At 43.1% G+C, this 60948-nt stretch overlaps 1 protein-coding gene across 1 annotated transcript; it reads left to right on the forward strand.

Moving 5' to 3' along the window:
* Positions 1–25428: 25428 nt before the first annotated feature.
* On the forward strand, positions 25429–60650 carry LOC134548349 (amine oxidase [flavin-containing] A-like). Its single transcript, XM_063393047.1, has 15 exons — positions 25429–25691; positions 35788–35882; positions 37179–37316; positions 44441–44545; positions 45776–45867; positions 48197–48338; positions 49423–49572; positions 50541–50700; positions 51975–52071; positions 53389–53442; positions 54358–54415; positions 54840–54937; positions 56686–56797; positions 58118–58180; positions 59378–60650. Exons 1-15 carry the CDS (start codon positions 25646–25648, stop codon positions 59531–59533), a joined length of 1566 nt encoding a protein of 521 aa, XP_063249117.1. The 5' UTR covers positions 25429–25645; the 3' UTR covers positions 59534–60650.
* The last annotated feature ends 298 nt before the right edge of the window (positions 60651–60948 follow it).

Consider the following 60948-nt stretch of genomic DNA (forward strand, 5'->3'; position numbering starts at 1 on the left):
TTACACTGAGTTGCTTTTCCTGAAATGTAAGGGGTAAGAAGGCACCACAGAAACAGCTCCGGTACAAACACTCAGTTGTCTGTGTAGGAAACCCTCCTCAAGTGCAGAGGCTCTTCCCAAGGACTTTATTGCATATCAGAGGCAATAACAATTTATTTCAGTGTCTTCACTGTTAGACATAATAGCCAAACAGAGGTATGAAAGACCCAAGCTGACACTCTGGTTAAAATCTATTGCTCTGCCTAATCATTGTACAGCTGAACAACAAATCACCAGTGTGGCTATAAATCGTATATTTGCATAAATAAATAAATGTAGTCCTGTGCAGCCAGGTTTCCCATTGCATAATGTGGTTTCTCTAAGACCCTTTGGGGGGCTTCTGAGCATTACTTCTTAAGCTCCCAGTTCCTCAGTTCATCAGGAATGCCAGTTTTCCTTCTGGTTGTAAAGCACCAACATTTTGTTTTACCTGGTCCAGAGAACATCTGTGTGCATTTGGGCTGATCCATTTCAGAAAAAGGAATTCAAAGTGGAAGGGTTTTAGGGTTATGGAAAAAAAAAAAAAAAAATGTCCTGGACATTTGTGCCATGAAATAATCAATTACTCTCCTTACAAATTTAGGACTCACCACATTTTCTGGGCCCTGCCCCATCCTGCCTCCAAACTAAAGTCTCCCCTGCAGATTTTCTGTGCAAGGTGCAAGGTTAAAAAGTTCCTGCTTTCCAGCTCACTATGGAACCAATTATGGCTATAAATTCTCATTTAAGCACAGTTTGGTATGTTTGGGAAACAAAAGTCAGCAAATGCATGTGGTGATTATCCACAGAGTTCATATTTTCTGGATAAGCAGAGAGAGCAGTGAGCTACTGATCACCTCTGTGTGAACTTTTACATTCTGTTTGCTCTGTCTCAGTCTCTTTGGTGTTCATTATTGCTTTCCCTCTCTCCTGCTGGATACAGTGAAGTAGACCTGGATATTTTGTGGTTCCTTTAATAGGCTCAGTGCAGCAAAGTGCTTTCAGTTCACACACACTTCTTTTGATTTCAGGGGAGGAAAAGCAAAGTTAAGGGCATTTCCATTAGTGGCTGTATGCTGACTCAGTCCTTCCTAATTTTGCTCCAAAACCTTGTAAGAGTTTATTTAATAGTTTTTAATGTAGCTTTGTAATCATGTCCTCACCTTTAAAATTGTCCTTTGTCACAGTGTGTATCTACAAAGGGTGAAGCTGCTTTTCCCCACACTCTGCCAGGATCTGCACTTGAGGTGAAAATATGGAACAACAGAGAAAAGCAAGCTTGGGAGGTCACCATGACAAAGATAATAGGACAAAGGGATGAAAGATTTGGCAAACCTAAATCCCTTTTTTATTATTATTTAATATTTTTAATCTGATCATCTTGACTTTATTTAGGTTTATGTGTGCATACTACACAGCTGGTATGTTTTTTCATATTGTTCACAACATTAAACATCAATTGCCAAGTATCCATCCAAAGAAATGAAATCTGACATTTAAAAGACATCTCATTTATCATGATACTTCTGTGGACACCATATGGCCCAAAAAATAGACTCAATTTGTCTTCCTAGTTTAGAAATGGGTTTTTCAGACAGTCCAGCCCTCTGATCTGGCCCTGTTGTTCCAGCTTCTCCAATGCCAGGAGTCACAAGTCACAAAAGCCCCAAAGACCTTCAAAGACAATATTGAGGAAAGTAAGTAAGGATTTTGCTTGTCCCACGTTAAAGACATGTTCGTGTACCAAGCCTTGGACGTAGAGATGGAAATTTCAGAAGTAAAAGTAATTTTCAATTGGTTTTTTTTTAAGATTTCCTAAATAATTTACCTTAGCAAGTTTTTTTCTGTAGAGCTCTGGGTAGGGCCTGCCTTGCATGTGTGTGACACCCACAGCAAAATCCAACCTCACCCTGCACAGGGGGCATAGAAAGCATCCATCAGGCCTCTGCAGAGGTAGTGGCAATTAAAATGCCAAAGCAATCATCTATCCAATCATTGGTAAAAGCCAAAAGAAGGTCTCTGGTCAGCTCCTCAGCTTCATCTCATTGTGCCCTCCTGATGATCCTCTCCAAGGCTGTTTGCTGGACAGATTGTTTCAGGTCTCTTTGCCAGCACTGGAGAGGGGACTCTGATCTCATTTTAGCTGCCCAGCATATCTTCTCCTAACACAGACAGAAAAGTCTCATCCTGTTCTTATTTCAGAAAAGGACTCCACTAGCAACTGTTTCAGACCGTGCTTTCTCTCAGCCTGTCTCATTTTACCTTTATTTCCACCCCTGTGTCCAGTAGATGTGGTCCGATGCTGGTGCAAGGAAGCTTTTCTGTCACAGTCCAGCTTATGAATTCCAGCAGAAAAAGTCAGGAAGTAATGCCAAACAAATTCTGCATGAACTAGCCATGTCTCTAGAGTTGCCACTGCCCTTTAACTCTGACCTGTCCTCATTTCTCTCCTCACAATTCCTTCCAACAGAGGCCAATCACCAACCAAGACCCACCAACCTTCAGTCCATGTCCTCACAGGAGGAGATCACCTGCAATAAACAAACTGGCCAGCAAAAAACACCTCTATACAACAACTTATTGATGTTGATGCAGTTTTTCTTGGGGTTTTGAGCCATTTCATTGCTCAAGTGAAAAAGGAATCCCTATCATTAGTACTTTTGCTTGTATCTTAAGCCCCAGCTTGGCTACAGCTGTGCAATATTTTATTTACCTCTACATTCTTTTGTCACACAGACATTTTTGCTTTGTGAAAAATCAGAGGCTTTGCTTGTTTCTACATTACTCCCCTTTCTTATAATAGTCCAAATCATGCATGGGAAAGAGGAGTTTCAGCATAATTGCATGCCTGATGAAGCTTGAAATTACTGGTGGTGTCCACTGATGAATGACTAGTGGACATTGACCCAAATCATGGAGTTTAGGCCTTTTTAGTTCAGTAATTCATTAGCAGCAATTAGCACAGAGCATGTGGAGCCCCAGGTGCTCTTCTCTATAGCAATCAGATCACTCCCTGTGATGCCAAATTCCCTGAGCACTGCCAAACCTGGGCCAGGGAGCAGCTCTGCCAGCATGGATGAGGGCTGGGCCTGGGTGAGCCCAGAGTGAGGAGCTGAGGAGGAGAGGTGTCCTGGTTTAGGGCAAATTTGGGAGGAAACCTCCCAATAGGATCCCTCTGGAAAGCAAACCCAAAAGGCCGCTCCCCCCAGCTGGTCTGGGGAAAGAACTTCCTCAGAGAAAAGTGGCAAAAAACTATTTATTTAACAACAAAATGACCACAAGCATAAAGAATGAATAATATGAAACAATAAAACCTCTTGCTGCTCTGAAGAGAGATGGTAAATCTGAGAAAATCCTTGCCATGGGTGGCTCAGCTCACTCAGTTTTTATCAGTCCCAGCCCCTCTGGAGGCCCAGGCCCGGTGGGCCGCAGGTGCCAGCCCTCGGTGCTCCTCTGGGGTTTTCAGTCCTGAGCAGGTTTAAACAGTCCCAAGAAAAAGGAAAAACAAAAAAACCCCAACCCAAACCAACCCAACCCAAACCAAACCAAACAACAACAAAATAAAACCACACAAAAACCCAAAAAAACCCCAAACCAACTAAACAAACAAAAAACCCCCAAAAATCCCAAAAAACCCAAAACAATAATAATAATAATAAAAACAAAAACAAAAAACCCACAAAAAAAGCAAAAACAAACAGACAAACAAACAAAAAAACCAAAAAACACCAACACACAGTCCAGAGAATTTCTCTGTCCTAGCTAGCTAAACTAACTAAAAAGCAAAAAAGATCCCTGTCACAGGTGCTGGTCTGTGCTTCAGACGAACAGAGTCCGGAGAGGAATGTGCAGGAGTGAGAGCTGTTCTCAAAACAAACTTGGTGCTTCTTTGTTCTCTGCTTTGCTCTCAGAGCCAGTCTAAAGGCACAGAACTCAACAGACAGCACAGACAGAACAACAACTGGGGATACAAGAATCATAAAGTCACCCTAAGACAAGAGGGCACCTGCCAGGACCTGAGCCTGCAGTAGGGACAGCCCTGCTGCACAGCTGCCACTGCACTCGGAGGAGACTGCACCCGAGCCAGGGCAGCCTGGACATCTTCCCTTGCCCTGTTCTTCACCTTGGGCTCGCCTGGGTAAGGAATTCACCCCACAGACATCCCAAGGCTTCCTGTGTGGGTGCCTGGCTGTGCTGTGATCTTCAGCTGGTGTGTCCCCCCACACTCACAGGTCAGCACAGCATCATTTCCATGCCCAGTGCCAAAACTAGGAAAATGGGAGGGCTCATCTTTTCTTCAGTTCAACAGGTATGAGGGCAACTATTTCCCAAAATGTTTCAACAGTGCTGAAGCATCTGAAATGTGCACCTTAAGTAATTTGCCAGTGCTATTTCTAAGCTCCTTCCCAGCAGGCTCCTGCCCTTTAACCAACCTCTTCAATGAACAGCTTGTCCTGTATGAAATGTACACCTGAATTTTGTTTCACAGAACACTTCTCTCAGTCAGCTAATGGCTTGGTTCAGCATAGCCTGACAAATGCCAATTTGTAATGTTTACACCAGGTTACCCCAAATAGAGCTCTTCCCACAAATCAAATGTTACCAAGAACCTCAAAACACAAGATTAGACCATTTTAATTGAGCAGTCATGAAATACAGAAATTAGGGTGTGAAGTTTGTTTCCTCCCCAAGGGAACCACTCATTTCTCCCAGCACTGAAAGATAACCATGCAGAAATGGCCAGCCAGTTTCCTGTGTCTGCCCACAGCTCCTGCTCCAAACCCTTCTCCTTCCTCTTGTCTCTCTCCATTCACCTCTCACACCCTGCAGCAGCTGGAATTTGGCCATGCCAGGTGCCAGATCCACATTTTCCCTGGCCAGGGGCAGAGCTCAGGTACAGGGACAGAGCCCAGCTCCAGCCAAACCCAGTTAATTGCTTCTTGTCTGCAGCATTCATTGTCCTGAGTATCCATTAGTGAGAGTGTGCAAATCTCACAGCACTGGCCTAAAATACTCCCAGACATTCTCTGTCAATATTAAACATTCTGCAGGAGGTTTATCTTAGAGCACATTGAAGTTGTAAAATAATGTCCAACACAGAAACAACTTTTTTTTTTTTAATCTACAGCAATTAACTACTCAATTAATTTAGAGGGAGGTTGAGTCCATGATATTGGAGGCTGGTGAGACCCAGCCTGTGAGTGAATATTTTGCTTCAGAGTGGATGTGTGGGACTCAAGAGTAAGAGATGCCCTCAGAGCATTTCTGTCTCTACAGATTGTTGTCCAATAAAAGCTTTGAAAGCACAAGTTCCTAGAGACTGCCTGAGAGTTAAAAAATCATCAGATCTTTCAAAAGACACAAATATTTCTGAGGTTCTTGTGGCATTAGAAGCTGGGATGTCTTTTAAAAGAGATGATGCAGTTTTGGGTTTCAATTATTTTTATGTGGTTTGGCTTTGAGCAAGGGCTGAGTTGGGGAGTTTGAGTATTTTAGTCTTACTGGAGGGCAGGAAAAAAAAAAGGAAGCAAAGAAATAAACATCATGTCTGTTAATGTCTAAAATATTAATTTGAGTTTGAAGTCCAGGAGAGTTGTTAAAGATTCAGTAAAGCTCTGGAGTTTTGCTTTTCTGGCACCAGCTAAGCAGCAAGGAAGATGCTGGTGCCTTTATTGTATTTTAAAAGCCTCATTATAAAGCCCCATTCCTTATCCTTATCCAACTAAGGGTATTTGGATATCTGGTCCTGGGCTGGAGGACATCTTTCACAGTTGAGAAGTGACCCATCAGGAAAGCAAATGCCTTGGCTTTTCCAGGCAGGCTGTCAGAGGTGGCACGGAGCAGGGTTCAGCAGGAGGTGCCCACCCCAGACCCAGCTCAGCTGTTTTCCCTGGAGAGGCTTTCCCACCTGGCTTAGGGGCAGAGTGCCCAAGGCACCCCCTCCTGCTAGGGGCAGTGCCCTCCTTGCTCACAGCTTGCTCAGCCCTCAACAAATTGCATCCCTGAGGAACCTGCTCAGGAGGGAGGGGTGGGGATGAGCAAATCCAGCCCTGATCCAGTCTGGGAAGACACACACTGCCCAAAAATTAATCAGGAAATAGCCCCCACCAAATCAGCCTGACAAAAGTTGTGAGAGGAGGAGAGAGGAAGAGGAAAGGGGAGATTTCGAAGGTGCTGGTGCCAGAGGAGTCGCTGAGTCTTGGGGGAGAGCAGTTGTCAGGGTGGGAAGGGGAGGCTGCTGAGGAGCAGGGACAGCACTTCCCCCTGCTGAAGGGATGTAAGTCCATTGCAAATGGCAGACAGGCTGCATAAACTAGAAAGCAGCTCTGGTAAACAAAGAGGGAGAGTCAGACAAGCTCTGAGGCTGGGGAATCATCTAAAATATTGTCTTTCCATTTTGTACCTCAGAGAGTGAAAAGCTCAACAAAAAAAAAATTAATCTGTTACTTTCTCAGAGTGCATTTTATGTCTTTTAGTTTTACTGCTTTTGAAAAGAAAGCACCTGACTTGAAAAAATAGATGGCATGTTTTACTTCTCCAGAGGTATTCAGTGATAACAGAGCTGGCATCTACTTTGCATGTCCATCCCTGGGCAAGCAGGGCAATCCCAGGATGGGACTGAGCACACACCAAAGTGGAGAATCACACAGCCTAGCCTGATCACAGAATTGTTTGGGTTGGAAGGGATCTTTCCAGGCCTTCTACTCCAACCCCCTGCAAGGAGAAGAGACATCTTTGATTAGATCAGCTTGCTCAGTTCCCTGTCCAACCCGACCGTGATTGTTTCCAGGGATGGGGGATCCACCACTTCTGTGGGCAACTGGTTCCAGTGTTTCACCACCCTCATCATAAAAAATTTATTTCTTATAGCTAACCTGAATCTATGCTCTTTTAGTTTAACACCATTTCATCTTGTCCTATCAGAACAGGCCCTGCTAAAATATCTGTCTCCACGTGTGGGAGTCAAGTACCAGAAGCTGGAGAGAAAGGCAGTGAAGTGACAGCCTGTTACTGTGTGACTCTTTATTGTCAGTTTAGGCCTAGATATCTTCTTTACTTTTAATTGGCATCTGGAGATTACCACCAAGTCTTTTATTGGTGTTTTGGAAGCAGGAGAATGAATTCAAGCCAGCTGTGTGGGACCACAGGAATATTATTTTTCTTGGCCTGGGAAATATCTGTAATCCACTCTTTGAGGTTTTTTACAAGAAGCACCTACAGCCCCTGATGTTAATTCTTTAGGTTAAGTTAGCCAGTTTACAGTTTTATCTCTGCATATCTACATGTAAGCCACTGCTGCCTCAGCTTCACCAGTGGCTGTCACAGGGGTAGACATCCTGTTCCCTTTCTCTGTCCAGATAAAACTGAGATTGTAACTCCCTTGGGAAAAGTCATGAGCCAGGCTAAATCTTCGTAGATACATCCGTTTCTGGCATGGTTAAAAATATGAAATCTGTCACACTCCTGCTCATTGCCATGTTTTCAAAATGTCTCTGTTAAATGTCACTGAAGTGAAGGCACTGAACTTCATTATTTCAATTAACAAGTTATGCAAAGTACTGTAAGAATGCACCCCCACACCCCAGCAAGTGTTCCCAAATAAGGAAAAGGGGTTTCAGCTACATTCCTGACTTTTATGGGAAGGCACCAGAACTTTCTGTGTCCTGCTTGCAGTGGTTGGCTCTATGCCAAGGTAAGAGACCCTATTGGCCTTTGGAAATGTTTCTCAAAACCTGTAGCTGTTTCTACCAGCAACAAGCCAAAGTATTCCTCCTTAATTGGTTGTACACTTAAGAAAGAGCACAGAGAGTGCTCAGGTGCTTCTTGGGATGTCTTAGCAAGGTGTCAGATGCTTCCCTGGCACCTGTGAACAGCTTTTGTACTTTCATTTCTGTATTGTTTGTTATTTTCCATTTTATTAAAATTCATTTGCTTTCCAAAATGCACCCAAGGAGCCCTCTCGCAGTATTATTAAACCACTCTAGGAGGTGTCTTGGTTTGGAAAGACAGGTGTCTGTCAGGGAAAACTGGAGTTTCACTTGGAACGGAGAATGTAAAACCCTCTCCCTCTAAATTATTATAATTTTGCAATTAGGAGCTTTCAGGCAAAAATATGGGAATAGGAATAACAGTTCTTTACTAGGAATATTAAAAATGCAAATGCAGTAATACGAAAGCAAACAGACAAAAGTCCTAGAAAACCCTGACAGAGTGAGGAATACAATCTGACACCCTCTTGGCCAGGGTGTTGGAAGCAGTCCAAATAAATCCTCCTGCAGTGACAGATGTGGTTCTGTTGGAGTAGGGATGATCCTGTAGACAGGTTCAGCGGTGGTGAGATGGGTCCAGTCTTCCTCTGGGAATCCAGTGGAAAAAGAGAATGTCTAAGGTCTCTGTGTCCCCATTTTATCTGGGTAGGGAATGGTTGGCTCCTCCCCACTGGGTGGAGCATCTCCCCATGGATGATGGAATGTGTCAGTCACTGGTGAGCCTTAATGGCCCATTAACAGCAGATATCCCCGAGGGTGGACAGTGGTGACAGAGATAAGAAACACTGCCCCACCTGGTTTTAACAGCTGGGCTATTATCAGAAGGCATCCACCCTCCTCCCCCTGGAGTTACAAGAGATAAAGAAAAAAGAAACCATACCCCAAATTCTTTCTACAGATGAAATAGAATACACTTTTTTTTTTTGGTTACATAACCCAAGACAGGAGGTTGCAGGTCAACCCTCACACTTGATACATCTTCAGGGGGCTCATTACACTCTGGCCACATGTAAGACTGTATCAAAGGACCAGCAATGCCCTGTGCTGCCCATGAGAGCAGCAGCCCCAGAAAGCTGCTTCCACTCCTGTGGCTCACAGTGTTCCATGAATTCAAACAGGTGTGGAACTCCACCTCTCTCCAGCATCTCTTCTCCTGTCCCTGGGCCACCACCTCTGTCCTGGAGCACCCGCAGGAGGTGCTGGTGGCTGCAGGATTTTCCTCTTCTGGTTTGTGCAGAGCTCTTGAGGATTGGGAAAAGGAGCCCCACACCAAAGTGGGGTCAAACCCATGGCAATAGCACTTCATGGGGTAATGTGGGTGTAGGTGGACCTGTCCTCTGTCCCAGTCCTGTTTGTACAGGACCTGAAAGGTGGCTGTGGTCAGGTGGGGTTGGTCTCTTTCTCCAGGCAGCAGCTGACAGAATGAGAGGACACAGCCTCAAGCTGTGCCAAAGGAAATATAGGTTGGATGTTAAGATATATATATATATATATATATATATATATATATATTTTTTTTTTTTTTTACATAAAGAGTGATAAAGTACTGGAATTGTCTGCCTGGGGAGGTGGTGGAGTCACCATCCCTGGGTGTGTTTAAAAAAAGATCGGATGTGGCATTCAGTGCCATGATTTATATGAGGTGTTAAGGCATGGGTTGAACTCAATGATCTTGGAGGTCTCTTCCAACCCAGTGATTCTGTGACTCTGTGACTGTGTCATGTCCTGGTCTCATCGTGGTGCCCTGGGCAGAGGAGTGAGGAACCCAGCAGGGTGGCACTGGCAGGCTCCTGCCCCCAGCACTGAGCAAGGAGCAGGTAAGGGACAGGGAGATCAATGAGCACAGTGACAAATTCAGCATCCAGGGGCCTGGCAGCCTGATCTTACTGAGAGACAACCTGCTGTCTGTCAGGCAGGCAACACCTGATTTATACCACATCTTACAGTGCCAACTGGATTTTGCAGAACTTATTTGCAAACATTGTACAAATACTTCATATGTCACCCAGCCTGTGTTTTAGTGTGGAAAAAAAAAGAGGGAAAGCATTTATTACAGTAGAGTATTAGTAGTGCAAGCAGTATGTAGGTGTGGAAGGAGATCTGTATTTCTACTTGGCATAAAACATTTTGTCTCCAGAAGCTTGTTCCTGAGGGTGCCACACATTTTTTTACATAAATCATTATGCTTGGACAGAAATCATAAATGCACTACTGGAAGTGCTGTGGGTTTGTACCAGCTGCCTCAGGCCTGACTGTAGAGAAACAAGAATAAAGAAAACAACCACTGAAAGCCCAGGATTTCTTTTCCTAGAGTCATGCCCAGAATTTCTGTGGTTTTCTCAAAGATACAACAACTGTTGGATTTTCCATACAACTGAGATACAAAACTGCCAGTTCTTCTGCCTCCACCAAAAATCCCACAGTTATGACACTTTGTCTTTAAAGCTTTGGATTGCAGGTCCTTAAGATTTATGGAAATCTTGTTTTGTTCTGGTTTAAAAGCAGTGAGCTTCTACTATCCAGAGCTGCAGAGAAGGAGCTGCATCTGTAAATTTCTCCAACACAGCAAAAGAAATAGCACAAATACTTATTTTCTTTCTATGGTTTTCCTTTGTTCCAAACAGTTTAAAGCCAATTTTTCCTTTAAACAGGGCCAGTCTGATGGTGCTTGGCCATATGCCACTCCAATCCTGGAAGCTGTGAGAATAAAGACCATGTGTACCCCGTGTTTTGGGGGTAACCACTGCCCACATTGTTCCCTTCTGCACCTCTGATCATCAGGCATAAACATCAGCAGATGGCTTCAGCCTTGCCCTCATGGGCAGCTGGAGAGGGACTGCTGAGCCATGCAGAGGGCACTTCTCAGGGGTGACAAAATGTCAGATGGACTGGAGTATTTGGGTAAGCAGAATGCCACATACACAGTCTGCTGGGCTTCAAAAATGCTCCTGACAACACTCCCAGAGCATGGTGAGAAGCAGGTAAAGAGGATACAGAGTCTCTCTGAGGCATCAGGTGTCTCTGATGGTCATCCCTCCTCCTCCTCCTCCTCCTCACCAAACCCACTGCTTGGAACTGCTGCATCTCTTGGGGGGGAAAGCGGATGCTGGTTCTTGTGAGAAGAGCCATCCCTGTAGTGTCTCAGCTTTATATCCCATCCTAATCAGATGGACTGTGGCCAGAGATGCATGAAAATGCAAAGTAATGAGGGACAACTCTGGCCTTTATGGATGTCAAAGGTTGGAACTGTAACAGAGCCTGGCTTTGTGTCATTTTGAGTGGATGCACTTCCAGCAGAGCTGCACCTCTGCTTCTGCAGCAGCTGCTGCCAGGGCACAGCAGTGGCCACAGGCTGTCCCCAGATCAGTCCTGTCCTTCTCACAGGACCAAACCTGTGCCATGATCTGTCTTTGCCAAGCTGCACATGCTGGCCTGTGGCCCTGCATCATTTGGATTGCAATTTTGAATAACCAAGTCCATAATTAGATTTTAGCCCTGCCCATCTATCACAATTCCTGCTTGGATCGTGACATTAAATTGGTGCAGGAATCGTGACACCATCTTATGCAATCTTCAGAAACCAGAAACATTTGAGAAGACCATTTTTTTTCTTGCTTGCCTGCTTTTGCAGTAGGTGTTGCAAGCACCTACCTGCTATTCATGGAAAGAAAAAAAAAAGGTTCAGCTAACTGCTACATTAACTGTACTGAAAAAAGTACATCAACTGCTAAAAGAATCATAAAATTCAGAAATTACTTTTAGGAAATTAAGTTATCAGTTAATGCTTAACAGGTATTTCAGGATTTTGAGGTTTTCTATATTTATGCCACCATAGCTACAGTCCTGTACAACTGAAAACATCCTCACTCCTTTTTTTTTTTTCTCATTCTTTCACAGGTGCTTAAAAATACCTGCTGCCTTCTGGAATGGATTCCTGCTATATAGTCAGAAAACACATTTGTTAACTTTACTTAAATATTCTGTTTGTTAATGCATTGGTTTATTTTTAACAAGCTTTTACTTTTCTGAATTACCATTTTCATTTTAAAGGCTTTCCCAGCTTCTGGTGTAATGGATTGTGGAAGTAACCTTAACACGTGAACTGTGTTTAAATTCCTGATGAGCAGGGGCTGAGGTGTGTTTGAGCCTTAAGGATTCTGTGTGCCCATGTGTGTACACTTGTGTGTGAATAAAAAAAGTGAATTACATGCACAAAATTCCTTTGTTAAAGGATCTGGGAATGAGAAGGAGATTTTGACTGCAGTCATCACTGTCAAGAGCTCACTGCAATACTCCTGTCTGAGAGATTCTGTGGAGCTAAACTAGAAGCATGAGAGCTGGATCATCACCTGAGCTGTCCACATGTCTCACACTAAAATCCAGATGATCTTTTTTCATTTAGACAAATTTAGTGATGGGCTCAGGAGGAAATTTCCCAGAAGGAACTGAATACAGTCAGCACATCTGTCTTGGGGGTGATAGAAAGGGAAATTTTTCTCTTGGGATCTCAACAATTCCCTTTGCAAGTCTCAGCTCTGCCAAAGAAGCACTGAAGTGCATAAAAACATAAGTAGAGCCCTGATCCTGTCTCTTGTGCTTGTGTATCTCATCATTCTACATTCTGCAGTGAACCTGGGGACAGCAGCCCTGCGTGCTGTGCAGGAACTCATCTGGTCCATGTCGTTGCCTTTCCAGTCACAGTTTTTTCCAAAGCAAATTTTTTTCTGGGTTTTATTTTTGGTGTTTTTATACTGCCCACCACTGTCACATATTTACCTCTAAATGTAATTTAAGCAGAATAAATTATGCCTGTGAAATACACCCCACCTTCTCTGAACTGCACTGACAACCTAAATGTCTTCTCATTAGACGAATCAGGAGATTTGCTTTGTACTCAGAGCCACTCCCTGCTTACCTGCCCTGGCAATAAGGGATGCTTTTGGTTATGGGGGTCTTAGAAATAAATTAGTAATGTATTTTCATGTACAGGAGGCTAAAGCCATGCAAGAAGAAGATCCAGCTTTTTCTCCTGGCTTGGAGAGGAGGACCCTGGAAGCCAGCACATCCTGTGGGTCAGCACCTGCTCTGCTAGAAAGGAACAACTCTGTCACACTTGCCTGCAACCTCTTTTGCTTTCCCTTGGCTACTTCACTGTGGTTTTTTTTTTTTTTTTCTCAGCAGAAGGAAAACTCCATGAAAACAAATAAATAAACATGCAGATAATCAATATGTTTTACTCCATAAGTATCTAAATTACGTGGCACAACACATGAACAGATATTTTTCTTCTGTGGAAAATAAGATAAAAAGATCTAGCACAGTCTTGATAAAAGAATATTTAATAAATGGGATTGTTTCCCATCAGATGAGTCACTAAGAAATCTGGATGTGATCAGCACACCTCAGACATACAAGGACTCTGGGGAGATGGCAAACATACACTAGAGAAGAGGAGTTATTAAAATTACAACAAGCATTTGTCACAAGCTGGTGGTTTAAATAGGCATAGAAAAAACACAAAACATATAACAAAGTGTTCTGGGAATGATTCACACTAATACACATGTCCTGGCCTGCAAATACACAGAAATTGTATACCTAATACTTTATTGTACTTTTGTTTATTCATTTTCTTTCCAGTAATCTCCTGTTGGTAGTCATTCCCTCCCCATATAAATGTTTTCTCAGGGAAAAAAAATTATATCTAGGTATTGTTTCTTTAGAAATATATTTGAAAGCCACTCAAATTGCAGAAGAGGTAAAATTCTCCTTTCAAAGGACTCCATGATTCACCACTGCGTAACTTCAACACCTGCAAACACAAAACTTCCTGCAGGTAAAATGTTCGTGCAGATTTGAAACCTCACATACAGGAGGTTCCCACAGTTCAGAAAACGTACTTTCACACTGGAGAGCAAACACAATGAATTGTTTATTGCTGTAGGCTCCTTCTGATGGCTTTATGATGTTCAAGATAGTAAAATTCAAACCTGCCAGAAGTCAAAATCCAAAGAGCACCAAATAAGATACTTGCTTACTTAAGCACTGTACACTTGATCTACAGAAATAATCTTTACACTGAGGCATTGCATCAGGCAAGGCAAGCACCCTCAATTGCTAGAGGCTGGGGGAGCTGCAAGAACTTGTCTCGGGTGGCTCTGTCATATAGAAAAAGAGGAAAAGTCCAGAAAGGGAAATTAGAGTACAGAAAAATATGGTCTGAGATCCACAGTCAGAGTTCTTGCCAATGGTGCTTCCACCTCGTGTCTTGGCTGAGCACCTCAGCCTGTGCTGCATCCCCCAGACACTGAGATTCCTCAGGAGGGGCAGAAAGCATCTTTTGGAGACCCTGTTTTCTTCCAGTCTCTTTTGAATGCACTGCAGACACACAAGAGAAGGTGCTGTGATTCTCTCCCCTCAGGCAGATGCCTCCACTCCCAAATCCCAGGTAGAAATCTCCTCACCCTGGACTGGCTGCTGTCCCTGCTGTCTCCATGGCCCTGGCACCCAGCCCGGTGGGCAGAGGCCTTTCCTGGGACAACAGCCCTAAATGTAAATGTACATTCCCACGTGTACATTTACATTTACATTGTTTGCTCCCCTCAGTCCTCTTCTCACGGGTGTGGGGTGAGGTTTGAACTCACAGTGACACCTGTGGCTCATAACACTGCTCAACAAGATTGAAAACCACTTTTACAGTTCCTTCAGAAATACCTCCAAAAAACGGGAAAATTGCACTGATGGCCCTTAAATATCTCATTCAGAGAGGCAGCAGGCAGTGTATTTTTCTAATGACTCAGGAGCACAAGGCAGCTGCAAACCTGCCTGCTGCTGCTTCCCACACTCACAGCTCTGTGGAGGAGCAAGAGCTTCAGGGGCTGGGGACAGCAAGGACTTTGTCACCCTGTCTGGGCACTGTGCTGGCACCAGAAGTGCAGCCCTGTCCTGCAGTGTGCCAAAGGCAGAGCACAAATGCAGCTGCCTCCCTCTGCTGCAAATCTCCCTCATATCTGTGCTGGGGATTTTGGTTTGAGATAAATCACCGAGGCAAGAAGCAGGCAGCTCATTCTGAGAGCAGCTCTCCTGTCCTCCCTCCCTGCTGCCCTGGCACCTCAAATTGAGCTTTGATTGCTTTGCTCTGCTCATATTGTGGAGAACTCTGCAAGGCCCTGCAGGCTCACCCTGTGCTCTCTGCAGGTGAATGTTGCATCCACATTTATTAATCAAGAAAGGATGTGTAGGCAGGGATTTCCATTTCCCTTCTGGGACTGAGTGGATTTTTTTTTTTAATTTTTTTTTTTTTTTTTTTTTTTTTTTTTTTTTTTTTGTGGATGCTGGTGGTAACTACTTCTAAACAGAGCTCTGAGAAACTGCATGAGGTGGTGTTGATGGATTTCATCACAGGGTGTACTCAGTTGTTTTTCTTTTACAGGAAGCATGTTGACAGACTTGATAACAGATTTTTTGGTCTGAGGGTTGTGTTTTTTAAATTGAGATCCAGATTAAAACATTTTTTTCTCTGAAGCAGTCAAAAAGTTTAATATGTTACTAAGTTGCATGAAACAGAAGTAATCAATATGATTTTAGAGAATGTTTGATATCACCAGATAAGAACTAGTCACTATCATAAATACTGCTGAGAGTGTGTAGGTATACCAGAGGTCAATGAAGTCACTAACAATTCTCATAAATTTAACTGTAACCAATTTATTTACAGTTCCTAATTACAAAATCTGTTAAATCATTTCTCTGGCCAACTTCTAACAATTGATCATCCAAATTTGAGTGTTTGTGTGAGGAAAAAGGATGCACTTCCCTCTAAGTCAGTTTTAGGAATGAGCACAATGTTGGGAACTGAGATCCTCTGTTTGGGTTTGTAAAACTTTTGTTTTACAAAACATCCTCTGTTTGGTTTTGTGAAAAGGAAAACAGGCAATTAACATTATTTATTTATCACAAGAATGTGATTCCTTGGGTTACGCAAGAAAATGTCCTACATCTACAGGGTAATATCCAGTGAAGGACTTTAAAGAAAAGAAATGGCACCTTGGAAATGACTCCTCTGCCTGACAGAGGTAGGGAATTGTGTAGATGTGACTGATTTCTACCTGGTGGAACTTAGGGCTGGGGTTGCTGCAGGGAGAGGAGGGCTGGCAGAAAGGGTTGCTCAGCTCCCCCACCCCTGTACTAAATTTGCTTCTCAGGAGGAGTGCTGAGGGTTTTAGGTGTTCAGTGAAGCAGTCAATTATCTAGGAGAGAGATGAAACTGTGCTCATGGCTGCAGTTCACTGTGTCCTGTACAGGATTTGCAGTGGAGAGCAATCTTTATTTCTTTTTGGATGCTTCTGTAGATTCCCAATACTGTTTTACCTGATAGACAGTGAGAGGGAATGACAAATTTCTCTGATCTAGTTGTAGCAAAGCTTTTTGATCTTTTTGTTGTTGTTATTGGCTGGAGTCTGATGGCTGTAAGTGGATTATTTATTCCTGCTGGTGCTTCTACCAGGCTCTTTTGCTCTCCCAGACCAAATCTTCTTTGTTATTTTGATGTCTACACTAATGATCTCCACTCATCTGCCCATATGCCTACAATGGCAGCCCTACTCCTAAAATCCTGTTCAAGCTGCAGCCAAGCTTTGTGATCTGTAACAAATCCTTGTTCTCCAAAGGTAGCATTATGTTCAGATTGTTATTATCTCTGATACAAGCTTTGATCTAACCTCAAATGATACCAGCAATCCTTGAGCTATATACAAGCCACTCTTTTATGGAGCTGGTAATTAAAGGGACATGTAGTTAATACCACTGAAAGTTCATTTTAAAACCTGATGCATAAAAATTATCTGATATTGGGATGGTGGTGAAGGGCACAGAGAAAACTTGATAGCAGCAATGACACTGCACAGCATAAATCTGCTTCAAGTGCTTTAAACAACAAGAGCAAAGTTCAGGTCTTCACATAAAGTCCCATTCACTGGCTGGGTCACACATTGTGCAACACCACCCTTCCCCTCCAAAGGTCAGAGGTGCTTGCATTCATTTGGGGTCTAAAACCTGAAAAGGGAGACTGGGAAAATCAGCTGGAACTGCTAAAGTAAGAATGGAATTAAGTCAATTTAAGATGCCCTCAGATGGGTAAGTCTGGTGCACAGTGACAGTCAGAGACCTGAAATGTGCAGGCTGAGTGTTAAACCCATGCCCTGCTAAGAGGCTGAGTCCAGGAGAGGTGACACAGAAATTTGTCCCAATTTCCAGAGCTCAGGCAGCTCTGCCATGGCTGTCCCCTGTACCTCTTCTTGGGTTTTTACATGACTTTAGAACAAATATCTTGCAGACATCAGCTATTTGGACAGCGTTGAAAGCACCACGTGTGCTGCCCAGCAAGGTCTTCCCCCCATCAAGAGGGGATGAAAGAATTCCAGAGGTCTGAGGAGTGCCTGGAGTCCTTCTTTAGACCTCCCTTGCAGGGTCTCCCCTACTGACTTCATGCTGGAGGTTATATTGGAACTGAAAGTGTCATCAAACAAAAGTTCCTGAAGGATTTATTTAATTTAAGCTTGTTGAAAACATTTCAGGGCTTCTTTAACTTGAAAGCAAATACAGACATATACATATTTTTTTAAATCCTTATTACTGCAGTCAGTGACTTTATTTTACCCCATAGTTATTACAATAAACTGCTTTTGAAGGCAAATGAGTCATGAAGATAAATTTAAGAGAAAGGGAAAGACTTCATGTCTGTCTTGACACTGGCATTTGAACTAATGCACATAATTAAAGACAAAAAATAGAGAGCTAAAGAGATTAGAAATGAGTTAGCAGCATAATTTTTTAGTCACACATGCTAACTTAAACTTAAGTTACCTCTATTTATTTTGTTAGCAGGAGATGTATCTGCAGCTATGTTTCTTTCACATCTTCTGAAAAAAACCCCACTCCCACACAGAGGAATTGTACATTTTTAAAGGCAAAAATTGTATTTTGTGATCATTTTGCCTTCAGAAGATGTTTGTCAAGAGGTGGACTGAAGTCTGTTGTTGTCACTGTAATGGAGCCTGACTAGCTATGAAATTGTACAGGCATCTAAAAATCATTGTTTTCTTTCAGAGAAGCTGTGTGTGGGGGAAGGCTGAGTCTGGAGGGAAAATGGGCTTATTGCACTTCACCTGCTATTTCCTGGAGCACTGTGTTCGTGTCTTCTAACACCAGGAAGAAAACTCCCCTCACTCTGGACCAAACAGCCCCTTCCCTGTGTGAGACCTGCCTGGGCACATCTGGCTTCTGGTACCTGGAGACTCCTGCTGTATTTCAGCCACTGATGAAGCCTGCCTAGTGCTCATCAGTAGGTCAGATTTTGAAGAAAATTGAAACATCTTCTTCATTTAAAATTATTTGACAGTTCTGAGATATATAAACAGGACTGTCTGATGCTGTTAAAAGATCAGTGTTTTAGTCAGACTGAACAACCATGCAAAGAAGTTACTTAAAAAATTTGAATGAGATAATTCAGTCTCCTTCTCAAACTATCTTCTGAAGCTTTGTACCCCACATGCCTAATTCTGTTGTATTACACAGTGAAATAAAGGGTTGGAAATACTTTGCAAAATGAAATTATTGATGCTATCCTAGCAAAGAAAGAAAACATTTACCTAATTCTTTGGTGGCTAAATGTACTTAAAATTTTATTCCACATTTCTGTAGAGCCAAAATATCTTTTGGCATCTTGAGGCAGTGAAAGTTCATGCAGTGAGTTCATAACAGGTTTCTCTGGGGGAACAGAAAGTTTCTCTGCATGTAGCTGAGGGCACTGCTCTTGAGGGAGCAAGTCCTAAGCTTGTGTTTTGCTTTTTCTGTTCCCAGCTGTAGAGGACCACTTTGAAATTTGATTTAATGTTTTAGATATATTCCAGTAGATTTACCTAGGGGCATTGAAGGCATAGTAGTTGACCTTTTCTTCATGGCTTTAAGAAAACTCCTGACGTGCTGTTGCCTGCTTTCTCCACTGCAGAATCACAGGATGGGTCAGGCTGGAAGGGACCTCAGTGCATCGTCTGGTCCCACCTTCCTGCTCAGGAAGGGACATCCCAGAGCACAGGGCACAGGATTGTATCCAGAGGGTTCTGGAATATCTGCAGTGAGGCAGACTCCACACCTTCTCTGGACAATCAGTTCCAGTGCTCAGTCTCTGAACAGGAAAGAAATTCTTCCTCGTGTTCAGGTGGAACTGCTTTCATTTTCTTCGTTGCCTCCTGTCCCTGGCACCACCAAGAAGAGCCTGGATCTGACTTCATGGCACCTCCCTTTCAATATTTATATCCCTGCCTAAAGTTTCCAGGCCCTCAAATGCAGTGCAGTCACCTAAAGATGCCTTCTGCATCCAGAGCTGTGGAGGAACTGAGAACTTTGGAGCTGTGTAAGGGATGGAGAGTGGATAAGGAGGTCCTGCATCAATCAGGAGCTGAAAAACAGGAGCTCTGCCAGTGCTGGGGGCTGACTCAGAGCACCCCACTCCCCTCATCCCCTTCCATGTCCCACTGCCACTGTCTTGCACCAGGAACTTTGTGGGATTCTCTAGAAATGAGCAAGAAGCAAACACAGGTCAAGGAGAGGCTGGACAGTGAATTTTTGTTGTATGTGTTTGTGCATCAGAAGACTCCTGATCATGGAATCTCATTCATTATAAGGCAAAATGAACCAACCAAGTGCTAATAGCCATGAGTGATGATAATTTGCTTCAAGGTGCTTATTCCTTGATTAGAGTTCAGCACAGTGCCCTGAAAAAGAGCTGGTCAGGAAGCATGAGATCACTAGGACTGTTGAAAACACGCCAGTAAAAATGAACACTGATGAATAAATATGCCACAGCCATCTAGCCATCTTTGTGTACAAACCCATTTTTCATACCAGCGAAGGCTGTTCTACAACATCAGACTGGTGATGATTTTCAGATAGTTTTGAATGCACATCTAAGGAAGAAAATTATCTTGGAAAACTAAGAATTTACATGCTAGTCTGTAAAAATGAAGATTAATACTCAACAATGCCATCCACAGTTTACCAGTTTGATTCTAACCAATTCTTGCCAACATGTTGAGCAATGTGTTTGTGAATCCCTAGCTGGGACCATTCCAGTGGATCTAGATAACTCTGTATTTGGGGGACCAGAGAGAGGTGGAGGGATTGTAGAACTATTCCCTGAGGGACTCACTGAGGGCATGGTATCATGATGTTTTACTTTCAAGACTTTGCAGTGTCATAGTTTTAATACTTCTTGAAATGCCTACAACAGGAGAAGTTCCAAAACACAAAAGTACCCCGAGCACCCTGTGATGGAACAGGGGCAACAAGCACAACCTGGAGCCACAGGCAATGCCAGCTCAATATAAGGAAAAAAGGATTCATTTTGAGCGTGGTCAGACGCTGGAGCCCACAGAGCTTATGGCTTTTCCATCCTTCAGTGCATTCAAACTACACAAGCCCTGGATCTGCTTTGGGCAGGGGGCTGGGTTACCCCTTCCTTGCTGTTAGTGAATACACATTTTCTCTCCTTCCTCTTGCCCAAAACCCTTGGAGAGAATGATCTACCATTTGTTTCAGGGGAAGATAGTCTAAAGCCTGGAACATTTTATAGAACTTGTGCTCTTATGTTGTAAGTTGACATTTTGTCTTGGGTTGAATAATGTAACCAAAATGTGTATTCTATTTTCATCTGTTGAAACCAGTTGGGAGATTTTGGTTTTTATCTCTTGTAACTCTAGGGGGAAAGAGGGCAGATGCCTTCTGTTAATGGGACACCTGATAACACCAGATAAGGCAGGACCTCCTTATCTCTTTCATCTACTTTGTCTCCTCCTCTGTGGGATATCTTCTGTTAATGGGCCATCAAGGCTCACCAGTGACATGACACATTACATCATCCCATGGTGAGATGCTCCACCCAGTAGGGAGGAGCCAACCATTCCAAGATAAAAGTGCGGACACAGGAACCCCAGGGCAGCCTGTTTCCACTGGCTTCTCAGGGGAAGACTGGACCCTTTTCCTGAGGATCATCTCTACTCCAACGGAGACACATCTGTCACTCCAGGAGGACTTATCTGGGACTGTTTCCAACACCCTGACCAACAGGGTGTCAGGTTTGCATTCTGACTCTGTCAGTGGTCCTTTGTACTATTGCATTTATTATATTTTATATTTTATTTTATTTTATTTTATTTTATTTTATTTTATTTTATTTTATTTTATTTTATTTTATTTTATTTTATTTTATTTTATTTTATTTTATTTTATTTTATTTTATTTTATTTTTTCTTGTTGTTTGTTCTTCTCTCTCTATTAAATTGTATTTCTAACTTGGAGTCTCACTGGTTTTGCTTTCAAACCAGTACACATTGTAACACTGACCAAATACAATGTGCTATGTGGTATTTTATGATCTCCATTCCTGATAAAGTCCTTGGGCAGGGAGAGGAGAAGGGGAAGGGGAATAAAACCACCATCTATAAATGTCATTAGCTGTATAAATTACCTGTTCACCCTAAATTTAGCCTAAGATAGTCCAAGATACTGTTCCAAAATAGAAAATTGTTCTTAGAAGATACAGTATCACCTACAGCTGAGTTCTGAAGTTGCTCCACACTACATGCCCTATTGCCCCACAGAAGGGCTCCCAACAGAACTACCGAGTCTGATGTCTGGGAGAGTTTATTTTTCACATTTTTTCACATTTCAGCTTGATGCAACACAGCCTGCTAACCCCATAATTACCAGAATTAAAATGTGTGCGAATGCAAATTTCTGTGATTTAGGCTTTGCAAAAAGCCCTGGTGCTCCCTGGAAAGCTCCTCTTTGTGCATGCAGAGTAGAGTGCTAATCAACACAGATGATGAGGTAATGGCAAAAATTTCAGCTGACAGCTACACTGAAGATGACAGGTTCTAGAGTGTTTTAGAGGAGCTCTGTTGGTATCATTAAGATACAAGAATTACATCACTTTAGGGGTGGTTAAGTAGTGGTAATTATGACCTTGATAGTAACAATCAGTCTTCTAGGGATAATGCATTCTTTGCTTACAGCACTGAGGTTCTATATACCTTTAAAAATACACTCATAAAACAAATAAATAACTAAAAATCCTGTTCTATATACATATATGTGCAACAGATATATTTTATTTATTTTTGTATTTCATTTTTAAAAGACAATTTATTTTAATGCTAGAGATTTTTCCTATGTTTGTGTTCTAATTTTTGGATGCATTGGCAAGATAAGTAACATTGAAATCAGAAAGGAATGCAAAATATCTGTGTCTTTCAAAACAATTATGACTAATTTTACTCATCACTTGGGGTATTGAGCAGACACAAAATAACACTTAACTGTGACTCTTGATGGCATTACCTGAGAATTTTGACTTCCTCACATCAGTAGTTGGCAAAGCTGAAAACAAAACACTGGTAGAACAATAAAGGACTTAGTGATGCCACGTACTTTTGGATACTTTTCTTCACATTCTTTGATCAACAAATTGATCCATTTTTGCCCATTCTTGAGACTACCCAATAATTTTTGTTGTTGCTGACACAGATATGATCTCAAGTGAAAGTTTTGTTCTTGATATTCCACTGCATTTCTCAGCAGCTTTCAGTGTTTTTTTTCCTGGCAAATTTGAAAGTCTATGTCTGTGACTTTCTATACCTTCACATTTAAGATCATGCACATTCTGCAGGCTCAGCAAATTATTGCTGCAAATCAATCACTGAGGGAGACATAAATCCACTAGAGAGATTGCTAGGAAATGGTTTCGGCAACAGAAGCTTCCTATATTCATCCTTCAGTGCTGTTCCCTTGTTTTTTATACTGCGTAACAAAGAGGGCCCATGGTGAGCATTTCCTTCTTAATCAACTCTCATTTCTGAGCAACAATTGATTTATTTCCAAATAAAATTTTATCTGCTTCGAATTTCCTTTAGTGTAAGGTTTGGCATCCTTTTATTTTCTGCTGGTTTCTGACACATTTCAAATTTTTTTTTTTTAAAACGATCATCACATTTAGAAGAGGAGGATCACTCTCAATATGACACATCACATTCTTCCTTCCCTCCTTCTTGCATTTTCAGCAAGTCTATTGAGTTTATCCTATTGTTCTCAATCAAGGCTTCAGGATTTTTTCTTTCCCAAATTCTAGATGTCTGAAGGTCTGAGTTGAGAGAGAATTATTCTGAGTGCTCTTATTGATGCCAAGGGCTAAGCAGTCACACAGCTCTGACAGGCTCTGGAATCTGTCAAAGCCTGAGGTAACCCTTGGTAACCCCTCAGGAATTTTTTCAGTCTTTACTACAGTGGTTGAGCCAACAATTTGTGTAATTCACACTTGGATATCATCTCTCATCATTAGAGCTGCTCTGGGTAGAACCACTTCAGTCTCCACTGCCCTTTCACAAGGCTCTTACGGCTCCTTTTAGCACTGGAGGTTTGTTGGCAAGCTTATCTATCAGCAAGTTATCTAGAGACACACAAGCTTCCTGCTGTTATCACAAAGGATGTTTTTGTTGCTTTTCTCCAAACTTGCCTTATGAATTATGAGGGAGCTGCCCTGGGTGAAGCTTTTTATTTGTCAAATTCCCTGTGTCTGGCCCGCTGAGGCCAGCAGAGGTGTGGGAGTGAGTATCCTTTTCTCCCTCAAGAAACAGAGACTTTTTCCCCCGTTGAGCACAAAGGGGGTGTTGGTACATTAGGTTTTCTGTTTCAGAACCCATACCACTCTCACAGCCTTGGTCTGTTCCCGCTGTGCTCCCTTTACCCTGGCATGGAGCAGCACCAATGGCAGTGATAACGAGTTTTGTGTCTGATGATCTCCCAGAGCAGCAGGGATCTGTTGTTCTGCCTTGCTACAGTGTCTGGCACTTCTGTGTCTGCAGATATTGCAACACACTTACTGAGCTCACACTTTGTAAAGTATCTGTTCTTATTGCTGAAGATCCATTATTGTGTCTCCTGCGCCTTGCTCAGTGATTCATGGATGTTTCTGCATTCAGTCACTGCTGTCATAGACCACAGAATGGTTTGGGTTGGCAGGGACCTTTAAAGCTCAGCCAGTCCACTCGCCCTGCAACAAGAAGGGACATTTTCACCTGGACCACATGGCTGGGAGCAACCTGACCTTAAGTGTTTCCAGGGATGTGTCATCCATTACCTCTCTGAGCAACCTGTTAAAGCGTTTCACCACCCTCATTGTAAAAAAAAATCTTCTTTACAGCAAATATAAATCAGCTCTCTTTTAGTCTAAACCTGTTATTCCTTGTCCTGTCATAACAGGCCCTGCTAAAATCTGTCCTCATCTTTCTCATAGTCCCCTTTTAAGTACTGAGAGGCCTCCATATGGTGTCTCCAGAGGCTTCTCTTCTCCAGGAGGAGCAATCTCAGCTCTTTCAAATGTTCCTCATAGGAGAGGAGCTCCAGAAGTTTTTGTAGCCCTCCCCTGGTTCACACAACAGATCTACGTCTCACTCATTTGGCACAATTAACAAAAACTAAAGGCCCTATATTTTCCCTATAGAAGAGAAAACGGACTCATTTCCAAGAACACCAGCCAAAAAGTACTGCAGTTTCACTGGATTTCTTGGTCATACCCAGGCATGGAATATGACTGCAGAATTGGGCAGCTCTCAGAACTTACACCAATGTTTATCATGAAACAGTGTTAGAATTTCCTGTAATTGTGTGGACTGTAAAGCTCTCCTGTGCTTACTTGGAAGGGGATGGACAGGGTCTCTATTTTTTCCACTCCATAGAGATGACATTTACACTTTGGCAATAAAACCTGTACGAGCTGTAAAATGCATGGTAAGGAATATCACAACCATCATGTATTCCAGAGCAGTAAAAGTAGCTAAGTACAAACAGGATTTTGACAGCCAATTATCATTTCAGGCATTGTCTGTGGGAAGGTGCATCTATGGAAAGGCTGACCCCTTGTTCCCTGGCTCATGGATCAAGCAGGACTCGATTCTAGTAGGAGGTGAAGCTGGCAGGCTGCCTTAACCTCTGGCTCCATGGATGTCCTCCTCCCCCGCAGCCGCTGTGGGTCACAGACACGGGGTTAAGCGAGCGCTGGCTGCTTCGTACGCTGCATCCCGCACCGGCCACGCTGCCGCCCGCCTGCCTCCATCCCCCTGGCGTGGTGCGGCACTGAGCCGGTAGAGATGCATGCTCTGGGATGCGGCATTCCCGGTGTTCCCGGTGCCCCCAGTGTTACCGGTACTCCCGGTGTTCCCGGTGTTCCCGGTGCTCCCGGTACTCCCGGTATTCCCGGTGCCCCCAGTGTTCCTGATGTTCCCGGTGCCCCCGGTACTTCCGAAGCTCCCGGTACTCCCGGTGCTCCCGGGACTCCCGGTGTGCCTGGTGTGCCCCGTACTCCCGGTGCCCCCAGTGTTCCCAGTGTTCCCGGTGTTCCCGGTGCCCCCAGTGTTCCCAGTGTTCCCGGTGTTCCCAGTGTTCCCGGTGTTCCCAGTGTTCCCAGTGTTCCCGGTGCTCCCGGTGTTCCCGAGCATCCCCGTCCCGTCGGACCGCACAGCGAACACCGGGGAGGGCGTGGCCAGCTGAGTCCCCGCCCCCGGGCAGCGCCCATTGGTGGAAGGGCGGCGTGGCCACGCCCAGGGGCGGGGCCGGGGCGGGCGGGACGGCGCCGTCCGAGCGCGGGGCCGGGACGGAGCCGCGGCCGTGGCGGGAGCGGGGACAGCGGGGACAGCGGGGACAGCGGGGACAGCGGGGACAGCGGGGACAACGGGGACAACGGGGACAGCGGGAACAGCGGGGACAGCGGGAACAGCGGGGACAGCGGGGACAGCGGGGACAGCGCCATGGCCGAGCAATGCGACGTGGTGGTGATCGGGGGCGGCATCTCAGGTGGGTCAGGGCGGAACGGCGCGGTCCTCGGGGCATCCCGCCCTGCGGGCGCGGGGCCGGGCGGGGGCGATGGACGAGCGCGGAGCTGGGGCTCCGGGGTGCGCTGGGGAAGGAGAAGGGCGATGATCCGTGCCGCTGTGTCAGGGACAGGTCGCTGCTCTTGCCCTGGTTTGTTCCCGGCTGGGAGGGAGGGAGGCTGCGGGAGCAGCGCCGGGCAGCGCGCACGGTGCGGGACGAGGCAGGGACACGGCGATGGGTCCGGGCTGTCGCTCCTTGTCCCCGCTAAGAGGGGCTTTCGGCTGGGTTTTTTTAGTTTGCCCATGCGGGAGTTGTTTTGTTTGGAAAAAATGGTGCAGAATAAACGTCTGGGAGTATCTCTCGGTTAGTGTTTGTTGCTGTGAGAAGAGCTGTGCTGGAGGCAGCCCGATTCCCCAAGTGCCACGGGCTCCTCACGCTTCACCAGGCAACACTACCCAAAATACTCTTCAGATCTACTTTGACACCAGCAATTGCATCGTGGCCTCTTATCCTTATGCTTAAAACCTCCTTTAATTAGTAATTTTTATGTTACCAACAATGAGAATGTTGCTGTGTTGGAGAAAATGAGTGTTTAGGTTGTCCCTCAGGTCAATTTTGCATTGGCAGCTTTGGCCAGGTCTCACTTTTCAGGCAGTCCTTACTTCACTAATGATTCAATAAAGGTGAGCTTTGTGACTACGTGAATTCAGTGATATTACAGCCATTATTGATGTGGGTAAAGTTAGGTTTTATTAGTATTGAGAAGGAATCAGAAGCTTTTCTTTGGTGTAACCTGCAGTGAATTAATATGTAAAACAGCAAATGGTTTACATAATTACATTATTTCATATACTAAAAGAATAGTAATTGTTTAAATAGTTATTTGTGAATATGTAAATATGCAAAACATCTGTAGCATCACTAGACAGAAAGGAAGAGATTTCCTTTCCCAGATTTCCTTGCTTTTTCAGTTTTACCAGATGCCTGATAATTTTCCTTCAAGCATGAGACATTTGGTCTTCATCCGTAGGGTTCCTGTGATGCACACAGTGTCCTTAGGGAATTACCACCCATTCTGTGTGCAGCTGGTGGTGACATCCTCTTAATATGGTCTTTAGAGCTCTGAGAAGCTCTTGTTGCCTTCAGGGTGCCTCGTTCCTCCAGGTCCCCAACCTGTTGCAGTATTTCAGAAAATGCTTTGAGCATTTCTATGCAGTATCCCATCTCACTGGTACAAAAACACTGATTTACTTTGTAACAACGATGCCTTGGACCAAAACCCAGTGTGAGGATTGAAATGGAGCCAAGGAGAAAATCTCAAGGTGTTCACAGTCCCTGAAAATTTGTCGGTGGCTTGAGGAAGACAAATAAACATGTCACAGCACTCCTGGGGTACAGGAACGTTTTTCATGCCGATGGAACCCCATGCCAGTGGCATAGAAATTGGTGTTTTCCTGTTATGAATTAGAACAGCCATCATTTTAAGAAAACAGCCATTGACAAATAGACAATAAATGCTTTCTTTAATAATTAATACATCTTTACACTGCTGTTCATATCTGGGGATTAAACTCTGATCTGTTTTGCTTTTCTCACAGCTTCTCTGTCACTACCATTCCTATACCAATGTGCCTACACCTCAGTCTTGCAAAAGGTTAGACAGTGCTGCTTTCTGGTCTTAAAAAAAAAAAAAAAAAAAAAAGAAGAAGAAAAAAGTAATCTGTCTCTAGAGCTCTGCTTCTGGTGGAATACCTAGTAAACCATGCTCCAGGATGGACAAGATTTCCCCTCAACATCTCTCTGACTCCAGTCTTGACTTGCTGTTTGTATCTCTGAGACTGAGTTTGCAGTTGACTCATCTGGTGAGATTTCTGTCTCCTCTCCTTCAACTGTATTTTAAATACTCCCTACCTGATGCTTGCAGGAAGGGATAGGAAACTCTGGGATGAACTAGTTCTTTACTAGAAAAACATGAAATCTGTAGGAGGTATAAGCAAGGTGCTTGTTCTATTAAGTGTGAACTTCCCAGCAGTGATGCTGTGGCTTTTAAAAATATTTGTCCAGCATTTGTGAAATGAAGCTCAAATCCTGACAGGCAGCTCTGGAGTTGTCTATTCCTCAAAGCAAAGCAAAGTGTGGTCCTGAGAGGCAATTTCTGAACAATGCCTGACGTTCTACTCATCCATGCTCCTGGCCTGTGCATGCACACCACAGTGTGGTATTCCAGGGACACAGAATCCACTCTGCCTGTGGGGAACTGCAGTCTAGGGGTGCAGGGAGCTTCTGCAAAGAGTGCTTTTGGAAGAAACTCTGCTTGGGTGGCTTCTGTCTCTGAGATTTTGCTGCTGTACCTCATGGAATCCCACTCAAACTGTCCAGGCTGCATCAGCAAGTGCCTTTGGGCCCCTACAGAGAGGGAGCTGCAGAGGTTGGGATAGACTCGTCTTTCCACGTGGGCTTGCATGTTAAAAATGTGGATTGTGGCCAGTAAAAGCCCCAGGCACATGTTTGTATCACTGTTAATAGATAATGTCCCCTGTAATACAGTTAATACTAATTACAGCATTTTATGCCCAAGCATATTAAATAAACTGGTGCCTGAAGTTAAAGACTTTCCCCATACCCACAGGGAGTTTTTATTTATATGGCTTGAATATTGCTCCCATTTTCTATTTATAACATTTTCTGCTGAACTGAAGAGTGTTGTTTTGGATTGATTTTGACTTGATTGATTTTACTTGATTGTGTGTTTGTTGAAACCCAGCAAGGTGATGACACAAAATGTTGTAAGGAGGTCCTGGATGCTCGGTCACTCTTCAGACACTGATCATTAACAACTGGACAGCATTAGGTGCTCAGAGAGTTTTGACAGAAACCTCAGATACTTCAGCTTGTCAGATCTGAAAAATGACTGCTGTGACCTGTAATTTCTCAAAACTTTCTAACTGATCTAATTGGGATGTATTTTCTCATGGATAACAAAATATGTTATGTTGACTCCAGGGCTACCTCCCTGCCAAATTTCAAGTTGCTGCTGCAACTTCCAAAGTAGGAACTAAAAAAAGGCATGATTTTTCAAAATCAAAGAATATGTTTTCGCTAGACATTTAGAAACAGACAATCAGTCTTGACCAAGATTTTCCACAGAAAAGAATCACAAAAAACCACACCCTGAAAAACACACTCTGAAAATTCAAGCTTAAGTAGTTCCAGATTTGGAAAAAAAAAAAAAAAAAAAGAAAGTAAGCAAAACACCTTAACATTTTTCATGGGAAAAATTCATGTGCCATGAATATATTCATGTGCCAGCCTCAACTTGTGTGGAAGCCAAGTTTATCAGAAGATTGCATGTAGAATTAATAATGTTTGTCTACATAATGCAAACCAAAGAGTCAGCAGATAGGGAGAAGTATGTCCAGAAGAAGAGAAGTCCAAAAAATCTTGTATGCAAATATCTTTTGGAAGAAATTTTAGCACATTGTGTTACAAGTACAAAACACAAGGGAAAAACAGATGTAATTGAATCTTAATCTTAAGACTGTAATTCGCAGACATGGATAGTTCTTATTTATTCTTACTTATAACAGAAAAAGATGTTTGTTCTTATCTAGAAACAAGGAGATTATGTGGCTCTACAAAATCAAAGCTGAGATTTCCCAGCACTGTTTTCTGCTGCACTTAGAGGAGTCCAAGGGCTACAAATTGTAGGAAAAGCTGGGATGTAAAAATAGGAGGGATTATTCTTTATGTAGAAATAAAACATGTATTATTGAGCCTTTTTTGGGTTTTCTCTCTGTGGAAAAGCACTCTGTGTTGGCATCTCCAGCTCCACAGTGATGATCGACAGCCTCACCCCTCGAGCTACCTACGCCTTGGCTTTGGGCTCTGAGTGAAAGACTGAATAATGAGGAAATGCAGATTTTCCTTGCTTGCCATCCTGGCAGCCCAGCTTCTGTTGTACACTGCCCTGTTTGTTTTGACAGCATTCCAAGCTGCTGGTGGGTGGTGGTGTCACATAAACTGTCACACACACGTTGTTGGTGTGAGATAGAATCAGTCCGACCTGTGGAAATCTGGAGTAGTTTTCAATAGATTTTTTTTTCCCCCATAGTGTTACTTCTGTATCTACCTGGGATTTGACCTATAGGAATGTAATATTTGATTCATAAAATGCATTCTCTGTTTAATGCTTTGCATTTGCCCTGTGCTGGGTTCCATCCACCCTGTTCCTTCCTTCCTTCTTTCTGGATCCAACCAGAAAGCTGATAATCAGTGATAATGCTGTCATTTAGTAGCAGAGATTTCTAAAGACCATTTTTGGGGATGCAGAAACAAATGACAACGTTTCACAGAGCTCTGAATTCCCAATGTACTCCTAGCAAGCTGACTGTCATCATGACAAGAATTTACAGCAGGAGCAAAACTCCCAGAACGCTGTACAAAGTGTAATGGGTGCTTTATACAGTAATTGCAAATAAGCAGAAGTACCAATTTCCATTTGCCTCCTTCTTCATTATGTGTTCTGCTCTTTTGCTGCTGAAATCTTATGAATGTTATTTTTCCCAATAAGCAAAAGAAATAGCCAAGTAGTTAGGACAGATCCCTAAAAATACCCTAAAATAACAAAACCAGGCATGGAACAGGCATTATGTCTTTTCTGGGAATGCCAGCACTGATTTTATTGGTATTTGTGGTGATGACATTGATCATAATTTAGCAGCAGCATTTTTTCACATACTTTTTTAGTTGAAAGTCACCATTTAGGTAACAGGAATTTATTCTGCACAACACTAACTAAAAAAAATGTCAATAGTCATAAAATGTGTGTAATTACCTTGGTTATTTCCATTAGTAGGTGGTATCAAGCTGTCATCATTTTAACTGCTCATTTTAATGTGAAATGAGAGGAAAGATGCCTCATTTCCAACCCTGTGCTTATACTCATTAACTTTTTTCTGCCTTTGTTTTGAGGGAGGGCATTATTTTGGGGAAGGAATGTTTACTGCAAGAAGCTGTGGACATGAAAATCCCAGTGGGTGTGTGCAGAGGAGTGGATTCATCTTTGCAATAGAATTCCCTCTTCCTGCCCACTGTATTTCTGTTAACATTGTCCATGAAAAATGTCTTTGTGCCGTTCAGAACAAAGCTTGCATCTGTAGAAAGCATTTAGACAGTGATGCCATTGAGACCAGTAAGTGCCTTGGTCTTATTGGGACAATGTACTCTGTAATAGAAAATATTTATTCTCTTTTGGTTAAGACCTTTGCTGAGTCAAGTGGATTTTTTTTCCTAGAGGGAAAAAATACTGATGAAAAAGAAATTAAATGCATTTACCTGAAAATTACAAAATACATAAACTTAATCTCTCTCCAGTACCAAGTATTCTACAAGAGGGGATGTGAAAGTATGGCAAGATAAAGCACATTTCTGACAAGCAGAAAATTAGTGATGTTATGGTATTAGGCAACACTGAAGTAGAAATAAATGTAGACTTGTGATCCACACTGTGCATTCTTGCTGTTTTGTGTGGATTTAAGATGCTGTTACTGAATTAATAGCATTGTTGGTTTGTCGGGGTCTTTTTGTTTGTGGGTTTGTGGTGGTTTTTTTTTTGTTTTGGTTTTTTGGTTTTTTTTTTGTTTGTTTGTTTGTTTTTTGGTTTTTTTGTTTTGTTTTTTAATATATTTTCAGTGACAATTTAAAATCTTCAAATCCTTAGTCAGTGAAAGGAAACAGTTCTTTCATTCTCAGCTTTCTGTGTGTTGTTGCCCATTAGTGGCTTCTCTGGTCATTCTGATGTAACTGAGCACATTTTAACTGTATTTTAAAACTTAAATAAATGCTAAGATGTACACAAAAATTCCAATGAAAGGGTAATTTGGGTTGCAGGAAAAGAATAAAGGAAAAGAGATTTTACCCTATGATAATAGCAGAAATGTTTTCATCTCTCATTGACAGGTTCATTTTATTTGCCAAAGGGATTTCTAGCTGGAAAAATGAGAGCTGATTTTAAGGTAGTCAATGCCAGGTTTAATTATTCAGTTGTGTTTAGAAAAGGTTAGGTTTTCCATCAATGAAACAGTAAAAACAATCATAACATTAGAATGCCATTACATTGGAACTTTATTAGTGCTATATTGAAAATTCTCTTATTTTACTGATTTATTAGAAAAAATGAGCAAGAAAGTCTTAAAATTATTTCCTCACCAAAATCAGAAAAATGTAGGGATTTTACAGGAAGATTGTCCCCCATTTTCTCAATTAAAGCTTGCTAGAACACTACAGTAAAGAGTTAATCATCTTCCTCACAACGTGGCTATGCCATGCCATGTACAGTAGGGTGGATTAATAAGGATTTTATGAAGGAATGTTCTGTATTTACAGAGCCCAGATTTTGAAAAGTAGAATAATTTTCTCTCCTGTTAGTATACAATCACCAGGACATTTCCAATAAAGTAACTTTTTTAAAACTCTCATTGTTTGTGCTGTAGAACTCATCTCTGCTCACATGCCCTGTATCAACCCCAGTACTGAGGCACCTTGGAATTATCCTCATAAATCTACTCTTATAAACACTTCCCTACAAAACAGGGAACCATTTTCCACATTACAGGACTCCTCTGGAACCAAATTCAAGTCTCTTAAGTCCCAGTGTTGTTGTTTGCTACCTGTGGAGTTGAACTTTTCTTTCCTATGAGATAGAGATGGGCTTTGTTGTATTACAAAATTCAGTATTGTTCAGCATCCTTATGTTTCAGTCTTTTAGTGTGTCTTGTAGTCGATTCATCTTATTTTTTTGTATGTGTGTTTGAGCTGTTTTGGTGTTTTGTTTTGTTTTTTTCTGTATATCCAGTGTTTTGATGCACTTCAAAGGGCTTTGCTCGTGGTAGGATTATTACAATTTTCTGGCATGAAAGCAGCCACACTATGATCTGTAGCAGCAGCAATTCTGAGTCCTTAATAGCACTGCAAAATCAATAGGAACAGAGCTTTCCTGCATGGCATCTTCAGAGGAGGGGAGCTGCTTGTGAGATTTCCATAGAAACCCTTGTGGAGGATGTCTCTCCTTGTTTGTTCTCATTTAACAATAAGTGAATTTCCAGATCCAGAGAATGAGGCATGGTTTTGGCAGGCTCCTTCCATCTCGCTGAGGCAAGCAGTGTGTTTCTAATTCATGGAATTAGGGGGATATCTGGAAGGAGCTTGTGCAGTGATCTGGGGTGGTTTCCAGCTTTATCTCAGGGCTGCTCTTGGAGGAGGTGGAGGCGGCGCGGGCGCAGGCTCAGCTGGGACAGCAGTGTCTGCCCCACAGTCACACCAGCAGACACTGGGGTGTTCCCATTGCCCAGTGCTCCATTTGGCCTGGAATGGTTTGGATTGGAAGGGACCCTAAAGCCCATCCCATTCCACCCCTGCCATGGGCAGGGACACCTCCCACTAGAACAGGTTGTGCAAAGCCCCATCCAGCCTGGCCTGGAGCACTTCCAGGGATGGGGCATCGACAGCTCCTCCCCTGCTCCTCTCCTTGGCAGTTGCTGAAGTTCATGATGTCTTCTGGGATGGAGATGTTGTAGAGGACGTGAGAGGATGGCTCCATGCAGCCTGAGGGGAGCTGAGCAGGCAGGGATGAGGCAAGGAGCAGGAAAGGAGAAGATCTCGTTCCTTCCTCTCTCATTCTTACCCCATCAATCAAATGATCACTCTCTGGTGTCCAGTCCTGTCCAGGATACTGGAACAGCAACAAAAGGCTGGAAAACTCAAGTTATGGAGAAGATGAAGGGTAAAAATGCAGTCAGTTTAGAGGTTAATTGTGTATTAAAAAGCACAGATTAATTGTGTATTAAAGAGGCTTTGTGACTTGTGGGGTGCTCCAGACAAACCTGTGGGAACCCCTGGACCTGGTGGACTTCAGTCTCACCAGGGTGGAGCTAAAGAGGTGGGTCCAACAGATACAGATACACATAGAGATGCTGTGTGTGTTGTTCCTAGTCCTCTGTTTTGAAAGAAAATAGTTTCCATGCTTTGAGCAAATAAATGTGTAGTAGTAATCTTAAATAAACATATTTTGTATAGTTTTTACTTGTGAGTCATGCCCTCTCCCAGTTTGCAGTAAGCCATTGCTGTCTCAATTTATTTCTTGCTGTTTCCCAGTCTATGAAACTTCAAAACCTTTTTATTTTTCTTTTTTTTTTTGGACCAGTTTCTCACATGTCCCTTGGCTTAATAATAATGAAACTTATCCACCTGTAAGTCTGGAGTACAAGTACAGCTTAACAGGCAAACAGGTTAGAGAACCTCAGTCACATTACAACACATTCTTCATCGCTTAGCAGCCCTTCTTTATTTGGATATATCCCATAATTAAGCTATAATCCAGTAGTGAGCTTAACTTCCAGCTCAGTCCAGTGTAACCATTATTCTTCCTAAACAACTGTGGCAGGAATAGAGCTGTTGTATTCAGCATGAAATTATGGTCTTAGGCATGAAAGATTTGCATTTAATTTTTTTTTCATACCTAGGCAAACTTTTTTTGCTTCATGTTCAATTTTTTCAAGGCATATATATCTACAGTAAACTTTCTTACAAAGAATTACCTGAAAACAATTTACACAGAACAGAGAATTCAGCCTTTTATTTTATACATGTAGGATATCCACTATTTTGTGACAAAACCCGCTGTATATTTTGAAATCTCATTTTTCTGCATATTAAAAAAATATGCATTTGTAAGAAAATATTGCAGTTTGTGTTTTCAACATCATAGATCTGTGTCTTCTACATTTATGTTGGGGAGGAAGAGAAAGCATCACTCAATGGATTAAAGAATTAACTTGAAAAAATTGTTTCTAAAGTTTCATGGAGGAAAAAAATTATCACTGAAATAAATTAGGTCAATTTATAAGATATCCACTCCACTGAAAAATGGCTTGCAATTAAAAAAATAGAATATTAAATAGATGGAAGAATTAAGTATACTCCTGCTCCAGCAGCAATCTGAAGAATATGGGGCAAGGGTGTAAAGTTACTTTTAGATGAGTATGAAAATTATAATTTCTGCCTGTGTAAGACATTTGAACTTCCTCATTTCTGGTTTCCAGTGAGTGGTGTTCCACTTTTCCATTAAAGGATTCTATGCATAGAAGTTTATGGTCAATTCTGTATTGCCCTTAGAATAGAGGAGTACATTTAACTCTTCCCAGAATGATTCCTCTCCCCTGCTCTTTTCAGACCTTCTTTGTAGGCTCACAAACAGTTGATTTTAATCACATTTCAGGGTAGTGTAATAAACATGAGTGTAATATGGTTAGTCCTGCCTGCAGGGGATCTTGGAAGTTCTGATCAATAGGGCTGCCTTTCGTGTACTTAAGGAGGGGAAACAACTCCAAAGAAGCAATGCTTCAGCGCCAAATTGGCCTGCAGGGCACTGGGATAATCTGATTTCACCAACTCATGATTGCTTTTTACAATTTCAGCTCCCATCTGTCAGAAGCAAAGAGGTCTCCTGTCCTATTGAATTTTCGGTCGTCCCTAGTGGCTCCATCACAAAGTCCCATAATTAGATGATTTTTGCTGAGACCATAATTCCTTTTATAAAGTGTCTGCATGCAGCCTGTTTGATTGTCATGGTCAAACTCCGTGGCTGAGAATGAATCCTGACAGGGCAGCAGACTTTTCCTTCTGCATGTGAATGGGGACAAGGGACAGCAGAGGAGCAGAGCTGATGTGGGAGAGGAGCATTATTGCTGTCACTGTGGCACTGCAAGTCCCCCAAGCTGGGTGCTGCCCTTCCATGGGCTGCACAAATGAAGAGTAACATGTGTGTCTGTCCCTTAATAAATGGAGTTTTGCTGCTTTTAAAAGGGCAAAATGCAACCCAAGGAGGAAACTTCAGTCTGTGAGTGGTTACAACATGCAACTAAGCAGCAGTCACATGATTTCTGTGGTGAGATACCAGGCAAAGTTCACAGCATCTCTCAGGGGTTTTTGAGAACAGTCTATTGAAATGTGTGACCTTTTTGACCATTAATGTGCCTGATTGCTGCCACTTGCTTTAATGCACTTTCTCTTCTTTTGGTAGGTTTGTCAGCTGCCAAATTGCTGTCTGAGGCTGGGGTCAGCGTGGTGGTCCTCGAGGCCCGGGACAGAGTTGGGGGAAGGACATTCACCATCAGAGTAAGTGCTCCATGAGGTGTGGGCTCTCACTCGTGCTGGTCTGCAATGTGACAGATGTCACTCCTGTTATTTTGACCAGGGAACTATGATTATTTTGATCCAGGGAACTGCAGCTTCAGCTCAATCCCTTAGAAGGTGACAGAGCAACTAAGCCAAGTCATCAGTCAGCGTGTGTTCACCAAGAATTCCTGCTTGGCCAACCTGACAGCCTAAGAGGCAGTGACTGGCTTAGCAGACAAGAGAAAAATTGAATATTGTCTACCTAGGCTTCAATAATATGTTGAAAACAATCATCTGGGACCATGAGTGTCAGAACATTCTCCCTCTTTTTCCCAACTCTCTTTGCATACTGTAGCAGGCATGATAATTTAGAGCCCTGTAAGAAGCAGCCTGAGCAGGACCAGCTATGTTATGGCTCAGACATATGTTTTAAATGTCTTAAAATTATATGAAATAACACTCCTGCTTCTAAAAATGAACTGCATCTTGACTGCCATTATTAAAAAAAAAAAAGAAAGAAAAAAAGAAGAAATGAAGAGTCACTTGTGGTGCAGGGTAATGTAATGAAGACATTGCCTCTGCTTCCCAACCTGGAATTGAGGGAGCTGTAAATTATGTCAGGTGCCATTGTTGGGGAACCAGAGATAAACAGTGGTGTTCCAGCAGAAATCATTGTGTGTGAAACATGGAGCATAAACACCATCCTTCTGTGACACTGAGAATGCCAGGCTTAAAATACTCACTGTAAACAGTGTTCAAAAGAGTTACTGTCTTGGGACATCAGCCTGCTGTAAGACTGTGCATCCCTGAAACCTTCTGCTTTCTTCCCACTTCCCAAGTGAGTGGGGTGCTGGTCTGAGGGCTGCAGTGAGCACCTTTCATGGCAGGCATGGCTGGGGGCCCTGCCCAGACAGCAGCAGGCTGTGCAGTGCTGGAAAGGAGATTAATCTCCTGGAAAACTGCAGTGCAGTGCTCAGCACCTGCAGCATTAAGTCTAGACAGATTTCTGGAGAGAGAAAACAAGTCTCCATGCTGGAGATGGTTTCAACTGCAGAAATGTTTTGCAATGACAAAAAAAGTAATGTGAATTTCTTCAACATCTCCATCAGGTGACTCCACCACCTCCCTGTGCAGCCCATTTCGATGCTTGACAACCTTTTCCATTAACAAATTCCTCCTGAATATCATACACATACATTCCATACACATTCAGTAGGGAGTAATTCTTTCTACTTCGAGCTCTCTGTACTGAGGAGATTCCTGCACAGCTTCTGATTCCTGTGTTCTTTTTCACAGAATGACAAAGTGAATTATGTAGATGTTGGTGGATCATATGTGGGACCGACCCAAAACCGGATTCTCCGACTGGCAAAGGAGCTGGGGGTGGAGACCTATAAAGTTTATGTTGAGGGCCACATGTTCCATCATAAAGGGGTAAGTGTTGCATTTTCCTCCTGAGCTACCCAAAGGTAGCACTGAAACCTGGAAATTGCTGACAGTCATCAAAAGGGTCTCATTTAAAATTCACCCTTAGTGATCCAGAAAGCACCTGCTTGAAGTGTTGTTATTCTGTTTTAACTTATTGGGAGAGTGACAAATGGTTCTTATTTTCTTTTTAAAAGTGTTCAAAAAATACAGCTGACAGCAGCTAAAAAATCTGGGATGCATTTGGCACACTGTCCTTGAACGTACTCCCCTGCCTGAAGTTTTGCCTGAAATTCAGGAAATACTTGTTTTGAAATAAAAGCCAAAATTAAATTTAAAAATAATAGTATTGATGGATAATATTGAATGATGATACTGGACAACAGTATTATGGAACTACCCTGGGAATTGGATGATATATTTTGCTCACGTCTGGATTCACATGAGATCTCTCCCAGTCCCCTAGGGTAGGATTCATCTCACAAATGAGTGTTTGGAATTTAATCATCTAATCTGAGACCCTGAGGTTCCCTCTCTGGCTAATGGTGACACACAGGCCCTTCCCAAGAGTCACCAGAAGATTCACCTCTGAAATGTGGGGCAGCAGGAATCCAGGTGGCCACTCTTGTGCAATACTGGCCAAAGTGGTTGAAGTGAGCAGGAATGAAATCTGTCCTCAGAGCAGATTTCCAACCCTTGTGCCCCATCTTCAGCCCACTCAATTTTTTGCACAGATCCCACCCAGGTCCTGCTGCCAAAACCAGTGCAGGGTGAGAGCAGGAGGGAGAAAGACAAAGAAAGGCCTAAGATTCACTGGTGTGAGATGTGACTGTATTCATAACTCAAACTATTACTTTACTTTGCAAATACCATCACTTTCTATTTTTTAAAAAATATTCCTAAGTTTTGGTACTTAACAGGCTCTGGCAGAACCAGACTTGAAGCCTATGAGTCACAATTGACATACTTGATATAGACAAGCCATCCTATGTGGTGGATCCTTAATTGGTTTCATTTCTATTACCTTCCCACTTTTTTCCTAAGAATTAGAGCAATGTGCTCATGCTGCAAAGTTTTACCATCTGCTTCTGCAAGCACTCCTTATTGGGCAGATTGATGCCATGCTCATAAAACAGACACATCTTAAATAATTGCACAGCCACTCCATAATACTAAAAAAGTTATTTGTCACCCCCTCATGCAAAATTGATGTAATTCTACAGCAAGAGGGATGGGCTGGTTTGTACCAGCAGAATGTTTGTCCCACTCTAATTTAAGCTCAGGCATGAATCTCTCAGCATCCTAAAAGGCACTTATCTTCTTTATGTTAAATAAAAGGCTCTAATGGGTTCCATTACTTTGAGCCCTTAATCCATTTTGACACCAAAGCTGCAGCTTTTTGTTGTCCCACATTGCATTATGCACGTCCCTGCTAATGACCATGTAATTTTGTAAGTTTTCTTTGAAGTGGAAGCATATTTCTAAGCAAGAGGCAGCACTGTGAGCTATCCAGCTGGATCACAGGCTGTGGATCAATTCTGGGTTTGTCATCGTGGTCCTGCTGAGATGATCAGGGTCCCAAGGGAGCTGTAGTTGTTGGACCAGGGTGACAGCAAAGGGGCTTTAAGGTCTCCCAGATTTAAGCACTGGATGAAAAATAATGATGCTTTTCTTCCTGTAGGTCTCATTTCTCCCACATCCTCTTCCCATGAATGGTAGCCCTTTTCTTACGTTTTCTTTTCCTGAAGTTTTCCACAGCTTTTTCTCCATTCTTTTTCCTTGAGACATTGTGCAGTCACCCTGCCCTTTGGTTTAGGGGTGTGTTGTTGAACCCTCTCTTATATCCGTCTTCTAGAAGAAGCTTATTAAGCTCCATCTGTGCAGTCCTGGCTGCTGGCTGGGCTGCTCAGTGCCCAGGGCTCTTTTCCCTCCCTGTCCTTTTCCTGCCTGCTGCACACTGGCACCAGGCTGGGATGGGGAGGTGCAGGTACCCTCCCTGCACCCCTCACATTCATTAAAGATGCTCCAGGAACACAAGCTCCTGTGGCATTTCCTACATGGCAGAAGGTGTTAGCAAAGAGATTGTTTGATACTAAAGGATCAAATCCACCAGAAATTAAATGTTAATCTGATAGATGGATGTTTCCAGCTTCTTGGGCTAATGCACCATCAGCCATGGGCCACCTACTGCCTTTCAGGTTTGGAAGGTCTGATTAAATCTTCTCCCCTTGTGTCTCAGCTGTTGTTTCTGTCAGCTGGTGGCTGTCCAGGAGAGTGCAGCCAGGGCCAGACAGGAAGGTCTCCTCCCAAGAGCTTTCTCCAAAGTCTGCAATGCTGTGTGCTTGTGTCAGAGGGGAGAGGAAGTGTTTTGAGAAATGACTAAGCACAGCTTTAGATGTGTTTGTGACATCTGTATGTAATCTCCAGCACCCTTGGATTAAGATTTTTGGTCTTTTCTTTATCATTGCAATTGGTTCAGCTTGGCCTTTTCTGAAGATTTCCAGGATACTGCTTTGACTGAGCTGGGAGAAGGTGGGAAAATGGTTTATCCAAGCAGTGGGAGCACCCAAGAGAAAGTGAAAATCCCCAGAGGGATTTAATGAACTTCTTTTTTCCTGACAGGAATTTTTCCCATATGTGTGTGGAAAAATTCCATGTACTGCAAGCTTTAATAACCAAGTTGCTTCTTTGGTGCAGGTGTCCTTTGTAGTTAGAGTTTCTTTGAAAATCCAAATATGTAACTATTGTTCAGCTTTGTTTGTTTGTTTGTTCTTTCCCATCAGTCAGCATGGTAACATGGACTCCTTTAATGTCAATCAGGATTTTTTTTTGGTATCCTGTCCCTGCAAATCTGTAAATCAAAAATTTCAGTGTTTGTTATGAGCCCTCTTTCCAGCTAATTTTTTCTATGGCTACTGTCCCATAATTCAGCAAGAATGCTTTTGGGCTGAGAACAGGAGGATATACTGGAGTTCTCCCTTCCCTGAGCTGGCAGACAGCTTTTTGTTTCAACAGAGGCCCTTGAAGCTCTGTGCTGTTTTCACCTTTTTGGTAGAAAACCCTAGAAAATAAAGGCATTGGGCCTTGGTGTGGTATTAACCTTCTCATATAACTGCACTCCTCCAATATCTGGCAGCAGCACACAGCTCCAGGATATATAATATTTTCTAATAAGGAATTATGATTTTCAGAGGGAGGGAACACTTGATAAAATATGAGGATTTCTATACAGTGCTTCAGGTTAGCCATCTACTCCTTCCTTTCCTTCATCCTGCCTTTGGATTAAGAGCTCAGGGTGCAGCAAGTGGGTCTGTGGCTGAGGCTCTGCACATCACCACAAAGCTGCTGTTCATGCCCAGGGATCAGGCAGTGGCAGGCACAGCACTGCTCCCAGGGCCAGACCTGCTGGAGGGGGGATCAGGGAGGGATCTCACTGGGGGGAGCTGCTGCTCTGTGCTGTGCACAGCCCCAGGCAGCAACAACCTCTGCTCTGGGCCATGGGGGATGCTCCTCCTGTGCTTCCTGATGTGTGCCCTGTGCCTGGCACAGCCTTTCTCAAGTCTGGCAAAATTGTCTGCTCCTCTGGCACAATTTGAAACTTGGGGTGGTTTCACAGCTTGGGAGGAATTCCTGCAATTTTGGCTACAAGCCCCAGCATAGCCCTGGGCAGGGAAGAGACCTTGCAGAGCTCATCTCTCACTGCCTTCTTCCTAACCACTGAGGGATGGTGCTTGAGGATCTTGTTTTCTTTGGATTGGTGTGGGGTAACTAATCCAAGCAGGCAGCAGGACTCAGATCTGAGATCTGCAGGAAACCACTTGACACAGCAGGAAATTAAAAAAAAAGAGTTAGGTAAACTCTGCGGGTCAGTCAGGCAGCCATGTGTTAGCATGGGAACTAAGCCAGTGGGTTATTTGCCTTTCAGTTAAGAAAACAGTAGTTCTGAAAATAATTCATCCAGAACACTATAAACTTGTTTAAAAATGGAATATTGCAAGACCTTCCCTGTTTGCAGTGAGCTCCTCTGTGAAACTTGCAGCCAGAGTTCTTCTGCCTAGCAGGGAAACAATATTAAAACCAAATTAATAACATCCCAGCCCCAGCTCACTCGGGCTGGATTTACTCCCTGCTGTGGAGATGCTTGTGCCAGACAGAAAGTTGGAGAACTGATATCTCTAAGGCTGTTGGGCTTGTGCTACCTGATGGAAAATGGGAATTTCTGTCCTGGAATTTGCTTTCCTCTGATCCCATCTCTGATAGGCACAGCCCCACCACACAAGGATCACTGTCTGTGAACTATTTCAGCCTCTCTGAATTCAGCCTTAGCCTCTTCCAGGTCTGTTAGCACTGTTGGATTTTTCCAGCTTTTCCTGCCATTGGGCTCTAGTCTTACTGAGGTTATGGGATTTTTGCATGCAGAAGAGAGCAACAATTAACACAACTTTAGACTCTTTCAATTATCAGTTGACATTTCTTAGTTGTCAGGGGATAAAACATGAATTCCCATTGATCTCCCTGGGCTGTGCCATTGACCAAAGATGTTTTAAGCTAAGTAAGCCAAAGACAGGAGGGCTGTTTTTAGGTTACATCACTCTGTACAAGCACAATCACTTATCAGAAAGACTTTTGAAAAGAGATTTCCACAGAACAGTGAAAAACTGGGAACATTTTGCTGCTACTCCTGATTGGACACAAGTTTATCTTTTCCCTTTGCCCCCTGCAGTATCAACAGGACAGAATGGCAGTAATAACTTCTCTTCCCCCTGATTTGGGTGGCCTGGCACCACTGCACCTCATCTCTGCTGAAGGGCAGAATTATTGCTGTTAAAGCAAGGAAGGAATGTGGATGGCACCTGTGTTCCCAACCAGAATAAGAAGTCATTTATTATTAGCAATAAATTACTTTTGAGAAGCAGTGTTTGGTGATCTTTTAGAAGAGCAAAATGCTGTGCAATAAGAATAAAATGATCAGTAGTATGTTACTGCTTGGTATCACTATTTCCTAGTTTGATACAGCATTAGTTTATGACAGTAAAAGCTGTAGGATGCAGTATCTCCCTCTGCATGTCCTGTTTGGCCCTCTTTTCTGTGGCTGAACACAGTGCTGCAGTGAGAAATTGTCCTCAAGGGAAAGGAAGAGCTGGTGCTGTTTGGAGCATTCCCTGCTGGGAGTCCACAGGAGCATTCACTGTGCTCTTGCCATGGCAGAAATGTTCTGCATGCACGTGTGCCCCTGGGCAAGGCTGGAGCAGCATCCCCCTGCCACCCTCCTTCAGTGTGAGTCTGAAAAAGAACAAAACGGGGATAAAAGAGAGAAAAAAGTATGTGGTACACGAGATTGAGATTACACACCCAGAAATTCAGAGGCAGCCAACCACCTCCTGGTGACTAGAAAGCACAACATTTGTGGGAAATTAAAAAAAAAAAAACCACACACAAAAAAACCACACACACACACACACACAAAAAAAAAAAAAAAACCAAAAAACCAAAAAAAACCCCAAAAAACCCCAAAAAACCAAAAAAAAACCCCCAAAAAAACCCAAAACAAAACAAAAAAAACCAAAAAAACAAAACAAAACAAAAAACCAAAAAAAAAAAAAACAAACCCAAAAACAAAAAAAAAACCCAAAAAAACCCACACCACCCTCCTAAAACATTAAACTTGTGGATCTCAGGCTGAACTAAGTGCTGAGGTCACAACCTGGTTCTTTGCTCCAGAGCTGCGGCCCTGCTGGAGCCCTGCCCTGAGGACAGAGCACCAGGCAGTGCCAGCCAAGCCTTGCTGTGGTCCCTTACCCACATACATTCTCCTCCCCTACTGTACCTGTCCTGGGGCTGGCAAAAATTCACCAAATGTAGGAATTTCAGTATTTTACTGCTTTTGCCAAGTCAGAAAGCTCACTATGAACTCTGAGTTTCATCCTGCACCCTTTATCTTTGTTATGATCTTAGTGGAGGAAAATGTTCTGCAGAATATCAGAAATCCATATGTATTTGCACACAAATACAAAATTACCAGTGGGGAAGATCAATAAATTCCCTCTCACCAAGTGTGAGGAAGGTGTGTTTGGCTCCTGCTTCTTGTCCTCTGTCCCTGGGTCCCCATTCCCTGCATTTGAAGCACTGCAGGCTCTCTCTTGGCCTGTGACTCCCACCTGCCAGGTGTGCTGGGCTGGCCTGGGTTTCACTGAAAAGCAGGTTGCAAACTGTTTTAGCACCACAGCCCCTACCTGTCATGGTCAGAGAGTTCCCTGCATCCTCACACAAACTTCTGACACACCTGGAAGGGCAGACAACAAAGAGGTGTGATGATAAATTCACCACTGACTTACACGGGGGGAAGGTTCAAAGCAATTCAATAAGAGCAAATGTCAGCTGTGCATCCCATCCTCTTTCAGATTAAAGTTATCACAAAGAAGCAGCTGCTGTTAGATTGTTTCTCCTATCATTATATCACAGGATTATCTGAAACAGTCAGTTTCAGATAATAACAGTTTCAGCCACTGCTGCAGCTCTGTGTCACACACATTTTAAGTACTGACATCGTTTTTGCAAGGGTACAATATTTTTCTTCCTGCAGGCAAAAACTTCCTGTTCAGACTTTTTTTACAGGCTAGGTATCTTCCAAAATAAAGAGGTATGTTTGCTTTTAAAGTGAGGTGTACCATAAAGGTGCTAAAATAGTTTGAAATGCATTCAATTTTAGGCCCATGCAAATTTCAGGATGCACATTCCAGCAGCAGGCAAATAGTAGATTCATTTAAATCTAATAATGAAGGATGCTTAGGAACAGGGAATATTACCATGGCTTGAGTATCCTTAGCCCAGAATGTGACAACCTACTCAGAACAAATGTACCCCTCCCCACCCCTTCAGAACAGTAGATATAAAAGGGTGTTATTGTCCTTTTTAATGCCAGTCCAGCTGTTTTTATCCCTCCTACTCAGCAGCGTGCATTCCATTGCATGCATGCATATGCAGGGAAAAAAAAAAGGAAAAACCCAAAAACCCAGTCAGGTCTTTTGGGGCAAAAAGCCAAACATGTGATGACTCTGAGAATTTTGTGTTCTTGAGTAATGAAGATCTGCTCTGTTGTATTTCAGTTGCTTGTGTTTTTATGTGAATTTCAGGGAAAGTCACGAAATTTCACAGGAATTTGCCCTTCAACATGGAATCCCTTGGTTTATCTGGATTACAATAACTTCTGGAGAACCATGGACAAGATGGGAAAAGAGGTAGGCTATGAAAATTCAGTGTTTCCTATGATGCTTATGTCACCATGAATAAATCAGGTTTGGTTTTGTTTTGTTTCTGGCAGGGTTTTTTATTGTTTCTTTAATATTAAAGAAAAAAAAAACCTCAACAACAAAACAAAACAGAAAGGAAGCATCCATCAGAAAGATTTCTCTGTTGCCCAGGAACTGTCAGAAATAATAAGCCTTCCTCCCTGAGAGGGGGGTGGCCTAGATAACTTCTAAAGGCCCCTTCCAACCCAAACTATCCTATGATTCTATGAGAGGAGACAAAAAGATCTGGAGGTGTCTAAGATATCTGAAAAAATGAGGTTGAACTCAGTGTAAGTATTTTCTCATGACAGGAAAAAATATTCCACGAGCTGGGAGATGAGGAGGAGTTTTTTCTCCTTCCCTCATGACAGCATTTTGAGTAAAGATGACTTTTTCTTTTTGTAGCTGCCTAAGCTGGGCTCCAGTTTGACTTCACAGTAACTTTATTTTTAAATTTCAAAATATAAGCAGTACAACTGCAGCCCCTGGAGCATTATCCTCTCTTTCAAACATTCATCAGTTTCCATATAACCCAGCAACAAACCAAGGGCTTTACCTTACCAGAATCTTCAAGCATAACTCACTGTACTCCTGCAAATTCCATTGGTTTTCTGTGGTATTGCAGAATGAAATTTATGTAATATACTACACATTTTTCTGCCAATAGTACATTTTTTAAAGATTTAGGGATATGGTAATATCCTCCAGATTATGTTACTTACATGCAAAGAATTATTATTAAGAATTCAACTGCCTAAAGTATTTCAAAAGTATCTAGACATTTTTTCCTTGCTCTGCAGTTAGCAGAGAGATATAGAGGCCTTTGGATACTCATGTTGGAACTGACTGGAAAAAGAATTTCCCCTCAACTTCTAGAGAACACCAAGACAACTAAATTGGAATTGCTTCTGGACAACTAAAAGTCAGATGAGTCCCAACGCAAGGATATGGTTCACTGGTCAGCCAAAGACAGATTTGGTGGTCATGGTGCAATTCATGCCCAAAGATGTGAATGGAAACTGTTCCCTTTAGTGAATTTGTTCCAAATTTATATCCATGTGCGGGAAACAAAAATAACTCCTGGCCAAAATATCAATTAAGTCTGTGCTACTAACTAGCTATGACCAGGCAATGGCAAAGTACTGAATCATTTTTTGGGTATTTCACCTCTGTCTCCAGATTCCTGTTGATGCACCATGGGATGCTCCACATGCTGAAGAATGGGACAAAATGACCATGAAAGAGCTGATAAATAAGATTTGCTGGACCAAGTACGTAAATCTTTACCTGGCTTTGGAATTCCAGCTGTGGAATGATGGTGGCTTTTTTGCAGGTTCTGTGGTACAGCCAGGTACAGATCAGGAGGTGTGTGAGGTGGGCTTTGGTTGGCTGGCAGGTGGCATCAAAGGTGCTTGGGGAACCTGGGGTTTGCTTCAGCAGGTCCCTGCACACAACAGTGGTGGTGTGGGCTCTTCCCACCATCCTTTCACTTCAAACCACTGGATCACTGAGCTCCAGCCAGCTCGCCTGTGGCTCTTTGCCTTGCAGTATAGTTTCCTTTGAGACACTGACATTCAGGCCCTCGAGGAGGATGAAATCTGCCCCGTGAATTCCAGGGCTGCAATTCTGCTGTTTGCTGTACTCCTCTCAGGATCTTGAACTGCACAGTCTCATGGCCACTGCAGCCAAGGCTGCCCTTCCCCTTTGCATCATCCCACAGGTCCTCCTTGTTTGTGAGTAACAATCCAACAGAACATCAACAATAGCTGGCAGGAAGTGGGCTCAAGGTGTTATATCATCTGTAAAATGACCAGTGTGTTTTCTGTGAGGGACTGCACTGTACAAATAAAAAAAGGATCAATGTTCAGTACATTGAGGTGATGGCAACTGGAAATTCTCTTTCTGTCCTTTCTCTTTTCAATCATTTCTCTCTATAAGGCAAAGAGAAGTGTGCTCTTATGAGCACTTGTGTTCCCACTTGCTGTGCCAGCCCCTGTGCTGTTCTCTAACACTCTCCTCCTTCCTATTCAGTGTCTTTTATTTGTGTGACTGTGGTCTTTTGGCCTTTCATTCTGACTGCAGTTTAGTGCTGTGCCTGCTGCTTCCTGACCAAAACTTTCCATCTGAAATTCGTTTTTATGGCTTAGGTCTTGCTCCAGCTCCATGGGATATGCTGTACAGCCATTTGGACTCGCTCCTGCTCTCTGTGACATTGGAGTTTCTTTGCAATTAGTTTTATGAGCCTTTTGCCTGCAAACTTGGTTACTTTCTACTGCTCTTGCAAGTGCACTGACTCTTCCTCTTGTAGTTTTACTGCTCCTTATATCCATGGAGCTGGTAGAACATAAACAGGACTGGGTTTGTAGTGATCCCTCCTTTAACAGACCTCTCTGCTGGACAGCTTCTACTGCCAATGTTGTCAGTAAAATACCCAGTTTTAATAGAAGTGCTCAGCTGACATGCATTCAAAAACTCAGCAAAACCCCATTTTAGATCCTTAAGCCAAGCCACATTTTTCTACATACAGATAAAAAACTGTGCTTAAACAGAAAAGCTCTTCCACAGCATTTTCTGTGTGACTCAGGGACAAGATTACAAAAGATTTGTTTGTCCTGTGTCACAGATCAGCATCCACTGATCCTGGAGACTTTTCTCACATGTCTTAGGCATGAACCTAAGAAACTGTTCAACTGTTTCATGTCTTGATGATCTCAGAATTGTCACAGAGGGTTCTTGTGTGCAGGCTGTTTTCATATCCTGGCTAATGAAATAGGGGTGAATGGACTTCATACTTAGGGAAATGAGGTTATAAAAGTTTATAAGTTACATATTTTAGCCCAGATAACTTGCAAAGTTCCTTCCTTTATCAGATGATTATAAATTCATGTTGTTTCATGAAGCTTCATTGCAGTCAAAGTCCTTTTACCTTCTTTGCAAAATGATCTCAATTTTCTTAGAAATCTGTGGCCACAAATGCAAGAAATGTGAACAGCCAGATCCTCTGTTTCTGCTGCTGTTTTTGTGTTTCTGTTCAGAGGATGTACTATGGTAGACAGGTGACCCTTTCCTTATTTTTATGGCAGTGATTGCCAGTTTGGTTCCTCTGTCTGGGTTATTACCAAGCCATGTTCTTGATTTCACAAAAGATGAGTGCAGCAGTGTTACAGGACAGGTGGGGAATGTCTGGGCTGCGTGGCTGCTTCAGTCCCTCAGGACCCATCAGACCCTGGAATTGATGTGCCCCAGGAGCCCCCCATGAGAAATGCAGAAAAGCTTCACTAACTGATTATAAAAAACGTTCTTCTGCTGAGAAAAATATTTATTCTGATGGAAGCAATAGCAGCTGGGAAACTATTCAGCTAAAGTGAAATCAGTGGGATTTCAAACTAAATGGATAAATACTTTGAGAGAGAGGGAGGTGCTGGTAGAAACCCATTTAAAAAGACTAACTACAGACTGAAAAATTAAACAGATATTAATCATCTTGACTTTTCTGACTTTGGGAAAGCAGCCCTTGTTTAGTATGACATATAAAATCCTGGAAGCAGTCAGGAAGGCACATTTTCTCACAGCCTTTTCCTGGTCCTGTGTCTCATGCAGAGCTGTCAGAGACTTCGCCACGGTCTTTGTGAACGTCAACGTCACGTCTGAGCCTCACGAGGTCTCTGCCCTCTGGTTCCTGTGGTATGTGAGGCAGTGTGGGGGCACATCCAGGATTTTCTCTATCACCAATGGAGGCCAGGTACAAAATGTCTCACTTTCCTCCTCCTTTCTTGAATCCGTAGCGAGCGAGTGCAGTGTTGTACCCATCAAAACCTGCAATTAATGAAAAGATGAGAACACGTGGCACCAGAGAGAAATGTGTTCTCGTGGGTGATACAGCCCTGTCAAATAACCCTGTTTAATGAAGGATTTTATTAGTTAAGATGTGGAATAAATTGGCACTATTTAAACAGTTGGGGGTTTTCTACATTCACTTCAGCATAGTACGGTTGTTGCAGTTGTGTTGCTTTTTTGCCAGTTTATTTTCTCTGGGTTACTTGGCACATTTGAGTGTTTACAAGAGCTCAGAACAAGTGTACTTGAGAGTGAAATGTGGGTGTTTATTTGGTGTTGAAGCCTCTAGTGACAAGAGTTGGAAGTAAATAACAGAAGGCCCTTCCTTCTTGGGCCAGTTCACATGGCAACACTTTCCATCAACATCTGTCCATGGTGGTAAGAGTAGACAGCCAATTTATTTTCTCAGGAAGGATGTATGCAGTGCTGGTGCTGTCCTGTGGTAGGAGACCTTCCTCCTCAGGAGCCCCTCAATCATGTTTGCTGTCCCACATCAGCAACTGCTAGATGTTGCAGCAAGGGTTAAAAATAAAATTAATCCCAAAATACTCATGGCTAAATGAAACACGTGGAGAAGGGAAAGCTACCTAGGAAGAGCACTTCATTTCCTTTGTAGCTGGATGGGAAAAGCTGTCTTTGTTCCTGTCATGCTTCTCTCTTCCCTCACCCCAATCAATTTTGGTTGAGCAAAAGCACGAAGGGTTTCTGGCTAAGTGGCCCTGACAAGTCTTATAAAACCTATTTGGGCAGCCATTTCAGCACAAAAACTTTATGGGGAAAGCTATTGAAAACATGGTTTAGTCAGTAATCCTCACTGAGGCTCAGGTTGATGCCCTCTCTCTTCTGAAAGTCGGGGTGTCTTTATGCACCCTTAGGACTTGAAGATTTGGCCTGGAATTTCATGATAGTGAGCAGAAGCCATATTCAATGTCATTGTGATTATTGCTGTTGATTTTTTGTTTGTGTTTCTTTTCTCTTTGTTGTTTCAGGAGAGGAAGTTTAAAGGGGGTTCTGGTCAGATATCAGAGAAAATAATGGAACGCCTCAAAGGCAGAGTTAAACTGGAGAGACCTGTGATCAGTATCGATCAGACAGGTGATAATGTCCTTGTGGAGACTCTAAACCATGAGATATATGAGGTAATTCGATCAGAACAAAAGTGGAGTATGCATTTAGTAGGGGAATACGTCTGCTGGTGCTCTCAGCCAGATGTAATCAGGAGGTACCCATTTGTGTGTGTCTATTTCTTGGACTGTGCTGACACTCCATGGAACCTGCTTCACGGATTTATTTATGACTGGCTCTCTTCTTGGTGTTCTGCTACTTGGTTTCTGTCATTACTCTGACTTCTCTGCCTTAACTGTCTATGTCTTTATATATTTTTACGTTTTAGTTCTGCATTGAGACCATTTCAAAGGAAGGAAAAATAACCTTGCTGTTTGTGTCTAAGTTTGTGGTTTGCAGCACAAAAAAAAAAAAAAAAAAAAAAAAAAAGACATTCCAAACACCTTTAGTAAGATTTTGCCTCTGTACTGTGGTGCTTTGAAATGCTCCATCAGCACACACAGTGGCACCCATGGGGCAGCAGCAGCCCCACCAGCCTGAGAGCACCTGAGAGCAGCAGTGTTGTGATATAGTGTCACCCTACAGGGTCCTGCACTGCTCCAGTCAGACCCAGGGCCTGTGAGAGGGATGGAGCATGTTCAGGAAACCTGGAATCACCATTAGTACTCCTTGTCCTGAAGTAACATCTTGTGAATATGCACAAATGTGATTTTTTTTAGCATTTTATAACCGGGACAAATGTGGGTCATATTTTCCTGGAGATGATAAAAGGCAGTTTTACCTAGGCCATAGGATGTCTCTTCTCCCATTTCCCCACCTGTCTCCAGCCAAGTTTCAACTCTGGTTTCTTTTTCCCATCTCCTTTTTCTCTGAAATGGCAGAATTACTTTTGTCACCTGGAAATCTGTGTGTGGGAAAGCCTCCTAGCAGGGCCAGGTGTGGGAAAGCTGTTAGCAGCTACTGAGAGTGTATTTCAAACATGTCCTATGGGATGAGCTCGCTGGGAGGCAGCGCCTTGTGCTGACTTTGTTCTGCATTTCAGGGCAAGTACGTGATCAGTGCCATCCCTCCAATCCTGACAACAAAGATTCATTTCAAGCCAGAGCTGCCACCAAAGAGAAACCAGTTAATTCAGCGTTTGCCTATGGGGAGTGTCATAAAATGCATGATGTACTACAGGGAAGCCTTCTGGAGGAGGAAGGGTAGGTGGGGAAAGCAGAGGACTTGGGAACTCTAAACTGTGCAGATTTTGGAGCTCTGCTGTTTAACAATCAGGGGATAAATCCAAGGGAGGGTTTAATGTGCAAAACCCCAAAATCAAACATACAGAAAAGTGAAAAGTAAACCTCCTTAGAAAGTGAACTCTTTCTCTGAGCTTGAGTGCATGCCTTGTCCCAAGAATGAGTCCAGGCCCAAACAGGATCCCAAATCTCATTCAGTTTGCTGAGGTGGGATGACCAAAAGAACAAGCAATGTTTCCCTGGGAAACCTTGCTGAAACCTGCAGAACCCAGCAACATCAGCTTCCCTGCAGCATCAGCTCCCTTCTCCTCCTGCCAGGGACAGTTAGGTCAGCCAAAGAGAATTTACAGCAGATGACAAAAAGAGCTTAAGATGTAAGCATGACCTTTCCCTGATTTTAATCTTCTGTTCTGCAGACTTGATATCTCAGAGGACTGGGAAAAGTAGGTTAGCTTTTTGTTTAGCTCAAGATATTTTTTCCATGCTGTATTATCTTGTTTTTCTCAGCTTTAACTGATATCATTTTAGAACTATTTGTATGAACAGATTAGTTCCACTTTCTTCCTAACAATATTGAGAGTGGTAAGAATCTTTCTTAATCAAAGTAATATAATTTTTGCATGTTTCAAGGCATAAACTGGCCATTGAGGAGGCAGGAATACAGTCAGGTGTATACATTGTTCTCTCTATAAGATTTTTCACATGTTCATCTGAAACATGTCCTGATGTGACCCTAGATTAGACAGCCCATGCTTCTGCTGCATTACTGTTATGGAACACCATTCCTAACAATCCTATCACCAGAAAAAATCAAAATAGGGTAAATTTGAGCCTGCAGTGACCAGATAGAATAACACTGGGTTTTGTTTTGGTCAAAGTTACTCATGGAATGAATCACCATAGATCTGACTAGATCAATTTATTTTTAATGTTTATTGTCCCCCAAATAGAAAGCCAAAGGGACTTGTAGCAGTCCACAGAAATTCCTTGTTGAGTAGCAATGGAATTTTAAAGATGTTTTCAAGTCTGTGTCCACAATTTCCCAGAGTCAGAGAGAAGAGAGTAGAGAAACTGCTACAGAGACACTTCAGACATGTAGGTTTTATTGGTAATAAGGGAATGACTGTAAAATTCCTTTTATGGATAATTTTCCTTGCTCACTCCTATCAGAAACAGTTTTTTACTATCATCAACAAGTTTTTCTAACAATCATCTCGGGGTTTCTTTCCCCGTAGGTTACTGTGGTTCCTTCATCATTGAGGATGAAGAGTCTCCAATTGGAATAACCATAGACGACACAAAACCTGATGGAACTTTCCCTGCCATTATGGGGTAAAAGCTGCTAGCCCACACTCTCAGATGTGTATTTCTTCTTGTAAGAGTTAGTGGGAGCAGGAGGGAGAGGAGAAATGACCAGTTTACATCAGTGTTTCCCACTTCCATAGTTTGCACAGATGGAGGAGAGCACTTCTGCCAAGCCTCTTGTGTCTCTCTAGTCTATGTAAAATTTTTGGTGAAGGTTCTGCTACAAACAGCCTAATAAAAAGGATGTGGCTGGGAAGGAGTTGCTGAATTTAGCTGTAGTCTTTTTTAAGCATTCAGTTCACTGGGGGTTTTTGTTTTGCTGTGGAGTAGATTTAGAAATAAATCCCTCTCTTACCTATCTTTCTGAGCCAGTATTTGATTTATGTTGGGCTTTTATGTTTAGTGCCTGGTCCAAAATGACAATGCAATTGTCCAAGAAACCCTCATTTGTCTCCTCTCCCCACTGAGCTGGGGCAGGACAAGGAATATCAGCTGCTGGAGCAGGGAGGGAGCTGTACAGTGAAAAAAAAATCAAGATTCTGTAGAAACTGACAAGTAAAAATGTTACAGTTTGGACAAAATACATGACAGCATTGCCTGGCTTTTAAAATAGCTGAAACCAAATGAACAAACAATCTTTACAAGCGTTTCCATCGTAATCTGAGGTGAGACTGCCAAAAAAAGGCCAATATAAATGTCGGGCAACTACTCCTTAAGTGTCTGGCAGGGAAAACACCACTTCTACCACACTGTACATGTTTATGGGTGTATTCAGGGCTTAAAAGCTTCCATGACCTGAGAGCAGCAAGCCTCCTCCAAACCCCATATGGCAAACAGTTTCCAGCTTTCTTTCTCCTCATGGATTTGTGTGACTTTCTAAAAGTGTAGGAACATACTTCATCCTCTGGATATCTCCAGCAGGGTCAGATGAACTAATTAACCAATCTGTTTCCTTCCAGATTAATAAATATCAATCCCAGTTTTTGCAGGAGTGATCCATGACATTGTGCAGTGCCTGTCAGAGCAGCAGGCTGCCATCACTTTGCTCACTCCAAGTGACACAGGCAGCTGCCTGCTGGACTTCAAAAGCTCAAGGAAGCTCCAGGTCTCACTCCTAGACCCTCTGGGAATGCACACCCTCCCTCTGAGTTAACTCTGCAGGTTACCCTGCACAGGCTTTTTCACCTGTGTGACCTGTGATTATTGAATGTTGAGGCATGATGACCAGCATGGAACTCATTACATACCAGTAAAGTGCTTTGCCAATCCCTTTTTAGACCCACTTTGAGCAAGAGCTTACAAATCAGCTGGGGAGATGTTCATATGCCTTATTTTTCTTTTCAGTTTCATCCTTACCAGAAAGGCTGTCAAACTGGCCCATCTCAGCAAGGAAGAGAGGTAAGAGTTCAGAAGCTGTGGATATTCAGAAACAAATTGTTTCTCTGGGATGCTTCCCCACAGGAATGTGTGTGAATATGTGTGTGAAAATGCACATTTATACATGCTCAGTGCAACTACCAACACTGGAAATTGGGGCAGAAATTGAGATTTTAGCATAAACAGGCCGAGACACTAATGCTAATATTTGTCCAGTTATGGATATTTCTAAATTTCCAAGTCCTGCCCACTCTTCCATGCTATGATTTATGAATTCTGGGCCTCTGTGTGAACGAAGAAGATTTTTCCAGCCACGTTCCCAGATTAAATCTCCACTGAATGATGCTTTAATCCAGGGATACAGGAGTGCTGACGTGTCCCCTTTTGGGTATCTTTCAGATTCGGATTGGGTGATAAAATTTTTGAACTTCTGTGTTTACAAAAGCATGGTTTCCCCATTAGTCAGTGAAATGAACACATTTTCTAAATGTGAATTTTGGTACTGTGCAAGTGAAAGGGGATCTCTGCTTAGGAATGTGAGCATCATTTTTCAGCTCATATTTTATTCCCAACTATAGTAAATCTGTAGGGATTTAATTGATTTATATTGCTTTTCTTCTGGTCTTACACCAGCGAACATGAGAATGAATTGGCTTTGCATCCTAAAATAGCTGTAGAAGGATTTATTTTTCTAGAGCTCATTGCCAAGATCAACCTTCATTTCCCATTCCCTGGGTCCATTTTAGATGTAACTTTTAGACATCAGCATTTGAAATATGTATGTTAAGAACTTGATAACAGACTTAAAAACAAAGCCTAACCCAACTTTCTTTCCAATGTATTGCAACAAATTTGGGGTTTTTGTAAGAAAGATGAGAGTGGAGAGGTTCCTCCCTCCCACCTTTTTTTTCTGACTCTGATTTTATTTTGATGTAGAAAAAAGAAGATCTGTGAGGCTTATGCCAAGGCACTGGGGATGAAAGAGGCTTTACAAGTAAGGAAATAATGCCTGTTTTTGCCTGTGTTGTACAATAATGTTGCTCCCTTGTTCTGGATGATGAAGGCAAAGTTCCTGGCACCTAAAATGTGTACCTAAAATTGCACGTTGTGCCTTGCAATCTGTATTCCCAAGGGGAGGGCAGCACTGAGTACAGGAAGAAAAGAACTGCCAGTCTCACCCTGCACAAGAAAAGAGAAGGCAGTGCATGTTTTAATTTGTCCTGTTGTGTGCCTGTGGGAGACTGGTGTTTCTGTAAAAGCATGAAAATTTGTTTTGTGCAAATGGATAGCATTAGCCAGATGACATAGCACTCCTTTGTCAGGTGTTCTTAGCCTGCTTTTTCCCCCTCTTCAAAAGAAATATGTTCTTTATCTCCAGTTTCTCTGCCAGTGTTTCACTGTTTTCCCTGTTGATACAGCCCGTGCATTATGAAGAGAAGAACTGGACCATGGAGCAATATTCAGGGGGCTGCTACACAGCCTACTTCCCACCAGGCATAATGCATTCCTATGGAAGGTAAAACAGAGAATGCTTTGCTTTCTGATTCCCATTTCTTAGCTCATGTACCATGCTACACCTTATGCAACACACCTATGGCATATTTAGAATATTAGGGGAACCTCAAACCTCTTTCCACTCCCCTACTCCCCAGCTAACAAGGACATTTACTTGCTACTTGTTAAGAGCAGAGTTTCTCTTGTGGCTTTCAAGGAAACAAAACACAGTCACAAAGGGACCTGCTAAAGCTACAAAACTTCACCCCTCTGGATTATTTACAGTAATTTGTGCTATGCAGTATTTGCAGTGGATCCCTCTAGAGACCCCCAAGCCCTTGAGGACACACATCTTGGACAGGTGGAGAGTCTTCACTGACTGTATAGCTGGAGCATGAGCTTCAGGAGAAGCCCAGGAGCTCCTCAATGTGTCCAGCATGGGGTTACACCCTGTCTGAGCCAAGGTCATGTGGGGAGGAGCTGTCCCATGTCCTTTATCCAAACAACTCAGGCAGTGATGGGTGAGGTGTCTGGCCTGGGGAAGCTGCTGTCACGCAGACAGGGTGTCCTGGTTTAGGGCAAATTTGGGAGGAAACCTCCCAAAGGGGTCCCTCTGGAAAGCAAACCCAAAAGGCCGCTCCCCCCAGCCGGTCTGGGGAAAGAACTTCCTCAGAGAAAAGTGGAAAAAACTATTTATTTAACGAACTTATTTACACAAGCGTAAAGAATTGATAATATGAAACAATAAAACCTCTCGCTGCTCCAAAGAGAGATGGTAAATCTGACAAAATCCTTGCCATGGGTGGCTCAGCTCACTCAGTTTTTATCAGTCCCAGCCCCTCTGGAGGCCCAGGCCCGGTGGGCCGCAGGTGCCAGCCCTCGGTGCTCCTCTGGGGTTTTCAGTCCTGAGCAGGTTTAAACAGTCCCAAGAAAAAGGAAAAAAAAAAACCAGTCCAGAGAACTTCTCTGCCCTAGCTAGCTAAACTAACTAAAAGCAAAATGATCTCTGTCCCAGCCGCCAGTCTGTGCTTCAGATGAACACAGTCCAGAGAGAGAGGAATGTGCAGGAGGAGAGCTGCTCTCAAAACAAACCTGGCACTTCTTTGTTCCCTGCTTTGCTCTCAGAGCCAGTCTAAAGGCACAGAACTCAACAGACAGCACAGACAGAACAAAATTGGGAATACAAGCACCATAAAGTCACCCTAGGACACAGGGCAAACCCAGTGGGGAATTAGATGGGAGCCCTTACACCAAGCACATTCCCAGTGGTTGAGGGAGCTCCTACCTGAGGGACTGACTTTGTGACCCTGTGGGGTGAATGCCAGGCCTTCGGCAGCCAGGCAAGCCCAGCCTCCAAAGAGAAGCTGATGTTGGTGATCTATCACTGCAAAAACATCACTCACATTCCGCTGTAATGGCAGGATAACAGCAGAGCTGCCATGCAGCAGACATTAATCTGTCAGAGGCACTGCATTGCTGGGGGCTGTTAGGATTATCCCTTATCCCAGCACTAAAATGAGGCCTGTATAACTTTGCATGCAAGCTGGGAAGACTGATTTATGCCTCAGGTTTTTCTCTCTCTCAAATCTTGAATTTTGTGTGCAGAGGAAAGCAGGTGGTCCTGCAGGGACAGCTTCTTGTGCCTCAGCCCAGGTCTGCAGGGAGGCTGGAGAGCTGAAGCCACATGCTCCATCAAAGCCATAAATTGCTTTTAGAAGGATCATTGCCTTCCTGTCACCTGTCACCTGACATTCTCCTCTTGTTTTGAAGGATCATTCGCCAGCCTGTTGACAGAATCTACTTTGCTGGCACGGAGACAGCGACCCAGTGGAGCGGGTACATGGAGGGGGCCGTGCAGGCGGGAGAGAGAGCAGCCAGAGAGGTACAGACCACTGCTCTGCTTTCAGCAGCTCCATCAAAAGGCTGGAAAGGATTGAGCACAGCTTGGAGGGTCTGATGTAGTGCAAAGGCTCCTAGAATTGACAAGGAGGGATCCCAGAAAACAACATGACCGAAGCACTTTTATTTTTTTAATTCAACAATCAGTTGTTGAACAACTAATTAGTTGTTGAATAAAGTGAAGCCACGAATCTCAACCAAATCAGAATATTACTGAACTGGAGACTTAAAATAAAGCTTATGCCATGTACTGCATGTCTAGAGGAAAAAACAAACCAACCTGATGCTGCTTATAAATACACTACCTCAATTTCTAGCAAATCACTGCATGTTTTAAAATGAGTCTAAGTCATTTCAAATGTTCACAGCTATTTCCTGTGCAGAAATCTGGAAATCAGAACATTGTTCTCATTTTTGATTTATTCCTTCTGCTTCTCCTTTTACAAGACCATCCTGTTAGCTAAATTTTTATGAAATTGTAATGTGCAGCTCTGATAATGTCTAAATCTCCTCAGAATGACACAAATGGGGCTGGGTTCCCAGTCACAGTGAAATCCCTTTACAACAATCTGGAGGGAGGGGAAAAAAGCATTAAAGGGTGCACATTACAGTTACAACTGCTGCATGGCAAAGCCACAGAGTTGTTATTTAAGGCAGAATCAGTCTTTTACTTCCATTTGACAGAATGTCATATTCGCCTTATAATCCTTATTACTTGCTTCACTTCAAGTCACCTAATTTCTCTTTTCTCTATGCGTGTGAGCAGTAGTTACAAAGACAGTGAGCTGTCTTCTGGAGGCATTCATTTATCCCCAAGAATCCCCCTGATTGTTACAATCAGTTTATTCTCAAGAAAAATCCTTGATGAGCTTTGTACTGCCTGAATAGACGAGGAAGGACTCAATAATTCTATGCTGTGAGAGCCTCAGGGTTGTATGTCTCCTCTTTCTATATCCCATAAGCATCACTCCTAACAGGTTTTGTGTCCCAAACGCATGGCAGTAACCTCACCTTGATATTTCTCAAACTGCCTTGAGAAAAAGCATTTTTACTTTTACTCAGGAAAAACAAAAACAAAAACAAACAAGCAAACAACAAAAAAAACCACTTAAAACTCCCACAAAAATATTTAGAGAAGCTCTAGTAGAAATCATTGTACTTTTTCTGGTTCAAGAGATTTCAGCCAGTCATAGTTACACCTTTTATCAGTGTCACCTTTCTCTGACTTCCTCTGTTTCTCCAAAACTGGAAGTATTGTGGGTTATCATTTTTTCACGTGGTACAAATAATTTTTTTCTTCTAGGTACTGCACAGTATGGGGAAGATCTCCAAGAGTGAAATTTGGATGCCAGAGCCAGAGTCGAAGGTAAGCCAGAGTATCACTGTCACCCAGTCAGGCACACACCCCTCAGTCAGGTGTTTCCCTGTTTCAGTGATTCCTCTGCACCCTGCTCCCAGGCACGGCTTTAATCACCTCACACGCTGATGTTTTAATTTTTGGGACTTGTCCAAGCAATATTATTACCCATGTCTGAAAAGTGGATCACTAAGAGGCAAGGACAATGATCTCAGGGCCTGGGGACTGAAAAATGCAGCCTAATTTTGCCCAGTCCCAGGCCATGGTTTAAAGCCAAATAGAACCTCATTCCAGCCACAACTAACTCCATCTTCAGTGTCCTGTGGCTGTTCAGGATGACAGAAAACACACCCATGGCTCTTCTTCCCTGCACAATCTTGTCTTTTGGAAAAAAACCTGTGATCTCCCCAGCCTCGTGGGGGGCGTTTGCCACCTCCCTGCTTGCATGGTGAGGGGGTACCCTGTGGAGTCACAGAATTCACAGAATGACTAGGTTGGAAGAGACCTTCAAGATCATTGAGTCAAACCCATGCCCTAACACCTTAATTAAACCATGGCACCAAGTGCCACATCCACTCTTTATTTAAACACATCCAGGGATGGTGACTCCACCACTTCCCCAGGCAAACAGTTCCAGTACTTTACCACTCTTTATGTAAAAAAAAAATTCTTAATATCCAACCTATGTTTCCCTTGGCACAGCTGAAGACTGTGTCCTCTCCTTCTGTCAGTGCTGCCTGGAGAAAGAGACCAACCTCACCTGACCACAGCCACCTTTCAGGGAGTTGTAGAGAGTGATAAGGACCTCTGAGTCTCCTTTTCTCCAGGCTAAACACCCCCAGCTCCCTCAGCCCTTCCTCACAGGGTTTGTGCTCCAAGCCCCTCACCAGCCTCATTGCCTCCTCTGGATGTGCTCAAGCATCTGCACGTCCTCCCTAAACTGAGGGGACAGAGCTGGACACAGCACTCAATGTCCTTCCTAAACTGAGGGGACACAGCTGGACACAGCACTCAATGTCCTTCCTAAACTGAGGGGACACAGCTGGACACAGCACTCAATGTCCTTCCTAAACTGAGGGGACAGAGCTGGACACAGCACTCAGTGTCCTTCCTAAACTGAGGGGACACAGCTGGACACAGCACTCAATGTCCTTCCTGAACTGAGGGGCCCAGAACTCCCAGAGTAACTATCTCCTCTCTCCCCAGGATGTCCCAGCCCGACCATTCCCCACCACCTTCTGGGAGAGGAACCTGCCCTCGGCGCCAGGGCTGCTGTGCCTGCTGAGCAGCACCCTGTGCCTCACCTCGGTGGCTGCTGTGGTGCTCTTTGCCTGTAAAAAGGGACTTGTCGCTCGAAACTAGCGGGGACCACACCCCCTCTCCTCCCCTTTTACCAGATGAGTGTTATTTTGGAGAAAAGTGGCATGGACAGCTGGAAAGAGCAAAAGTTATTCTCCTTGTGATTTTTCTTTTTAGTCCCATAATTAATGCATTGAATCTACTGCGGCTGTGTTACCAGCTAAACAGAAATAAATCAGCTGTGGGGGTGTTTTTCAAATTTGTCCATTTGTTTTTGGTTGGACATGATCATATCAATGATATATTCCTAATACAGGCAGGGCAAGACGCAAATCTCACCTTTTCTGGGTTGCAAAGAGGTCTCGGAGAATGCTTTTGTTTCCACTCGGTGTTTTATTTTTCACCACACAAGATGGTAAATGCCCTCATACATTCACCTCAGTCAGCAGCTCAGAACATCCGAGGTTATTGCCATACCATCCCTGCTGCACAGAAGAGATTAGCATGCCAATCAGTCATAGAATTGGCAAATTAATTTTCAAATGCATTTGATTAATTATTAATCATCGCAATGTGAAACTTAACCCTGAGCTGGATGAAAGGAGGTAATTAGCACAAGGCACAGCACTGAACAGGGAGAGAGGAGACATGGCTGGACTTAATTCCTCTCACTACCAAGGAAACATCTGTGCACATCTGCTCTGCAGGGTGCCTGCCCTCAGAGCATCCATCCAGCCCAGCCTTGTGCTGCCACAGCACAGTGAAATGAATTGGCAAAGTTAAATTTCCCCAACTTGCAGCAGGTGCTGGCTGTTATTTTCCAAATGGCAGCAGCTTCCTGGCTCCCTGTCCATTCACTGCCCCTCATTCTGCTGCTAATCCATAGCTCCTTCATCCAGTAAGGAGAAATGTATTTGAGGCTCGAATTACTGCCTTGTAAATTACAGTAATTGGATTCATCTGTCTGTTCCGCTCTTATTATGTACATGATATGCTTAAAATAATCATTTTACTGTTTTACTGAAGTCTGGAATGTATGTTTCACAATGTACCATCATTATGTGGTCTTTTTGCCATGAATTTTGAGCGTTGTACGTGTCCATGAACTCAACTGTTGTTCAACATGGGTGAAATGTGCCTTTCAATAGTCCTGAAACCTTGATCTTATAAACTTTTCTTCAGATTCTTTCTTGCTTGTTTTTTTGTGAGTTACATGAACTGCTGATTGACTCGAGGGCTCCCTGCTGACCGTGCTCTCCCCAGCCCTTGCTGAGCAGGGATTCCTGTGCACGAGGATTGCCCTGTGCATGCAGCCTGGCACAGCCTCAGTGCCTCCTCAGGGAGGGAGCACAGGCTGCTGGTGAGCCTGTTGTGGTGTGAAGCAGTTCTACACTGCCACACACTTCCCCCAGGGGGACATTTCCACCACCTGAAAAACACTGCCCATAGCTGTTCAAAAATAATTTATCCATGGGTGT

This window comes from Prinia subflava, chromosome 3, assembly GCF_021018805.1.
Source record: "Prinia subflava isolate CZ2003 ecotype Zambia chromosome 3, Cam_Psub_1.2, whole genome shotgun sequence".
Lineage (NCBI taxonomy): Eukaryota > Metazoa > Chordata > Aves > Passeriformes > Cisticolidae > Prinia > Prinia subflava.

Bases quoted from the DNA above. Each gene is read 5' to 3' on its own strand.
- LOC134548349 (XM_063393047.1), top strand. From the start codon at position 25,646: ATGGCCGAGCAATGCGACGTGGTGGTGATCGGGGGCGGCATCTCAG. The intron at 53,443-54,357 runs GTAAGAGTTCAG...ATTTTGATGTAG, and splicing joins CATCTCAGCAAGGAAGAGAG to AAAAAAGAAGATCTGTGAGG. The intron at 54,416-54,839 runs GTAAGGAAATAA...CTGTTGATACAG, and splicing joins GGATGAAAGAGGCTTTACAA to CCCGTGCATTATGAAGAGAA.